At 35.4% G+C, this 72,089-nt stretch overlaps 1 protein-coding gene across 2 annotated transcripts; it reads left to right on the forward strand.

Annotated features, from left to right (window-relative positions):
• Positions 1–14,909: 14,909 nt before the first annotated feature.
• Orc3 (origin recognition complex subunit 3) lies at positions 14,910–57,744 on the forward strand. 2 transcript variants are annotated; one of them, XM_069832823.1, is made up of 13 exons: positions 14,910–15,071; positions 15,755–15,883; positions 18,704–18,827; positions 29,117–29,292; positions 32,829–33,067; positions 35,002–35,161; positions 37,907–38,020; positions 38,407–38,604; positions 40,523–40,639; positions 44,577–44,888; positions 47,709–47,945; positions 51,230–51,417; positions 53,127–57,744. In XM_069832823.1, exons 1-13 carry the CDS (start codon positions 15,045–15,047, stop codon positions 53,230–53,232), a joined length of 2,127 nt encoding a protein of 708 aa, XP_069688924.1. In that variant the 5' UTR covers positions 14,910–15,044; the 3' UTR covers positions 53,233–57,744. The 2 variants fall into 2 exon arrangements, with proteins under 2 accessions (XP_069688924.1, XP_069688925.1); XM_069832824.1 differs by lacking the exons at positions 14,910–15,071; positions 18,704–18,827 and adding an exon at positions 15,162–15,182.
• Positions 57,745–72,089: the final 14,345 nt, after the last annotated feature.

Consider the following 72,089-nt stretch of genomic DNA (forward strand, 5'->3'; position numbering starts at 1 on the left):
ATTTGTACCCAAGAAACTTTTATTGTAAATGATTTCATGTTTTCTTATTTATCTTAATGACTTTTGTTTCAAATTGTCACAATTGTTTTTAATCATTGTTCTTTCTGAATTGATTAGTAGGCCGATCTATCGAACCCTTATTTAGGGCGGCTTTTGTTAATACATATATAGGGACATCATTTTATTTTTACTTCAATTTTTATTGTACCTGAGTTTTTGAATGTACTTCACTTCCATCCCTTCTACTAATGAAGTTCAACCGTCCTCCACACAGATCCAAGACCGCATATACAGTCATAGTAGCCTTACGGTCATAGTAAACAGTACGTTCCAAAAATATGTTCGCGTTTTCCAGTGACGAAAGGGCTTTCAATATTGAATCATCTTCCATTTGCCTACGTCGCATCCCGGTTTCGTCCACCTGCTTCTATTCGCCTCTCTGTAAATACTAGTGGCTGGGCTGTCTTAGCTCTTTTCTGAAAACATTAATTTGTTAGGAATTGGACGTCTACGTAATATTATACCCATACAATTGTTTAAAATACAGTAACTTAAATAAAAGGGCCTCGTTAAGTAATTAAATGTCACGTGATTTCCTCCCTTTCTATGACGCTGCGACGTAACCACTTGGACGGACAGTAGATAGCATGTCTGAGTAATTTTATATTTTCGGATCGGGCAGAAGTGAAGATTGAGTTTACAGTGCATAAGGTCTCTTTTATAGAGTAGGTACAGAATTATTTCAACATGAGTTACTGATATGAAGTACGAACCTGGTAATTGGGATTAGGTACAATAGTCTATAGTGCGATAATATGCACAAAAGAACTGAAGCCTGTATCGAAATGAACGACCACCATTTTAAAAAATGTTTAAATATCCATATTATGATTATTTTTCAATTTAACTTCATTCTCTTTATTGTATGCTAATGTGCTGTAGACAGTATAATATACACTGCATAATGAATACGTCCACATGGACAGCTCAGTTCGTGAGTAAAAACACTCGTTAATACTGTACTATATTTTGATTAAACAAAAACCCAATGAAAATTATTAAACTTAAAATCGCGATATTTCCCAGTTTACGTAAATGGATGAACTTATTTCTTCCCTCCTACACCTAGTAAAGTGATTTGTTTTTATATTACGCCAGTATCGTCGAACTCCAGTCGTGGAAAGGGGTAGGAAACAGTGTTTCCGGTTCTCTAAAGGTATAGCCAGGTTAATATTCTGATTCAGTTTAAAGATAAACTTATTATACTTGTTGATGGATCAAATACTGAAAATAAATTACTTATCATTTTCAATTTATAATTTTTATATTATTTTTTTTCTGTTAATGATTTTCCTGTGTGTGTGTATATATATATATATATATATATATATATATATATATATATATATATATATATATACATACATACATACATACATACATACATACATACATACATACATACATACATACATACATACATACATACATACATACATACCAGAGGTCTGAATACGAATTTGAATTTGTTTCAGGTTGGAGCCCTCCCCCTCCAGGATGGCCTCTACAAACAGTGAGTTACCGCCAAGTGCAGCGTCTCGAGTAGTGTTTGAGGGTTTTACCACGGCGCCGTATCGGGGTATGCACGCCATTGCTAGGTTTACAAGTGTGAGCATCGTATCCGGCCCTAGATACGATGAGCGATTACTGTGGCCGCAGGTAGCACGACGTCGATGCGGGCGCCGGTTGATTATCAGGGCCTAGGGCTAAGAGTCACGGCGGAACCCTGTGATGGTTATTTTTTTTGGTACTTCATAAGTCTTTTAGTTTCTAAGGTCCTCCGCTTCCTCCACGTTAGGCACACTCAACGTTGTCTTGTAATTGGTGATTCTACGTCGTATGATTGATGGGGTTTAGCTTTGCATCCATTAGCCCTCTGCTGGCAGAATATGGATTGTCCTTAGCCTTCTGCTGGCACAATATGGACGTTCAATTAGGAGTGTTTAGTCTGTAAGATGCTTTTTTTTCATCACAGGGGGAAACCGTGGCAATCGGACGTTTGCACGCCTAGTAACTTTTTTTTTCGTTAGTCTGGTTAGGCGACAGCCCTCACACTACACAATTATATTTCGGCGGGTTGCCGTAGGACTCCAGTGATGGCGTAGGACGAGCCCTGCCACTCAGGGTTCTAGGGACGGGGGGTACCAGCGTAAAAAAAAATATAGCTAGCAGATAGAATGAGAATCAATACTTAGAAATTCTGTTAAAACATTGGATTGTTTTGAAACACTGACACACACACTATATAGAGAGAACTTTTTATTAAGGTTTCAGGAACATAGAGATCTTGTTTCATTATAACGTTGCGGAAGCAAATTGCTTCGATTTCATCGATTTGATACTCGTGAAATGCAAAAGACGCATTTGAAGAACATATTCAACTTGGTTTCCTCATATACCTTACCCAGTAAAGACAAATGTAATGAAGTAAATAATTACAAATATACATAATGTAAATGTAACGAAGAAAATGATTGCAAACTGAATATACATATTGCAAATAAAGTAATGGCAAAGTAATTGATAACTTAAACTGAATATCTATTTGAAAGTAGAGTAATATTTTTCATAATGCAGAGTAATTGAGCCCTTAGTATACAATAAATATGTAACGTCTATGAGGAAACTCGTCGATTTCATCGATCTCACCGATTTGATGCAGATCAAGAGGACGAATTTGAAGGAGATTTTCTATTGGTTTCCTCATATACCTTACCGAGTAAATATAAATGTAGTTAATTAAATAATTATAAACTGAATATCCATGTATTTAAACATGGTATGTATGACTGTTGCAAATCAAGTACTACCAGAAGTAACTGAGAATTGAAACTGAATATTTGAAAGGGCAGTAATAGTTTTCAATAATGCATAAAGTAATTGAGCCCTTATTAGACAATACATGTAACGTCTGTGAGGAAACATTCATCGATTTTCATCGATTTCATCGATTTCGCCGATTTGATACACAAGATCAAGAGGACGAATTTGAATAATATTTTTAAATGTAATTCCTCATATACCTTACTCAGTAAATGTAAATGTAACGAAGTAATTAAACTGAATATGCATGTGTATAAACATGGCATATGTGACTTGTAAATGGAGTAACAGAAGTAACTAACAATTAAAACTGAATATTTGAAAGGGCAGTAATATTTACTCATACACAAAGTAATTGAGCCCATAGTAGACAAGACATGTAACGTCTATGAGGAAACATTTTTCATAGATTTCATCGATTTCGCCGATTTAATACGAGATCGAGGACGAATTTGAAAATTAATTTTGAATTTAATTCCTCATATACCTTACTTAGTAAATATAAATGTAACGAAGTAATTAAAAACTGAATATGCGTGTACTTGAACATGGCATATGTGAAAATTGTAAATGGAAGTAATGACAGAAGTAACCGATTATTCAAACTGAATATTTATTTAAAAGGGCAGTAATATTTTTCATGATGAACAAAGTAATAGTCCTTCGTGGACAATAAATGTAACGTCTATGAGGAAAGATTTTTCAATCGATTTCGCCGATTTCTGAAAGTTCAAGAGGACGATGGATTAGAAGAATATTTTCAACTTGGTAAGTGTTCACTTCTGAATGTGCATGTATTTAAACATGGCATTGTAAATGAAGTACCGGTAATGACAGGACATAACTGATCATTTTAAAGTTGAATATTTCAAAAGGCAGTAAGTTCTGAAGTAAATTTGGCACTTGCTAGAAAATATACGTAACGTCTGTAACGAAATATTTTTCAGATTCATTAACTCAAACTTTCGAAATTTTGTAAAGCTGGATTTGATGCTTTTTTTTTTTTTACTTTTTAGGACTTAGTCTCGTTATTATTTTAAACTTTTACAGAGTACAATAATTTAAAGTTTAATATCAATGTACTTACTCATAGCATATGCCAAGTTCTAATATATTTATTAGACTATAATTAACTTCTAAATCGAAGTGGCAAATTAACTCATAATTGCTTGCTTTAAGCTTCCATTGAACAAATTGTCTTGAGCAAATGCTACGTAATACATACTAGCAAATGTAACTTTGATACTGTTTTTGGTCTGTTGTTGAGATTGTAATACTGTTTCAAAATTTTTTTTAGTGTAGTGGAAGCTCTTGAGAGTCTGAAAATGACGCTAGATTTTCTTTCGGTATATTAGGAACTATATCATGTATTTCATAAATTTTAATACTTGTTGCTGACTTGTTTTTCTTTCTTTCTCTTTCAGGTCCCGCCCATTGTCCCGTGCCTCATCGTGGCGGGCGGGTGTAACGAGGAAGGATGCAAAGCTTTTGTCCTGTCCTAACGGAATTGAAAATGATAGCAGTTGCATCCTTCCTCGGCTAAACGGGACAACTTATTTCAGTGATTCTTATAGTTTATAACTAATATTCCCTAGAACTGTAGCGAACAGGGGCGGCTTTCGAAGAGGGGCTGCGTAGCTGCAGCACCCCAAGACATTTGTGGCTCTTGTCTCGTTTTATGTTGTGAAATATATTTATTACCAGGGAAAGGATTTATATGTAAATACATATTTACTTATAAAGCTAATATAATTTATATTTTGCATTATCTTTATGTTTCACAATGTGTAGGGTTGAAAAATCCTACTTTTATTTTCCATATTTTTCCATATTTTAGAGTTTAGTACATATTTTCGTTAATTTCCATATATTTTCCATATTTCATATAAAACAGTCCATATTATATTAGGTTTAACAATAAAACAAAACAAAATTCCATTAACTTTTAAAAATACATTTCAACAATAGAGATTTAAACACATGTTCAGTAATCCCTTTAACATCAGAGTTATTTGAAAATTAGCAGTCCTATCAACAATGGGAAAGTAAGTTACAAAACTGTATTAATTTAATTTAAAATTTTTAACAGACTTCAGTTGTGCAGCTCAACAGTTAAATGCCAGTCAGAGTACACATAGGTTCAGTTTTGTAAATCATACTATAAAGACGGTAAATATGCCAAAAGTACGTCATTCAGTCAATTTAAAATCAAAACTAACAAGTTACATTTCAGAATTTAAAGAAGATGGTTTATCAACTGACAATAAAATATTATTTTGTAATCTGTGTCAGTGTGCAGTATCATCTACACAAAAGTTCCTGGTGCAACAACACATTACAACTAGTAAACATCAGGCCAACAAACAACTAAATTCCAAGCAGAGACAATTGTTTTTAACACAACCAACAACATCGAATGTAAGATCTGAGTTTAACATCGACCTGTGCCGTTCTCTCATCTCTGCTGATATTCCTCTCTACAAACTAAAGAATAAGGTCTTCAGGGAATTCCTTGAAAAATATACTCAACATACAATCCCGGATGAGTCAACACTTAGGAAGACGTATGCTCCATCCATCTACGATGAGACAATACAGAAGATAAGAGATGAAATTAAAGATAGTTCAATTTGGGTTTCCATTGATGAGACTCCCGGCAAAGAAGGTAGACTTGTTGGTAATGTAGTTATCGGTTTGTTAAGTGAACAATATTCTGAACGAATTCTTTTACATTGTGATGTTCTAGAAAAGTGCAATAACAAAACTATAGTTAAACTGTTCAACGAAGCTATGGGTATCCTGTGGCCAAAGGGTATTATGTACGATAATGTGTTATTCTTTATTAGCGATGCTGCCCCTTATATGGTCAAAGCTGGACAAGCATTATCTGTTGTATATCCTAAATTGACTCATTTTACTTGTGTGGCGCATGCATTTCATCGTGTGGCAGAAGTGGTCAGAGACAATTTCCCTAAAGTAGATTTGTTGATTTCATCAGTGAAAAAAGTATTTCTCAAAGCTCCCAGTAGAGTTAACGTGTTGAAAGAAATGTACCCTGAAATTCCATTGCCACCAAAGCCAATTTTAACTAGATGGGGTACATGGCTAGAAGCAGTTGAATATTATGCCGAACATATAGACTCTATTAACAATGTTCTCCTTGCATTGGACTCTGAAGATGCAGTCTCAATTGATACTGCGAAAACAGTTACCTGTGACATAAGTGTGAAGAATGACTTAGCTCACATTCAGCATACATTTTCATGCATCATAAAAACGCTCAAAAGTCTCCAAAATAGGCACCTTTCACTATCTGAAAGTTTTGAAATTATAAATAGTACTGTGGAACAACTGAATCGTGGTAGAGGTAAAGTTGCAGATGCAGTAAGAGCTAAGGTGGACACTGTACTTTCAAAAAACCCTGGATATGAAGAACTACAAAAGGTTGTTGCTGTGATGAGTGGTGAATCAACAGTGAAGATTAACTTGGACTTATCCCCAGCAGACATTGTGAAATTGAATTATGTACCAGTTACTTCTTGTGACGTCGAACGCTCTTTTAGTCAGTATAAATCTATCCTCAGAGACAATAGAAGAAGATTCACTTTTCAGCACTTGAAAGAAATGTTTGTAACCTATTGTTATGGTAACAGACAATAAAAATTGTGTTTTGTTGAAACTACATTGGAAGATAAGGTACGTCCATTATATTTTTTGTTTAGTTTGATTAAAATGTACCAATATTTAACGTACATAGTCATTTTTTTATAATTTTAAGTCCATATTTAATTCCATATTTTGGTAAAAATCCATATTTAATTCCATATTTTGGTAAAAATAACTACATATATATTTACATATTTCATATATTTTTAGTCCATATAAATCCGTTCCCTGTTTATTACAGTCTCTATTTAGCGGCTCGAATTTGTTTAAAAATTTCGCTCTCAATGACATGCACGCAATCGTTAGTGAAGTCACTTCCTCCCCTGGTGCTGCCAGAGCGAAACCAGAGAAAAGGACTAAAGAGTGAAGCCACTTCCTCTCCTGGAGCTGCCAGTCTCGTCTCGGATGCTTTGCGCGTTAGTTTTACCCCTCCTCCATGCTACCCCCTTGCCGTGAATCCAGAGTTTCCAGGCGCTGCAAAATTTGCAGCAGTTTGTCAGTAGCGCGCAGTTTTAAATACATTTTCTTTAATGTTGTGAGTATAACAAGTGCAACAATGTTTAATTCTGTACAATATTTAGTCTATTCAGTTCAGTACCTTAACAATTCAGGAGAAATGTGAAAGTAAGTGCCCATCAGTTGAATCTCATAATGGAAAGAGCCGCTAAACAAAATACAAAGGCTCGCATATTTTTTGATAATTTATCCAGTATCCCTGCTTTCTTCTCTCGATCTCCTCACAGTCTGTATTAGATTAATGTGTTTCAAAGACAATTCCATCAGCTGGGGCAACAAGATGGATTTAAAATAAGAACGGTAAATGTTGTTCATGAGAAGGAGCCATTGCTAGAATGTTCTGAAACTATAATGGAATCTGAAACATCTAACAACATCACAATAAATGAGGCAAGCGCCCTGGTGCGTACTCTTGAAGATCCTGAATTCAATTTCTGGCTCAATTTTTTTTTTTTTCATTTATTGATGTATCATGTAGATATATTATACAACCAACTACAACATCGCCAGTTAGATATTTCTAAGGTTCAAATCTGCATATAAAAAATTAAATTATGGTTTATTTAACGATACTCGCAACTGCAGGGGTTATATCAGCTTCGCCGGTGTGCCGGAATTTTGTCCTCAGGATTTTTTAAAATGCCAGTAAATCTACTGATATGAGCCTGTCTCATTTAAACACAACTTAAAAGATATGGCGCATGGAACTAATCTTCAAATAAAGTAAGTTGCTTGGTTTATTTTTGTATGCAGCCCCCTTAATTCAATGCCCACAAGCCGCCACTGGTAGCGAAACCAATACAATGTTGCAAATGCCATGTTTCATTGGAAAACGGTACGAAATGAAATAAGATGGTGAAATTAAGAGCAACTCGTAAGTTGAAATTAAATAATTTTTTTTGTTTCTTTTTTTTTTTCAGATTTTCGGGACACCGACGTAGCTCATGCGGTAGCGTGTTTGCCTGCTGATCCGGATCTGCGCTTGGGCCTGGGTTCGATTCCCGCTTGGGTTGATTACCTGATTGGGATTTTTCAGTTTTCTCCAAACATAACCGAATGTCAGGTAATCTATGGCGAATCCTCGGCCTCGTTTCGCCAAAAATCATCACAAATTCCATCGATGCTAAATAACAAAGTAGTAGATACAGCATCTTTAAAGTGAAAATATCCATAAAATTTTCCTCATTAAATTCTAAACTCTTTATACAGTGTTAAAAATTTTATTCAATATTATGAGAGGTAGTAATATCCAACAGAACGAGAAAAATGTCTAATAAACATGAGTCCTACAGTTGTCTATGTTGAAGTAATCATTGTCTCTGAGATTAATTTTAGAACTGCTGTATATGGATTATATTACGTTCAGATATTTTAAAATGTACCTGGTTGCGTTTAAATGAAAGCGTGCCAAGGATCTTGAAATGTCACGCCAGGTTGAAGCTCTTGTTTCTCAAAACTAAATTTCTTGTTTCTTTGATGTACATTTATCTTAAACAGTCACTTTACTGGTTAATTTTTCGCATATTTTTGTTCCAGTTTTCCCCGGTCGTTGCAGTACACATCAAGCCTTCTCACGGGACATGCTAGTACGCATACCACCAGATGCAGCTTCTTCCACCGGTACAAGAGTCTGAATTACTAATACTATTGTTACTTTGTTTCACATTGTTCTAAAGACCTAAGCAAATGGAGGTCCTGTTGATTGAAGAGTGATCCCAAAACGCGTGAAGTCCATTTTTATGAATGAACTGTAATAGTTTTTTTATCCATCGGTGTATCGACTAAGAGTTCTCGAGTGACATGCGTAATGAACTTTTAGACCAGGCCTGCACAAGGTTTGCGCTCTCCGAGCCGGCTCACAGCTCATGAGCGGAAAGCAGATATTAACTGCGCTCTGTATAAGGGTGGACTGGAAGAAGGGATGGATCTCGTACAAAATGTACACAAAAGAAAGTACCATTACGAGTGCTTATGAAATGAATTCCCGTTCAGTGTTTGCAGAACTGTCTTGTACTATTATTAAGAAATATTTATTTTACAGAAGTAATAGAAATTCTATAGCTACTTAAATGTACAATATCATTTTGTTATATTTTTATTTATCAGTACATCAAAACGAGGTTTTATGCTGTTGGCAGCTGAAAGGAACAGTAGCCTACTGATCATAATGAAACATCAGTTACAGATGTTCGATGTCTGCCTTTATTAAAGTTGATTATAGAAAACAGTTGCTCACAAATATAAATGTTGAGCCAAACATAGCAATCATTTTCACAGCCAGCCTGTGTAGTGGTGGATATTATTGCTAATGTTTAGTCTTGTAAAACTCAACCAAGCTAGTATTATTCAAACGATCTTTAGCCCTTAGGTAACATTGAAGATCAATAAGTTCGAGCTGTAAATCGTTAAATGTTAAATGTTATGTTCCGTCTTTTAGATTCCTCCATACTGTACTGTAGCAGTAGGTAAGCAACGTGAGTTACTGAGAATAGGCCTACACACTGCACTCCAGTAGACAACTGAGTGGTCGTTTCCCTCTCCTCTACCTATAGCAAGTCTGTGTCATTCTGACATATCTTCCTCTCCGTCTCGGCGAGCGGTAAACACTGCTCTCCCGCTCCGAATGAGCGCGCGCGCTCGTTGAGCACTGTTTGTGCAGGCCTGTTTTAGACGAAGATTGGGGTTGTTTTGGAAGAAAAAGAGCTTAAAATATGATAGAGATCTCAAACATGATCATATAATCTATAAAACATAAAAATGGCAAAATGGACTGAGTTTTGGGTTCTCTTCAATTACCTGTTCATTAATAGTACATTATGCAACGAGCCTATGATAGTAATTAAGAAGCGAGTATGGATGTTTATGAAACGAGCGCAAGCGAGTTTCATAATTTTCATACGAACTTCTTAATTACCATTATAGTCGAGTTTCATACGACTATTTATGCTCGACCATATTTCTAACTTGAAATTAATCAGATGTATACATTTTATTTGTATCTGACAAGATAGGAAGTGACCTTGTTCTAGGTCGTGAATTGTGAGAAGTGCGCAGACGCGAAAGTATTCATTTCTTTCCGAGGAACAATGTCATTGACCTTGATGTAATCCCGTTAAACTTGGTATAACCTTGATTATTGAATTCGACATTGAAAAACGAGATGACAAATTGAATTTATTTGAATATTATTTACAAATAACGCTAATTATTATAGTAACAGAACATAACCTTCTGCGACAGTATTGGATTTCCAGCCTCCGTGACTTTTCGCTAATTCTCTTTCGATTGCATATCCGAGAATAATCTATACTTGCGGTTTTATAACGGTACAAAGCTGACTTGTCATTGGCTGAACACCTGTAAGCTAAGTTATCATTGGCTGAAAACACCTGTACTTTAATGAGTAGGTGTACTTTAATGACGTGCATTAAAGGACTGCTACCAGGTGTATAATTACTACATTTCGGCATGGTCGAGCATAAAATCTGTATTCGAATTTCATAACTGAGTTACTTCTCTTAATTAAAATTCACTGAAAGTATTCACTGGAAATTTCAAGATTAGTGCCTGTATGATTAATATTGTGTTAATGTTCTTGTATGTTACATCGAATAGTTAAATTGAATTAATATTCACTCGCTTATTAGTTTAATCACAACTATAACCCAGATTTTATGTAATTACATTTCATTTCCATACAGAGTGGAAGTTAAATAACCTTGCAGATTGAAAGGGACTTAAATTAATAGAAAACCTATTTTACGTTTTGTGTTGAATGCAACGTTAATTACAAAATTGTTTGAAGTCTCGGTAGCCCAGTAACATCGTTGCTAACACACTACTAGTGATACAGATGTAAGAGGTCAAGGAATTCGGGGTGTCTCGGCAGGTGAACTGCTCTCTGCCAAGACTTTACTACTTGCATCGTGCAATGGCTATAAGTTGGATTTAAAAATTAAATTTAATCGAAAATGATCCACGCTATTGAAATACGCTAGAGGGATGATTTATCCTGCATTAGTTGTATTTTCGATGTGGACAAAAATCATGATCCTACTTGCAATAGTTACCGAATAAGAGATTGTTAAACACTTGGGGGAGGGGGTGACTATGTACTTTACACCACTATGATATAGGTCTAGTTTCGTTACAACATGAACTATTCGCTCTGGAAATCTGCAAGGTTGTTTCACTTCAACTCTGTATATTGTCGGTGATTTTCTGAAACTTCCTATGTGACGGTAAAAAATTTCTTCTGCACGATTTTTTTTTCTAGCTTTGCTAGTTTCCTAGATTTCGTAAAAAGCACTTCCTAACATTATACCGTAATATACTATTTCAGGAGGAAGAAAAAATTAATTCAATATCAATAGGCCTACAGTGATCCTTGAGGTCATTTATATTCTTCATACTCACAAATGTTTTCTAACAAATTTCATATTCTTCTCCATCCTGAAAAATTGTGTATTGTTACATTGGATGTTTCATAAAATCGACAATGTGTAGCTAAGAGAAAAAATAATGTAGGCGAATTACACAAAGTTCCTATTCCAAAGTTTTAAGTTAAATATTTTAATGTATTATAAATTGGATATTTCGATGTATACAGGGTGGAAGTAATATAACTGTACATAATAAATAGTAAATGTAATACATTAAAATACAAAATGTATATAGTCTGCATTTTGTAATCACATGCATAGTCAATTGCAAAATGAGCTGAAACTTGGCAACAACGCATCGCTGGTTCACCTACAAATACACTAACTCGGTGTCTGAACAGCAGCATTCTGTTCCTTGGACATTCCAGCAGGGTTGTCAGACTTAATAATGGCAGGAAACAACGATAAGTGATGATCTTTTATTTGTGTGCAATTTCAGGAAAATCTTTATATTTCAAAATTACAAAGAGATAAATCATTCGTGATAAGTTCATAGAGTAAAACATGTTAACATTTGTCTGAGAAGTACTCATTTTGGACCAATTGATATTAGAATTTTTTTTGTACTCTATCCAAGAAATCTGTTAAAATCTGCAGTTATATTAGGGCCTACTTCCACCCTGTACATGAAATATTTTCAGTATTTTGAGGGAGGGGGGGGGGGGAGATATTAACATCGAAGTCCTTAACTAATGTGTGTCAAAAGGAAGAGAAAGTTACTGCATAAGTTGTCGAAAGATTATTCAGAATTATTGTTCATATTTAGACTACAGTTAAAAGTGCCTCTTTTGAATAAAAATATATTTGTTCAAAATATGAGATTAAATTATTTAAATTGTTTTCTGAGGATATATGCCTATTTTCTGTATTTGAACGTGGAGGCTATTGAAATGAAATATCAAATGCTCCGCACAACAGGATGTGTGTACCTAAAAATATTGCTTTAAGGAAGTGTTAATATGCATACCACACTGATGTATAATCTCTGTACTATTGTAGCCAGTTGAAATTGATCCATACTTGTCAACGCCTACAAATCTTGAAGGTAAAATGTTTGTAGTGGAGAAACACAAATTTGAGAACTGTTAAAATGTTGGTAACATATAATTACTTTTACTATATCCTTGCAGCTGCATTGATAGATCACAAAAATAAATAATTCAGGTTTTTGTAATTTCGTTGATTTTAACAAAGTTCAGGCAATAAAATATTGAACATTTGAGATTTTCTGTTCCAATCAATCATGGGTTTTCTGACAAAGTGCAGGTCCCTCACAGCAAACAGCATTATTATCCAATGTTCCCTCTTTCTCTGCCTTTCTCTTCATGTCATGAGATCCACATATTCTTTATAATCTGGTTTCCATCTAAATTAATTTAACTAATTTGCTGTTAAATTTGCTTTAAAAAGTAGTTCATAATATTGAACATAGTGATGAAATAGCAATGAATTACATTCAGCACTTATTAAACATTGAACATGCTTAGATATGCTGGGAAGTCAATGTTCTGCCAAAGGCCAGGTCTTCCACTGCAAACTGTTTCCTATTTTCTGCCTTCCTCTCATGATCCATATATCTTAATGTCCTATATTATCTGCTGTCTCCTGCCCCGAACTCTTCTCCTGTTCATTCCTTCCAGTGCATCCTTCAGTAGGCAGTTTCTTCTTAGCCATTGACCAAGCGATTTTTTTTTTTTTTTTTTTTCTCAGCATCATTTTCTTCACCCACGTTTTCCAACACAGCTTCATTTTAATCACGCGTTTCATTCTTCTCCATATCCACATTCCAAATGCTTCTAATAGTTTCTCTTCACTTCGTCGTAGTGTCAATGTTTCTGCTCCATGCAATGTTACACTCCATACAAAGCACTTCAGTACTCTCTTCCTTAGTTCTTTTTCCAGAGGTCCGCTTTTTCTACTAAAAGCTTCCTTGGATATTGCTGTCCTTTTGACTTCCTGGCTGCAGCTCGTGTTTGTAGTACAATCGAAGTATTTGAAGCTGTTCACTTGCTCTGATATACGCCATAATTTGAATCATATTAATATGCGGTAGAAACATTTTATTGAAAAGGCTTTGAGAACCGAACAGGAGACAAAATCAGAAGAAAACTCGAGATCCTAGATTTTTGGGACTGGTAAGGTGTGTGATATGTGCTGGTAATACTGGTAAGTTAGTAACAAAGTGGTTATTTCGGGACAGATTAAGATAATTGAATATTGACCAGTCCTAAGAAACTGGCATTCAGACTTGGCCAGTAGCCTATAGGGTTAATCTCTTCCAGAGGCAATAATTATAATACGCACAGAATCAGGTATTTAAACTAGATTTCAACGGGCCAGTTCAAAAGGGAAATAACTCAACATTTAAAGTTTTGAGAAACCTGCCTTTTGAAGCGTCATACTGCTGTGAAAATTCCTATCAACTTCATTCTAATTTGACCTTATAGTAGCCTATGTTATAGAACATTAACAGAGTTGGGAGTATTTTCAATGCTCTTTGGATTTTTCTCAGCAACACGAGACTTTAACTTCAGGTTTGTGAAAACTCTAAATTTTAAGTTTCCCCTCTTGAACTGGTCCGTCGATTTGTTCGTTGGAATTATTTTTTTTTTGTTTCAATTTACAAATGGAGACTATGGGTCTATGGCGTTCGCCTCCTTGAGTAGCGTGCTGGACTCCTGATCAAAGTGGCCCGGGTTCAATTCCCGGTCGTGAAATCGGGGATTTAATTCGGACCTCTTCAAGGGGACTGGTTGTCCATTGTCCCAGTGTGTATGGTGTCTCGCAGTGGCCCCCGGGTACCCTGACCCAGTAAACGGGGGGGGGGGGTCCATTAGAGTTGTGGGTCTAGGCACAATAAGCCTTAGGCTGCAGTGCCGAAATTAGTAAAAGAAGGGGGGGGTCTATGGCAAGTAATTAATGGACACACAATATATTCTTTACATGTACGAAGTGACATTCCGACACTAGTCCCAGCTCTGGTCCTCTTCTATGGTTCACCCTAGCCAGAGATCGAACCGATGTCAGACTATTGCTTTGAACTGCCGGAGGTATAAAAATATTTCCAAGAAATGCACTATAATAAAACTAATGCAACTAAAATAATAAACACCTGCAAATCAGTGATCTCATGTAAATAAACATATGTTACTAACAGAATGACCAACTTTCATATACAAAATTGCCACTACTTTTAAAAATATATCCTTACAAATTTCAAAGTGAGTATGGATGCAATGCGTAACGTAATGTATTAGCTTTATTATGTTCAAATTACTGAAACAATTAAACTTCACCACTTTGTGAAGAGAGAAAGGAAAATTGTATAAATATAATAAAATTGTTCTTCAAACAAATAACGTTGGCTCACGTGTAAACAAGTGAAGTACGTGTGCGCATTCCCGCCCTTGTTGATTCGTTCTGATAGCAGATGTGTTTGTAGTTAAGCCAAAATTAAATCATAATTAAAACTAAAACATTGTGAAAAATTCAGTTTATTTGTTATAATCACGTGTTTTCAGTTTAAAAAGAGAAGAAATGGACCAAAAAGTATCCGTTTCAAAGGTAAAGTAGCCTACTGGAATAGGTTATTGCAAAAAAAAAAATCTGTAAACATTGTGCATGTTTGTAGGACATTAATCATGACAAATCTATGTAAACAAAGTACTGTTCATTGTAAGTAAATGTTTATATTTTGTCTTCTTAAATATATTAAGTGAGGAATAACGGTTTATATAGCCCTGTCTCGAAATTAAATTAGTTTTTATGTACTTGTGCCAATTTGATAGATTGTTTATATTTAATGTAGCCTATTTGAGGTTAGTTTCTGAATGTAATCTGGAGTACAAAAACGTTAGTACCCATACTGAAATATGTTGAAGGTCTATGAACATATGTAAGTTCTTCATTGACGATGTAGGTTTGGATTTAAAAAGAATTCTCTTATAATTATTTTGCAAACGATGTAGCAACTGTGTTGAATTTTGGATTGAGGAAATACAATGCGTTGTTGCTAGTGTACATTCTGTATGGCTGTGTTAGCTACTATAAACATACAAGAGCTTGTTTGGCCAGCATTTTAAGTGTAAGAATGGATGTATACAAAATAATAATATAATCGAACGTCATAACTGTTACGTTCAGTTGGTCCAGCAGCTAACAGAATTTAGTCAAAGTCTGAAATTTAGTTGTATGTTGACGCAGAACTTAATTCTAAAGTGTATTTACATACTTCCCTGTTTTTTCAGGGCTGCTTTGTCCATAAACCTCACAGTCGTAGTAGCAAGAAGCTAAAGAAACAGCAGCCATTTGCAAACAATCAGCCATGGCATGAAGCATACAAAAATTTGTGGTCAACGGTTGAAGAAAACTTGGAGGTATAAAAGTTGCAATTATCTGCCATTTACATATTCCGATATCCTAAATCCATGAGATATTGCTGTCAGTGAAAACTCGTTATGTTTCTTGATTTTACCAACAAATTTATGATAGCTGTTGAGTGCATGAACAGTGTGTTGTTTATTGGGAGTCATGGTTTCGAGTAAATTATTTACAAATGAGAGTTTACATGAAATTAGTTCCGTAATATTATTGTAGTAATAATTTTTAAAGAATAAATTTATATATAGACAATTTAATTATGATTGAAATAATTTCTACAAAAGGTTTCATTGATTGAATTTAAGAAATAAACATTGCTCTTGCCTCTTTATAATTAATTATTTTATAATTTTATTTCATTTTGCTTTACTCGTATATAATAGGGCCTATATACATTCACATTGAAGATTTTAGATAAACTGATACAATTATTGGGTGAAACTAGCGTACAATTCTGATGATTTGCAGCATGCTATTTCAGAATTAGTAACTTAAGAGTACAGAAAATTCAAGTGAAAAACCTTATTACAGACTAGTACTGACAACGTCACAAAACAAAAAATCACCAGCCTTTGCCCAGCATTTTACCAAAAAGCGTGCACAGATTTGTATATGGAAGATATAACAAAAGCCTAAACTAACCCAATCCATATGCAAGGCATAACGTAAGTGTACACTAGCATGAAACTTTCATAATGTCACCGAAGTTATGTTGGTATTACTGAGGAGAGAGCTCTAAACACTTGAAGGTGTATAAGCGGAGTACGAGGAACTATTTCTGCATTAGTTTAGTCAATTATTGGCGATATTGCTTTGTGTTTTTCTTCAACTTCCATGACGATTATATGTGAAACTGTAGGTCACTGATGGCATGATCTGTTTTCTGTTTAGATCCACATGCCCCATGTTCAGTTTTGAATGTGAGCAACTGGCACTTATTTTTATGTTCACTATGGTTTGTTTGCTGAGCCTAACCAAAGACACATGATTTTACTGATTTGATCATTTGTGGTACTTTCGAATTTTGTGGAGAAATCATTGCAATAAGTGAAAGTCTCAGGAATCTTCTATGCCACATCAGTAAATTTAAGAATGCAGTTAGGCTATATTGTCAGACTCCAAAGCAGCTATTCTATCAATAGTCTCTAAATACACACCTTCATCTCAAACAGCAGAAATAACTAAAATGCTCTCTCAATTAATATCATTCAATAAAAGAATTGTATTCCAATGGATACCATCCCATTGTGGAATCCTGGGAAACGAGAATGCGGATGCTTTAGCAAAGAAGGGCAGCACTGCTACTTACAGACCTGTTACTAAATCTACGTATTACTCTGTGAAGAGATTTATTAAATCTACATACTTAGACTTCAACAAACAAAATTTGATAACACAATCCCAAGGGAAAAAATGGAACTCTCTGCATCAAAATCCACAGTTAATTCCCGGTTTACCACGAAAATCGTCTGTAGCTGCATTTAGATTGGCAACAGGCCATGATTGTTTGACCGAACACCTGCATAGAATTGGAATATATCAGTCCCCTAACTGTCCATTGTGCAAGTCAAACCAAGAAATGGATTCGGAACACCTCAAAATCTGTGCTTCAGTGGCTGGTCATGATAATATCTTTGAAAAATATTGGAGTGCAAGAGGTCAAATGACTTTATTGTCAAACGCCTGGCATTAGAAAGCAACAATTTTCGAATGTTTCAGTTTCGCACTTGGTGTTTTAGTGTTTTTTTTATTTTATATTTTTAATTATGTACGTTTTTAAAAACATGTATTATTTTGTCACGTGAATAAGAAAATATTGAGTTTACCTGTTAATCCTGAGAAGGTATCGTTGAGGAAGTTCCTGGGATTGTGACCAATTGGCCAGACATTTATTCATGCAGTAATGAACAACATAACAATACTGTTGTCCAACTAAATTCTGTACGAAAATGAGTTTCATGAACAAATTTGTAATGCTCTGTTGTAACATTCATTTCGCCCTTAAATATAAAAAAATTAAATTGTGTTTGGTTGTAATAAAAACATGGATAATATTTATTTCTTGTTTTTAATACATAGCTGCATTCATTTGTTGACAAAACAAAAGAACATTACCCAGTGTCAACAACAATCATGGCCAACATCGTTTATCCACAGTCCAGTATATACAGTCACGAAGCTCAATATGTAGGGAATATGCATCCATAGATAGTTGCTAACCACTAGAATCGCTACTATCGCCTCATCGCACACAATGTGAAACAGTACTGTCACAGTCAATTATTCCTAATACTCTCATCAACTCAAGCTTCGTGACTGTATACTAGACTGTGGTTTATCTATGCTGTGAGGATTAAGCTCGTTCCATGCTGATGACCTCGTGGATATATAGAAACAAGTACCGGAAGCTCCCGTTCAAAATTGATCATATTGTAGCATGTATAAAGGTAGGCGCTCACTTACCAGAACAGATTCGTTTGGCACATTCGGATTTTTATTCTTCACATTATTTTAAATGAATCGTCCATCACCCACTTGGCCGCTAATATACCGAACCTACTCTATGAATTGCCATCCTGTGCACGTGTTTTCTAAGGGTACAGTGCCTCTCCAGTAAACCTATATCATTCTTGAAGCTAGTCAGTTCAGAGCCAGAATCTAATTTGATATGCTAGTAAAGGATCGTTCAGCCATTTTCTTATTTTTTGTTAGTTTTTAATATTTTCTTTGTAAGTCTTTTAAGAAGGATAGAACGTGAATTATCATAAATGTTGAACTCACATTTAATTGGTGTTATGACTTGTTTAACTTTGCAGGAACTACGAGAAGATTTATTTTCAAAGATCTTGAAAAACTTGATACTTTATATTCAGAAATGTCACACGAATAGAATATCTAGCAACAGTGCAAATGAAATTCCATCAGCAACATTACTCACAGGTAGTCATTTTGATTTTTTTTCATATCTTTCTTTCTCTGTTTTCTTTGTTCTTTCTTTCTTACTTTCTTTGTTCTTTTCACTGCTGTGGAGTAACGGTTAGTGTGTGAAATCCTGGTTGGGACAAGTTACCTCTTCGGTTTTTTCCTGAGATTTTCCTTGAAGCGCTTGAAGCAGAATTGCTGCATGACTTTCGGTGTTGGACCTTGCCTCATTTCGCATAATTAATTTTAACGTCATTTATCATATTTCTGTAGTTTCAGGAGATGCAGAAGATGTAGTACTGTGGTTTGCACGGAGATCACATCTCTGTATGCATCCCAGGGAATGGAGGGGTATTCTAAATGGACTCTTGTTGGACTCTTGTTGGACCTGGTGATGTATAGCTGAATCACGATACCAATAGGAACGCGATCTTCAGGTCAATATATGAGAGTCATTTCATAAATAATGTACAGGTTGGCAGAACTGTGAAATGGATGACACAACACCAATGAAAATTACGTCAGTTGCAGTTGAAGGATTGAGGAAGAAGCACGTGTGTTCGTTTCGTCCATAGCATACTTTGTGTTTAGGTGTACCGTTTATATTTTGGCACATCTTTCTTTTCCTTTCTATTTCTTTTACATTTTTCTATCTTTATAGTTTTCTCTGTTAATTTTAATTATTCTAACTCTTCATAGATGGCTTGTAGTTTTTTCTTTCTGATCTAGTTCTTCTTACTTCTCGTAGATGGCTTTCCTCTCATCTTTCTGTTTTTTTTTTTGTATGGCTCTGGTTCTGTTCCTATAATGAGTTGATACCGAGGGAGCAGTTATTATTTTATCGAGGGAGCAGTCATTAGTTTATAATAGCGCTTGCTGATTGGTTAAGACGGTGGCGTGAGTTAAATTTGGTCTGTGAAGCAAGTTTCATTTCGATAGTAGCGTCAGTCTAGTGGATGGACTCGTGGAGGTCGGATGTGTGAAGGGCCGGAGCTTCTATGTGGGCCGGGGATCGAACTGGGTTCGATAAGTCCACTAAAAGCTGCATAGTCCACGGTGTTGCGGGAACCTGCGAGTGAATAGCAGAAGATATTAGTTTGGTTTATGGACTCATGGAGGTCGGATATGTGCCGGCAAGTGAGGGTGTTGTGAAGGGTACGAGCTGCTACGTAGGCTGGGGATCGAACCGGGTTCGATAAGTCTACCAGAAGCTGTATAGTACACGGTGTGCGGGAACCTGCGAGTGAATTGCAGAAGATATTCGGGTGGAATTTAGCTGCGAGTTTTGGGATGTACTTATTAGCTTGAGCTGCTTTCATTTTCCTGACTGACTTGCTTTCAGTCAACTCTGGTAAAATACTGGTCGGTATTTTTATTTCAGTGGATCGTTTTTCTAGCTGTGATATAACTAAAAGCCTACCTCAATATACAATCAGTTCAGTGAGTTAGTTTTGGCTTATGTTTAATCTAGTTATTGCAGTAGAACGAATTTAAAAGGTATGGAATTCACGACGAAGGCACCCATTGTTGTGTGACTTTTGAGGGGTGACCAATTTGTATGTAATGGCTATGTCTGTGCTGAGTGATGGTTATGTCAAGGTTGTATGGCAAGATGGATGCCAGCGTGGGGAAGTACCTACCTATGTAAGGTAATTAGCTGGATTTGGTCTACGCTACACTGTTAGCAAGATATTTTCTGTGCTACGAATTTATTTGCTTGTTCTAATAAATAGTTGTGTTTTATATGGTGAGTGTGTGTTATCACTTGACTACCTCGACACTCTGATTACCTTCCTGATCATAACGATTCATGGCAGGGTTAGTTTATTATTTAATTGTCTTGTTTTCCAACTAACAAGTTTAGACAATTATAAAAAAGGAAGGCCGAGAGCGCCTCAGTGGTAGCAGATTTGCGTGGTTATGATCAGCATTTGGAATCTCAAAGCCGAGGTATTTGGGTTTGTGTTGTTTGGTTGCTTTTTATGTTTGAAGATGGATGCTGGAATGGTGGACTGGCGCGCCTTCCGTAAAGATGAGTTGCTATATGAATAATCGGTCGCGTTTGGCAGTTCCTTTCAGGGTTGGAGATGAGGTGTTTTTGCTTGACCATCCTATTAGTAGCCGGGAAAAAGGGTTTTCCAGCAAATTGGCATACAGATATAAAGGACCTTTCCGTGTTTTGTCTTTCGACTCACCGGTCACTGTGAAATTAAGTGGGCCTAAGGGGGACCTTCTCCGCGCCCACGTTTCGCAGCTGAAGAAAGCGGTGGCGGGGGAGCGCCACCAGCCAAGTGGTTAGGGGTTTTTCCCCGTGTGTTATACCCGTGTTGTCGCCAGGTTAAGAATAGCTCCACTGCAGCCCATGCATGAAGTAGAAGTCTTCTCAAATGGGCACCTTTTCTCCCTAAGGGAACCATAAAAGGGGGAAAAGGTAAGGTTAGGTTAGGTTCGGTTAGGCTGTTTGAGTCTGGTCTGCTTAGTTTGGTCGTCCCGGGGTCTTTATTGTGAAGGACAGCCAAACGACACGGCAGACAGTATTTGGTGATCAGATCAGAACTAGCTTGGGTTCTGATAACTCTGTTATTACAGAGCTGTATGCCTAAATGTCTCATTTGAGCATTTAGTGAGCTAAATGTTGTTTTCATAGTAAGGTACAGTTACCCTTAAAAAGAATGAGACGATTCTTGGTTGTCGGAAGTTAAAGTTCTACAGCGCGGTTCACTCGATATCGACGTATAACGATAAGTACCATGAGAAATAGAACAAGAATTGTTACAAGGACCACAACAAGGACAAGGATCAGAATAAGGATCACGAAGAAGACAGCCATTTAAGGCCATGACTTCACAACATAGCTCGGGTAATAAAATATCATTGCTTCTCTGTACCGAATGGCAAATGCCTGCTATCGGATCTACATTCTGGACTGCTGCTGTCACTGTCTTGTCTCGGTAGCTCATATAGTAGCGTGTCGGTTCCACCATATAACCGGAACGTTTCATGTTCGATCCCAGGTAAAACTTTTTTTTTTATTCTTCAGAGTTCCTCGACTGTATAATTTGTCGAAAAATATGGAATAATTTATGCCAAATTTTTGGGTCTACAAGTGGGCTGAACCTCGTCAAAAAATAAATAAATCTTACTTGGAAGTTAAAAGTATTCTTCCTGAAACAAAATTCATAAAAAAACAAAAAGAGACCTGTTAATTTAAAATCTTGTCCACATACCATCATACATTTCTCCAATCGAAATCCACTCGATTGGTAGCGAAGGCAAGACGGTTGACAGCTTGTGCTTCCCCCAATATTTCCATTTGCGCAGCCCTCCGGCTCCTAATACCGCGGTTCCTCAACCTGCTGATCACAGTCTGTGAAGAACCGGGAAAGTTAGATGCTGCTCTTATTTCGTTAGCAAACCGAAAGGGGTCCAGTCGAACTGTCTCGAATAAGAGAGCATCCTCTTCCAATGAAGAAATCCGCGGACGCCCAGGAATAGGGCGATTTTCGACCTCCCCTGAATCTTGGTAACGATGAACACACCTCGCGGCTGTACTTCCAGGAACACCGACCAAACGGCCAGCAGATCTAGCCACATATCCAGCTTCAACTAGAGCTATAACTCGCTGTCTCATGTCACGTCGGTTCGCCATTACGATGAGAAATGAGGGATAATGATAATACTTTAGTGTAGACAATGACTATTTTACGTGATATAGAATTATTGAAATAAGGGCATCTTGCACAGTAAGAGTTAATAAATCAACCCTAAATTAAATATTTAAATAACAGGATATAACAGAAGTCCAATTATTGTTGCGAAACTAATCAAATTAAATCTAATTACATTAAGTAAACAAATCCCAAGCTATGACACCACATTGCTACAGCTAAATTCTAGGTTATTAACATAAGCCTTAAATAGGTCCGTGCTTATGCGTTGGACGACAAAACCAAACATCGAAAGTTCGAATCTTGCCGAGGAATGTAACTTCTTACTTTTTATAACGTAAATCAGACTTCTAACTACAATCATTCATATTTCTTACATTATTTATTAATATTTATAGCCAACATTGAATTTGTAAAGAAAAGACTTTAGAAATCTCATATGGAATTTGTGATCTGTAGTGACGGAACTTTTCCGTAAAAGTAAATTAAATTCACTCCTTGAAACTGGAAACCTTAGTCGTAGAGTCGTTTTCACACCAGCATACAAGATGAAGTAGCACAGCCATTGATAAAAGTTTTGTACACAGAATTAGACTGAATTCCTATTCGACAGAACCTATAATCAATGGCTTGTCTGAACATGATAAACAAATCCTAAGTGTTTCCAATGTCACTGAACAATTTCAAAATATTAATTTAAAAACTAAAAAAGGGTCGTAAATGCTGTATCTAGTGACTACTTACATTTATGTCTACAAAATGAATCTTGGAAAAACGTATATGATACTGATACTACTGATATTAAGAGTAAATGTATTGTATTTTTCACTTAATTTCAGAATCACTTCAGTGGATGTTCTCCACTCAATGTGAAAAAATTCAAAAGTAAAAACATGTAGATAACGCAGGGACTTCAAAATCTCATGTACTAAAAAGAAGAATCTCTATGTAATGAGTTGCAATGTAATGATCCTCATGTTCTTAAATACTACAAGAAGTACAGTGTAATTTATCAAAAATTATGAAAGAGGGAAATAGAATACATTTGGATAGAAAAGTACAAAATTCAGATAATGCAATTAAAGCTATTCGGAATATAATTAAAGTTAAACTTGTAGATATCCTAAGAAAGAAAATATTTTTTCATTAAAACCAGTGATTATAAAGTAGAGGATCCCAAATCTATTGCAAATTCTTTTAACGTCTTATAGTATATAGTACAGAAATATTATTGACAAATTAAACATTCAAGGTTTTGCAAAAGATACTGCAATTTGTTACTTAACACATGCATTTAATAATTAATCTGAGGACTTTGTAAAACTCTATTTCAACATTATTTAGCAATTTCAAAGTTATTTAGACAAAAAAAATCGTTGTGTAGACTAGGAATCGAACTCGCACTCTTCTACACGACACGCAGAAGTCTTAGCGTCCGAGCTATTGAAACTACACGAAAGCGTTCCTTTCTTTGCGGATGTCAATCTAGTCATGAAGGTCCATTGTCGCTTTAACTACAAGATTTATGTATATATTTACCTTTTATTTACGTAATACTATCATATTTTTTGCAGTTTTTGAAGTGAATTTCGGAACGATGCTAGTAACAAACCAAATAGCCTGAATTTAAGTAACTCAATATTCGTTATCTTGTGTATCAGTGCTCTGGTCTCTGATCATGCGCAGTGTCTTGCATCTGAGACTTAGGAATACTCAATCGTCTCATCCTTTTCTAGGGAAACTGTACATTGCACCAAACGGTGGTACTTACTAAAACTGCCCAGTGAAAGTTTGCATAAGAATGTATTATGAGTGGACGGTGCGATGAGTACTGTGTGCTAAACTGTTGTATCACGAAGGAGTGTGCTAATTTTCATTTTCATGAATGGACATTGAAAGCAGATGTAGTTGTGCGTATCATCAAGAGGAAGTGATAAAATGGCTGAAAAGACTATTATACCAGAAATGGTCATATGTGAAGCAAGTAACAGACATTATCTAAAAGTTTGTATTTTTCAAGTGATTTCTTTTTTTTCAAGTTTATCTTATTCACTTTAACATTGTTGTATTATTACGCATTTCTACGTTTTTGGGTTATGTATTATCATGTGTGTTTTTAGTTCTAGGTTGGCTTTTATGTATCATCACAGCTCGCACTAATTATTTTGGGGTCGTTTATTCGCGAAATTTATCTTTTCCGTTTCCTCTTCTCACTTCATTTGTCTTATCTTCTTCTTTATCATGTCCCTTTCTCTTCTGTAGCTTACTTTCTTTCTAATTTCCTTTCTCTACTTGGAGTTTCTCTTCTTTTTTTCTGTTGCTTTAAGATGTTGCTGTTTAGTTTTGGCACAGATGCATCGATTACGTTTGTAGTGGATTATTCCACTGAGTGTGCCAAGGGTGGAAGCTCGCTGTGACTATTACCCAGAGGTCTGTGGATCGAAGAAATTGGTTGATTGGGGTGACTGCGACGGACTGCGGTCATTCTAAAGGGCTAAGTGGGTCGCGGGGGAGTACGGTGAGGATACTGCCTCTACCCGTGGACACTTGGTGCCTAAACGATTTATGCTCGACCGTCTGGATGGTTTCAGCAGTGGCGTCAATGCTGGTTGTGCACTTGGAACATACTGTACCTAGTGGCTTGTTATGGGACATAGCTGGGGATGAGTTCCCTTTTTGGTAGCCACCTACTCCTCGCAGCGACTTCAGACCTAGTGTTGGCGCTGTTCAGGAACTGCGCCAATTTTGGGGGGGGAGTCTGTGCCGTTTATATTTCGGCACATCTTTCTTTTCCTTTCTATTTCTTTTACATTTTTCTGTCTTTATATTTTTCTCTGTTAGTTTTAATTATTCTGACTCTTCATAGATGGCTTGTAGTTTTTTCTTTCCGATCTAGTTCTTCTTACTTCTCGTAGATGGCTTTCCTCTCATCTTTCTGTTTTTTTTTTTTTTTTTTTTTTTGTATGGCTCTGGTTCTGTTCCTATAACCTGTAATGAGTTGATACAGAGGGAGCAGTTATTATTTTATCGAGGGAGCGGTCAATAGTTTATAATAGTGCTTGCTGATTGGTTAAGACGGTGGCGTGAGTTAAATTTGGTCTGTGAAGCAAGTTTCATTTCGATAGTAGCGTCAGTCTAGTGGATGGACTCGTGGAGGTCGGATGTGTGAAGGGCCGGAGCTTCTATGTGGGCCGGGGATCGAACTGGGTTCGATAAGTCCACTAGAAGCTGCATAGTCCACGGTGTTGCGGGAACCTGCGAGTGAATAGCAGAAGATATTAGTCTGGTTTATGGACTCATGTAGGTCGGATGTGTGCCGGCAAGTGAGGGTGTTGTGAAGGGTACGAGCTGCTACGTAGGCCGGGGATCGAACCGGGTTCGATAAGTCTACCAGAAACTTTATAATACACGGTGTGCGGGAACCTGCGAGTGAATTGCAGAAGATATTCGGGTGGAATTTAGCGGCGAGTTTTGGGATGTACTTATTAGCTTGAGCTGCTTTCATTTTCCTGACTGACTTGCTTTCAGTCAACTCTGGTAAAATACTGGTCGGTATTTTTATTTCAGTGGATCGTTTTTCTAGCTGTGATATAACTAAAAGCCTACCTCAATATACAATCAGTTCAGTGAGTTAGTTTTGGCTTATGTTTAATCTAGTTATTGCAGTAGAACGAATTTAAAAGGTATGGAATTCACGACGAAGGCACCCATTGTTGTGTGACTTTTGAGGGGTGACCAATTTGTATGTAATGGCTATGTCTGTGCTGAGTGATGGTTATGTCAAGGTTGTATGGCAAGATGGATGCCAGCGTGGGGAAGTACCTACCTATGTAAGGTAATTAGCTGGATTTGGTCTACGCTACACTGTTAGCAAGATATTTTCTGTGCTACTAATTTATTTGCTTGTTCTAATAAATAGTTGTGTTTTATATGGTGAGTGTGTGTTATCACTTGACTACCTCGACACGCTGATTACCTTCCTGATCATAACGATTCATGGCAGGGTTAGTTTATTATTTAATTGTCTTGTTTTCCAACTAACAAGTTTAGACGATTAGATAAAAAGAAAGGCCGAGGGCGCCTCATAGGTAAATCAGTCAATCAATCAATCAATCTTTTTAATGTATCCAGCTGTTTGCTGACAACATATAGTCCACTGTAGTCTATTCACTTGTTGTTTTGCATGAGAAATGAGGGGTATTTTAATCAGTGTTCATTATAGATGCCTGTTGCTAGTAGCCAGAGTTGGGGTGTAGTCAATATATACTGCAGGGCTGTGTCTTCTGCAACTGGTACTGATGATTTTAATGTACTTCTTCTGTGGTTTATGGATGGACAGTATAGAAGAATGTGTTCCAGATCTTCATCATGATTATTACACCACAGACAAGTAGGATTATCAGAAATGTGAAATCGGTGTAGGTACAATTGTGTGACAATGTGACCTGTTCTGGCTCTTGTTAAAAATGTTTGAACATGTCTGGGCAAGTTTTTGTACATTTCCAGGTCATTTGGTTTCTTTTGTACAGACTGTAAAATTTTTCCTTTGTCAGAAGAGAGCCAATTGTTGATCCATAGGTTTGTAAAATGAGACTTAGAGAGATAGAAATGGAGCCTACATGTGTCTCTGGTACTATGATAATTGAAGATCAAAGATCGAATCTTTATGTGGCAAAATCTCACAGAAATCCCCAGCAGAGCTGAGTTTGTGATGAGCTTACAGTGGACCGTAGTACAGTTTCTCGTTGGACTACTTGTTTTCATGTCAGCTTAGACGATGGTGCAGGACCAGGAAGGCCAAAGACATCAACACATGAACAAAGTGTAAAACTTGTGGCTGATGTTATTAAAGAAAGTCATCGAGTGACACGTGAGAAATTTTCAGTATCTACGGGGATTTCACCAAATTCAGTATTCTGTATTTTGAGAAGAATTTGAAGAAGAGAAAAATTTCTGCGCGATGGATCCCTCACTGCTAGACTGCTGAACTGAAGCAGAAACACCTGCACATTGCAAACGTGCTGACAGGACCATCACGAAAACGAGTAGCCCAATGAGAAACTGTATTACGGTCCACTGTAAGTCCACCACAAACTCCACACAAAGCACTATGGAAATGTGCATTTCTGTGGAGGAAATTTTGCCATGTAAAGATTCGAGCTTTGATCTTCAATCGTCACAACAGCTGAGACACGTGTAGACTCCATTTCTAGCTCTCATTGCCTAAACAAAGAGTATGCTATGGACGAAACGAACACACGTGCTTCTTCCTCAATCCTTCAACTGCAACTGACGTAATTTTCATTGGTGTTGCGTCATCCACTTTACAGTTCTGCCAGCCTGTGCATCATTTATGAAATGACCCTCTTAGGATGTAACAGGACATAGTACCGTGACTTGCATACAGTTGGCATTGATCTGAGGAAGCTACTGAAATCCCAGCCACCAGGGTAGGATAGCTGAATTGTTCAATGGCACCAAACAATGAATCACAATACTTAAAGGAATATGGTCCTAAGGATTTCAACAATCATCCTGCAGTAAGGAGGTCGACACAATACACCTCAAGCTGCAGTGCAAGTCTTCGGGCCTTCAGAAAGAGAAGAAAATAGTCTTTCTTTCTGCTTGAAAGAAATATTTGCCTACATGCATTTTTATTTATTGATTCCAGGAAAGCATATCTTCAAATAAATAGATCAGTTGTATGGGATATATTAAAATTTTATTTATTACTCATTGCACGAATAATTACCGATTTCGAGAGAAGCTTTGGCGCTGCGTTATACGATATGCTTTAGTTAACGTACTGGTCGCCGGAATTCATTCGTGCAACAAATAATATTTATTTGTTTCTTTCTTTCTTTTTTGTTTGTTTGTTTGTTTATTTATTTACTTATTTATTTCTTTATTTGTGTATTTGTTTATTTATATATTTATTTACTTACCTACGTACTTAATTACTTACCTGCATAATTATTTACTTAAGTGCTTATTTATTTATATATATATTTATTTATTTATTTACTTACCTACTTACTTACCTTCTTACCTACATAATTACTTATTTATTTATTTATTTATTTATTTACTTATTTGTTACTTACCTACCTACCTATTTATTTATTTGTTTGTTTATTTATTTATTCTGGAGGAGTTAAGGCCTCTCTTCCACACCACCAGAAATGTAACTACAACTACAAGGAAAAATATGCATAATTATCGTACAAATTAATCTATTCTTAATCTAATAAATTGTGACAAAATGAAAATAAAAAAAAAACAGTTGCACATACAAGTAGAAAATAATAGAAATTAGTCTGTCATATTAAGAAATGATACAAAAAAACATAAAACAGAGACATAGATGGGAGGATAATATTAAAATGGATTTGAGGGAGATGGAATATGATGGTAGAGAATGAATTAATCTTGCTCAGGATAAGGACTGATGGCGGGCTTATGTGAGGGCGGCAATGAACCTGCGGGTTCCTTAAAAGCCATAAATAAGATTTGTTTTTCTTATCTTATTGTGGTAAATGTTTTAATCTGAGTGCCATTTACTTGTCCTGTTCCGTGCAAAACTTCGTCTTCTTGAGTATATGACAGCTACAGTCACAGAAAATTACTTTGTGTTTGCAGGTGTTAACATTCCGGATCACGATGCGCTCTTTGCAACACTCTCTAGTCAGTTGCGTCAGAAGGTGACGCCACATGTGGCAACACTGCAGCTGCGAAACTGTGCTACAATCCGGTCCACAGTTGAGCACTTGGTTCTCCAGTTCATGTCCCGTAAAGATGGCAACATGAGTTTAGAGGTAATGATCAACTTGTATGCTGGTTTGAAAGAGAACTGTGTTTTTATGTCCTGTGACATAAAATCTTAATATGGCAGGTGAAGACAACCACTGAAACAGATTTCGAATGTCCTTTAGCACTTTAAGCAATCTCACTTCATATTAGACCTCTGCAATCTCTTGAAAATGGCTGACATAGCTCACCGATCAGTCCTTGGTTGTGAAGAAGGCAGCCAGGAAATGATACACTCGAATGCATGCAGTCGAGAATTTATAACCGGTCGGTTGAAACATTTCCTCAGTCGGCTGTGAGCGCTTGAGGTCTTTGCATTATAGTTACATCATCTTTTATTTATTTATTTATTCATTCTGGTGTAGTTAAGGCCATCAGGCCTTCTCTTCCACAACACCAGGAATACAAATACAATAATAGAAATAAACAGAAAAAAATACACTATATACAAAGTAAAGCTACACAAGAAATAAAGAGAGAGAGAAAAAAAACACTATAAACAAAGTAAAAGCCACACAAAAATATACACAGGTTGCAGTCACACAAACTTTAAATGAGTGATTAAGTATCATAATTAATTGTGTCCTAACTAATTAACTAACATAAACAAGAAACTTGCAATTTTAATCTAGAGTAAAAAGGTACAAGAAAATAAAAACACAAATCAATACTTCTAGCAATACCTAAAAACATTACCTAAGACAAAATTTTCCAATTTAATTTTGAATTGTGATAAAGCCTGGCAGTCCCTGACGTCATTAGGTAATGAATTCCAGAGGCGAGGTATTTCTACAGTATAGGAAGATGAGTATAAAGACGTTCTATGATGAGGGATAGAAAGAAGTGCTTGATGTCGGTTTCGAAGAGTTGTAAGAAATTGAAAGCGCGATAACAGATAATTTGGAGTAGAAGTATGCATGATTCTAAACAGAAGAGACAGTAAATGTATTGTTCTTCGTTCCTTCAGACGCACCCATGAAAGTAACTGGAGGGAAAGTGTTATATGGTCAAATTTACGAGTATTGCAGATGAATCGTATGCACACATTATGAACATGTTGTAGTCTCTCAGCTCTCTTTTAATGCCTGATACCCAAAACAGTCTACCTGAGAAGGTTACCATTTTGTTTTTATTTCAGATAGCACGAAAATTAGGAAGTATTTGAACATTTAAACAAGGACACATAATTTTTAAATAACACAATTCTTTAAATGAAATAATCTTTTTTATTATCAGTAATGTTATTCAGCATCCATCTTGTCGAACTCATTATATTGGTAACGAAAATGTTTAATGTAGCTTATTAAATATGTGATGGCATAAAAAGAATAGAGATTTTGTGATGCGTGTCAAATTTCTTCAAAAGCAGACATAATCTATTTCAGTCACAGTATTTAATAAAAATAAACCAAATCTACGTGTTCACTTTGCTTAACATTTTTACAATAGAGTATATGAATGCTGGGTTGCAAGAAAACTGATCTATGAATAATGTATTCCTCCATTAGTTAGTGGACCTTTAAAGTTAGTGAATTGTCGGGTTGCAGAACAGGAAGTTAACTGGCCCCTAGTTATTGGATAGTTAACCAAACATCTTTGGATTTCACTGCTAGACTGGTTAGAGGCATTGCTTTTATTGTTGTCAAAATTTGCAATAAATATACACTAATACCAACCAGAAAGAAATCGGAGACAGAAGTTTTAGTGAGAAAGATAAATATTCCTATTTGTTATAAGAATAGTGCACGAGTGATTGATTTTATAGAAAATAAAAAGACAAACTGCAGGACACATAACCTCATCGTCAGACGATGAATTAGAGTCTGTAACAAAGAAATAAATAATAACTTCACTATTCGAAGAATTAATGAATAAATAATGAATGAGTAATCAAATTACTGTATATCGATGGCTAAGAAGAGATACCTCTATCTACAAAAATGGTAATTTAGTTTAACTACATTATTACTATTTATATTAACTACATTATTTTTGTGTTCACAAAATTGGACAGTGTATTAATATTTTGTTGTCAAATAGAAGATCTTGTAAAATAGAAACATAGGTACAGTATAAGAAGTTGGTCTGTTTTGAGAAAATAATTTCGAAAAGTTTTTTATTATTTACCTGCAGTCCACACCGTGGAGTAACAGTCAGCGTGTCTGGCTGCAAAACCAGGTGGTCCGGGTTCGAATCCCAGTCGGGGCAAGTTACTGGTTGAGGTTTTTTTCCGGGGTTTTCCCCTCAACCCAATACGAGCAAATGCTTGGTAACTTTCGGTGCTGGACCCCGGACTCATTTCATTTCATTCAGATGCTAAATAACCTAGATGTTGATACAGCATCGTAAAATGACCCAATAAAAAAAAAATTTACCTGCAAATGTACAGATACGAGGTATCACTTCTTAGCTGTTGATAAGCAATACTACAGTGAAACTTGTGTAATTCGAATCTGAAGGGCATAAGAAAAAATTCGAATTATGGAAAAATTCGAATTAAAAAAATGGTACTGCAGAAGGCAAACTACTGGTGTACTGTATGTACTATGTATTACTATAACATTTCAAGACAACAGGGTATTATAATACAAGAATTAAAAAAATGGTACTGCAGAAGGCAAACTACAGGTGTACTGTATGTACTATGTATTACTATAACATTTCAAGACAACAGGGTATTATAATACAAGAAAATATAGTGCTGTATAATGATAGGCCTATTACATAGATACAGTACGGTACAGTAATTAGTAAACATTTATGCACAACACATACAGTAGTTAAAAAACATACCTTACTAGGCCTTTGTTAAGTAGGATGTGATTTTAGTCTGCTTCTTTTTATTGATTTGCTGGGTTACTGTAAAGTCCTCCAGTTTATTTAATGCATCAAACAGAGAACCATGCACATTTTGGTGTCCCTGAATGAATCTTCTTAGCTCTCGGAAGTGAAAGATCGGGGTTTCAGAGTTTGTGAAAAGCAATGCACAGTGACTGTTTTATCTGAGTACGGTAACTGTACTTTCGAGGTGAATGACACTCCAAGGGTTGTCAACCCGCACTGGGACCACTTTCTCCGAAAAGGAGATACAATGCATTCCCGGTTCCAGTCTCCAACCCCTATGGTCAGGTCAATTTGTTACAGTACTGGCTCGTTCCGCCTTTGCCACATTTCACTGTAAAACTCATGTCCATTCTGGATTTTTTTTTTCGAATTAAACAAAATTATGTTCGAACAAAAGACGATATTTATGCACTGTTTCCATAGGAAATTCAAGGGGACAAAGGAAAATTTCGAAATAAAGAATAATTCGAATTAAAAACGTTCGAATTACACAAGTTTCACTGTATTATAATATCATGTATATAGGTCTATTATACAAAATATCGCATGCCTGAATCTCACACAGGTAACATTCATGACTCTCAGTCAGTCATTCTTAATGAAATGCAGAGCTCTATTGCATATGGCAGTCCTTACAATTGTTTAGCTTTATTTCCATTTTCTGAATGTTTTGATTTAACATTTTACTTGTTGTTTCCAGGATGAAGATCTGCTGGATAGACCGAAGAACCACATAAAGAAGAGTGATTGTAATTTCCCTACTTTATCAGCGTGGTACAATGAACAAGTTAGATTAAAAAGTCCAAGTAGAAGTCCACGAAAAAAGTTGAAAAACAGCCAGAGTGTAGAAGGAAACAAGAACCCTCTGCTGGTTGTCGTGATTCCCAATGTGGAAGGGTTCTCTTCACAAGTTCTTCAAAACTTGATTTTAATAGCAAGGTTAGTATCCTGGGAGGTTCAGGGAGTGCGTTCTGATCGCTTTATCATGCCTTTACTAAATCAACACTAAAATTGTATAGTGTGAACAAAAGTTACTTTTTGAAAGTCATTTTTCTATTCATTGTTATGTGAAGATAATTTCTCTAAGTAATAATCGAAAAAAAAAAAAATTTCAAAATGGTGTTTTATAAAATGCGGTGATAAATTTAACGACAATGGCAGAAAATATGGTAATATCACATGAATGCAATCTTTCTCAGTTACAGAATTAAGTAAAAACACTTTCAATCCATTACACATAATATATACTTCACAGTAACCTCATTCTCAGAGATTCTGTATAAAATGTGTATAAAGGATGAACCGTAAGTAATGTTGTTTCCTAATGCCAGGCGTTTGACAATAAAGTCATTTGACCTCTTGCACTCCAATATTTTTCAAAGATATTGTCATGGTCAGCCACTGAAGCACAGATTTGGAGGTGTTCCGAATCCATTTCTTGGTTTGAGTTGCACAATGGGCAGTTAGGGGACTGATATATTCCAACTCTATGCAGGTGTTTGGCCAAACAATCATGGCCTGTTGCCAATCTAAACGCAGCTACAGACGATTTTCGTGGTAAATCGGGAATTAACTGTGGATTTTGATGCAGAGAGTTCCATTTTTTCCCCTTGAGATTGTGTTATCAAATTTTGTTTGTTGAAGTCTAAGTATGTAGATTTAATAAATCTTTTCACAGAGTAATATGTAGATTTAGTAACAGGTCTGTAAGTAGCAGTGCTGCCTTTCTTTGCTAAAGCATCCACATTCTCGTTTCCCAGGATTCCACAATGGGATAGTATCCATTGGAATACAATTCTTTTATTGAGTGTTATTAATTGAGAGAGCATTTTAGTTATTTCTGCTGTTTGAGATGAAGGTGTGTGTCTAAAGACTATTGATAGAAATCTGACATTATAACTGCATTCTTAAATTTATGGCTGTGGCATAGAAGATTCCTGAGACTTTCACTTATTGCAATGATTTCTGCATCAAAACTTGTTGTTCCATATCCAAGAGATCTATAAACTGAGAAGAGACAGCACGTAACACCTGCACCAGACCTTGTTCCCTGGAAATCAAAGATCCATCGGTGTATAAATGAAGCCAGTTTTGAGGAGGGTACCTAATATTAATTGTCTCTAAAGACAATTGTTTCAGTATTTCAGTGTCAGTAATGTTAGCTGGTTATTCTTTGAGATATTTCAAATAAAAAAATCTAATACAATTTTGCTCCTTTTCGAGATAAAAATTGTTCTATATGAAACATTTCATAGCGTGTTTTGGGAGAGTCATTGATTTAATTCCCAATATGCTCAGTCAGTTTAAGAGAGCAGTGTATTATGATAATAAATGATTGAAAGAATTTTAGTTTTGTCCTTTAAATACGCAGCAATTTAATCCAAACAAATGTAACTTTTGATTCTGAAATGGAATTTTAAAATGTTGCATTTGTTTCGATCAAATTTTTGCATTTTTAAAGGACAAAACTAAAATTCTTTCAGTCATTTATTATCATAATGTAGTGCTCTGTTAAAATGACTGAGATATTGGGAATTAAATCAATGGCTTTCCCAAAACATGCTATTTAATGTTTCATATAAAGTAATTTTTATTTTGAAAATGAAGCAGAAACGAGCAAAATTGTATTTAGCTTTTTGTTTCAAATATCTCAAAGAATACTTTTAGTTGCATTTTAGATTTTGATATTCAGTTTTCCTACATTATTCTACAATGGCCTTCATTTCATTAAAATAATCTGATAACACTATTTTTGTGTCTGTAACTGCTTACAATTGCATCGCAAGTGCAAACCATTTGCTGGCCACACATACTCCAGTAATTGTAGAACAATACAGACACAAGTGCTCATTTGTTGATATTCGTGTTTGCAGTGGATATGTTAAGTCTCTTCCATTGGTGTTTGTGTTTGGAGTGGCGACAGCTGTCTGCGCCCTTCACCGCAGCCTACCTTATCACGTGTCATCGAAACTCTGCAATGAAGTGTTTCATTCCGAACCTTCCATTACATACCTGAACCAAGTTATAGACAAGGTAAGTCAGATGCAATTATCCACTTATATAGTTTACACCAACTTCATTAGCTTTTTGTCCCATCTGTATGTACAGATTGGAGCGAGTCCGAGATTGGAAGAACAGTAAGATGCTGGGTAACTTTCGGTGTTGGACCCCGGACTCATTTCACCAGCATTATCACCTTCATCTCATTCAGACGCTAAATAACCTAGATGTTGATAAAGCGTCGTGAAATAACCTACTTAAAAAAAAAAAGAACAGTAAGATGATTCTATCCTCACAGATTTCACTGAACAGACAGTATGCATTGCAAGGCTTTTTGAACTGAAACTGAAATTCTCAAACACATGCTTCTAGAATGATTAATTAAATCTGTTCAGAAACAAATTCAGGGACATACGCAAGAGGGAGGGGTTTACTGGGTTTGAAACCCCCTGTCGTGAACTTTAAAAAAATTACATATATTTCAATATATTTTATTGTTTCTATGGATTTTCCTGTTATTTAAAGTAAAGTGTCTTACCTATGACAAACTGTACAAATAACTGTTGACTATATATAGCCTATATTTGTATATATATATATACTGGGGCGGCCGGGTAGCTCAGTTGGTAGAGCAGCTGGCTACGGACTGGAAGGTCCGGGGTTCGATCCCAGGTGGTGACAGGATTTTTTCTCGTTGCCAAACTTTCAGAACGGCCCCGAGGTTCACTCAGCCTCCTATAAAATTGAGTACCGGGTCTTTCCCGGGGGTAAAAGGCGGTCAGAGCGTGGTGCCAACCACACCACCTCATTCTAGTGCCGAGGTCATGGAAAGCATGGGGCTCTACCTCCATGCCCCCCAAGTGCCTTCATGGCATATTACGGGGATACCTTTACCTTTTATATATATATATATATACTGTATATATATCAACTCCAATGAAGAAACCATATATTAACGATTCCAAAATTTTTAACAATGCTAACAGAAATACCGATATGCAGGGGATGTTGTGAAATCATTTTCATGCTTGAGAATTGAAGCAGAAGCTGTATCATGGTCTATGGTTATACATTAAAATAACTGTTTCACTGTCATTGTTTGATTTGCTCATTCCTTTTGTGTGAAGAGTTGTATTTTGGCAACATTTTTAAGCTGATTTTTTTTCTTAATAAAATATTTTTTGGATATATTTGTAACGACATGAGAATTCTAAGCTGTGTGGACACTACATCTTTTATTTCTTTGTTTAACATAATATCAGTGTACTGTACTTGATAATGTCGGTTCCGGACAATTGGCCACAGAAAAGTGGTAACTGGGACAATTGGCCACAGAAAATTGGTAATAGGGACAATTCGCCACATATAGACAATTTGCCACAATTGAGTGGAACTGTGCCTCAATTCTGAATTTTCTTCAACATTATATTGGCTGCACCAATCCTTCGGTCTGAAGCCGTCTCTAGAAAAACTGGGCTAAGTGAAAAAGACAACCTGCTAACTTAATTCCGTCAAATTCACTTTTGATTACATTTATAACAGTTACTTCGTAATCAATAGATATGAATCTTGGGTTTAATTGATTTTCAAAATGTCGCCCGACTTCTCGTTTCAATACTCGAAAGAGTGTGTCATACGCCTCCCTAGTTTTCCGTTCCATCAGCGTCATTACTACAGGCATCCATTCCCCTTGTACATTGGCATGTATAGTGTAAAGTTGCAGCATGACTGAAGGAGCGGACATAAAGATCCTGTCCATTATCCAAAAATGGGACTGTAACAATTTATTTAAATGTGAATTAGTGGCAAATATGATAACTTTCACGTTGTCCTCCAGTTCAAAATACAACCACCACCTTTCTCCTTTTACGGTCTTAGTATATCTGTCTGCTATAACGTTCAGTTAGTCAATATTCCTTGGTTCAGGTGGTAGGTGCACTTCCTGGCACGGCGCACAGTTCTTTTAATAGATGGTTTCTTCGGTAGATTCACATTGGCTTCGCTTGTAATACGCTGTAACTCATTTTGAATAAAGACAGATGTTGGATCTCGGGAAGTCTCCGCCCTTGCCTTCATGTTCTCTACACATTCCTTTGCCTTAATCCTTCCCCAGTCTGCAGAATGATTCTTGTGTTCAGACGGTTCTTTGACGACTCTGCTTCCACCTTCTGATAACGTGGCTGTTGCATTACACCCGCCACGCATGTCACAGCGCCAAACTACTCCATTCTTATTTTCTCTAAGTCTCGTGTACATGTAGCCAAGATATATTAATTTGTCAGAGCCTCTTTCTGATTTTATGAAGCGAATTTCTTTCGCCATAATTTTGAATTAGTTTACAGCTTCTGGGTTTGTCTTGTATTACCACAGAAATATATTATAAATTGTTGCGAATTTGAGTATTGCCTTCATATATTACAAGTTGTAGCGAATTTTAGTATATGGCCAATTGCCTTTAATACGAATTTTAATGTGTGGCTAATTGTCTTTGATACGAATTTCAATTATGTGTCGAATTGTCTTTGATACGAATTTGAATTATGTGTCGAATTTGATACGAATTTGAATTATGTGTCGAATTGTCTTTGATACGAATTTCAATTATGTGTCGAATTGTCTTTGATACGAATTTCAATTATGTGTCGAATTGTATTTGATACGAATTTGAATTATGTGGCTAGTTGCCTCTGTGACCAATTTTCTGTGGCGAGTTGTCCCCAGCCCGATAATGTAGCTTTGTTTAATTGATATTAACTTTTTTTTCTTCTGTATTTTCAGGTTCTTCTTACTAGTAAATGTCCATTTCACCTGGACGACAGGACCTTCAAGTTGCTTACTGATATTTTCTTGTTTTACGATTTCTCTGTGCATGGATTCATACAGCACTTCAAGGTAATATATCGATTGTTGAACATATAACAATAATATTTTATTTACTCATTATGCAGGACTAGTTTCTCATAAATGAAATTCAAATTACAGTCTTTTTTTTTTCTCTCTCCTAAAATTAGGATGCACGGAATATTCACGTGTATACAGTAATTCCTTTGAACCCATTAAGAAAATAAAATAGTTATTAGTGTATTTCGATGTATTATTAGTCCTTTAATATTTTTCGTTATAAAATTCTCCTGTGAAACCTAAAGAGAAGATAGTGTTTACAAATAATTGATGTCTCATGTTAAATTCCTGTGTACAGTAAGCTGTGTATAAGAATCTTCACTGTAATATTTTAACTTGACATTACATTGTTAATAATCATGCATTTGTTGTCGCAGTACTGCATGATAGAACACTTCTTCAACTCCAACAGCAAAGTTCTGTGCTGCCCCATTGCCGATATGCCACAGAGTATAAAATCTTTAAGTGAAGAACAGCTGGAAGAGTTGCGTCAGCTGTCGTCATTCCGTCAGTATGTGGACACATTGCCGAAAAAGGAGAAGGCTCCACTCCTTCTCGACAACAGTCATTTCAAGGTTGGTACAGTCTGATTTTGTACAAACAGAAAGTTTCTACCAATGATTTTAAAGCCCCCATGTAGTCAAGCTTTTTCAGTCTTTCAAATAACTATTTCAGAAGCAATGTATTAGCCACCGGCGTGGTTCAGTCGGTTAAGACGCTTGCCTGCCAGTCTGAAGTTGCACTCGGACGCGGGTTCGATCCCCACATGGGCTGTTTACCTAGTTGGGTTTTTTCCGAAGTTTTCCCCAACAGTAAAGTGAATGCCAGGTACTCTATGGCTAGTCCTCGGCCTCATCTCGCCAAATACCATATCACTGTCACCAGTCTCATCGATGCTGAATACAGACATGGACAAATTATTAGCAAAATTGACGATTTTTATGGTACACTTTTACAAAATTTGATTTTTCAATTAAGACTACAGTTGACATTTTTACATATTTCTGAGTACTATAATCATAAAAATGTCAACAGTAGTCTAAATTGAAAAGTGAAATTTTGTAAAAATGTCACAAAAATCGTAAATTTTGCTAATAATTTGTCCACGTCTGTAACCTAGTAGTTGATACAGCGTCGTTAAATAACCAACTAAAAAAAAGCAATGAATTGTGATCAGTTGATCCTCTGTTGCCAAATATTCTAGGCTGTTTTCAGACACTTCAAAAAGATTGCCCACTGAGTTTGGGTCATGTGGGGAGTTGGACCATCTTGGTGAAAATATGCGTAGTGTTCTTTTTCTTCAGTAAGGATGCCAAAAGCTGCTGTTTTCATCAATTTTATTTTCAGTTTGTCAGCCATTTTCCTGAAAAATATGGTATTTTAGTTTTTGGTTGTTGGTTTTGCATCCTATTTTCACTGATGTGTTTATATCATCGTTTCCATACAGCCATTGATACCATTTCAAAACATTGAAACTATTTCTTTTTAATCATGATACATATTTTATTTATTTATTTATTTATTTATTTATTTATTTATTTATTTATTTATTTTTATTTTTTTATTTTTCATTTTTTTATTTTTTTTATTTTTTTATTTATTTATTTAGTTATTTATTTATTTATTTGCTCACTCACTCACTCACTCACTTATTTATTTATTTATTTACTCACTCACTCATTGATTTATTTATTTATTTAGTTATTTAGTTAGTTATTTATTTATTTATTTATTTAGTTATTTATTTATTTAGTTATTTATTTATTTATTTACTTATTTACTTATTTATTTACTTACTTATTTACTTATTTATTTATTTACTTATTTATTTATTTACTTATTTATTTAGTTATTTATTTAGTTATTTATTTATTTATTTATTTACTCACTTATTTATTTATTTATTTATTCATTTATTTATTTAGTTATTTATTTATTTAGTTATTTATTTATTTAGTTATTTATTTATTTAGTTATTTATTTAATTAATTAATTTATTTATTTATTCATTCATTCACTTATTTACTTATTTACTTATTTATTTATTCTTGTGTAGTTAAGGCCATGAGGCCTTCTCTTCCACAACACTGGAGGGAAGGTGTTATATGGTCAAATTTACGAGTATTGCAGATGAATCGTATGCACACATTATGAACACGTTGTAGTCTCTCAGCTAAGAGTGAACTTACATTAGTTAGCAAGGAATCGCAATAATCAAAATGGGGCATTACAAGCGTCTGAATAAGATTCTTTTTTAGACTAAGTGGTAGAAATTCTTTCATATGGAACAAGGAGTGAAGTTGAGAAAATATTTTTTTGCAAATGTGTGTTACTTGAGTGTTTCAATTTAGATCGCTATCCATAAAAATGCCAAGATTTTTAACTGTTTCACTGTTCATATATGTTCTTGTAGTCTGCATGGAACCATTGTTAATACCAGCCGTGTCAAAGTTTATGTTTGAACAAGCAGAATGATTTACAAATTCATTGCAGGTGGTACTTCAGAAACTGATGGTGGAATTGCACGAATATGTTGAGAATTTCCACACTTTCCTAAGATGTCTTCACGTGTTGACGTCATCTCTTCCGAAAGCACCCTTAGGGAAACATGTATGTATGCAATTGTCTTGGTTCATTCATAGATTTGGTATTTTTCCTTTTTTAGTTTCTTGTTTCTGCTGAAAACAATTATGACAGTTACAGATGGATACTCAATCCGTTTTTAGACAGTTGCATTCAACCGGTTGAAATTGTAGAAAAAAATAGGCCTATTGAAGAAAGGCTCTCTGAAATATGTACCTGCATATGGAATGTTGAAACTATAAGAATGCAAGAATACCTCGAGCTTGAAAACTGAAGTTATTAAATTTTTTTTACAGCATTTACAAACTGTATTTATGGAAAATAAGTTTCTAGTCTGTGATTTCCATCAAAACAAAAACGAGGAATTTCTGGAAATTGGAAATGATATCAGTGTGCATATATTGAATATAAAATTCAGATATCAGATCCTACTTCCTGAAAAACAGACACATTTTCGCATTAATTATTTCTTGTTTTAAGCTACTGAAACGTTTTCTTATTTTTGTGTTCAACCTTTTTTATTTTAATCTAAAAGAGCCTAAGGGTCGAATTCATAGTCGTTACTTATAAAATGAGGAATCACTTAAGTAATGAGCATTTCCTTAGCACTTATTTCAGATCGTATTGCAGAGACGCTACTCTTTCATATGCACTGAGCATTCCCTTGACATCGAAAGAAATATGGCAACATGGGTAGACATGAGCATTTTAGTACATTCAGTTGTTTTCCAGCTCCTTCAAATTGTTAAATCAACATTATTATCTTACACAAATACAGAAGTAAATATAATAGAGCTAAGAATTATTAAAAAATGTCGAGAAAGCATTTTACAGAAGAAGAAAAAAGTGAGCTAAGAGAACTAGTTATGAAATACAGAGATATCGTCGAAAGTAAAAAATATGATAATTGTTCCCTCCAAAACAAGAAATTGACATGGGACAAAATTGCAGTTGAGTTTAAAGCAAATTCCAGAAATATTCCTGTAAGTAAATCATTCTAATTTATTTTTCAGTTATTTTTATGGTAAACAAAGTGGAAGTGGTATAATTACGCAAATTTTAACAGCTTATTCCTTGGGTAGAACACAATCGAAAACGCAAATAACACTTTGTTGGGACGTGAATAATTTTCGAACAAATACCACTTAAACCTACCTGAAATGATGCTGTAGCATAAAACCTCAAAGCAACCAGTATTTTCAGCAGTGGTTGTATTGTGAATTTTAGTGAGAGACGCCAGAATATCCACAACAGTGTTCTTGTTGAAATGATATCTCCTTTTAAATTGTTGGTCATTGTACTTCTCTAAAGGATTTTTCTATATCTCTGATATATCTTTTGTTTTGCCGAACACATTTTAATTTTTATTATCAACTGATTACAATGCATATGATGAAACACTTGGGTAAGCTGACAAGCTACCTTATTTGAATAAGTGTTCACTTCAGTGGGATTTATGAATTGGAAATGATTATGAGCAACTGCTTAAGGGTTTCCTTACAATAAGTGTTGACTATGAATTCGGCCCTTAATGTACATTAATATACTAGTTTCTTGTTTTATTTTGTAAATCATCTGCAACCCTCTGAGCTCTGACCCACACTTTGGGAACAGTTGTGTTATAATGTTGAAAACTTCAACTATGAAAATTCCCCGACATTTTGGGACTTGCCTTATGCTATGGCCACATTGCACAATCACCCCACCACTGCTAAAAATACTTACCACTCATAAAATGCCACCAATCTCGTTTAAATTTGAATCTAGGTGTAAAGGCAGGCAGGATAGTCATGTGGCCATTGTTAATAGTTTATGCTCTTGCAACAGTCAGTCAATATACAGCTCTTCTCATTGTCGTAAAAATGTTTCTGAAGCGTGTTGTAGTCCGGGTCAGCTTACTTAATACCTAAGGGTGAAACCTAACCATTTTTCCTCATTACTACATAAGCTAGTGGATTATGGTGATTTTCTAGTTTGCAGGTTGAATTTTCTTTTGCCAACTTCGTTTCGAATTTCGGTACTGAGAAATACTACAACTGGTAGTGATTTTATAACTTATGTTGGCAGCAGTGACACAAGTTGTCGATAGTTTAAATTTTGCAAGTTCAAATTGTTCTAGATTTCTGAGCCATTACTGGAAGCTAGTGAAATTTGAACATACTAATAATTAATTAATATCAGTATTAATATTAATACATAATAGTTATTGTATGTGTTGCTTTATGTTGTGGTGACAATTTCAAGATTAGAGTCAGGTAGGCTAAGTGTAAATAAGTATAACATATTTCGTGTGATACATGCACTTCAGTAATAGATAGAAATATCATTTCACATTTTAATTAATTTCTTTCGTGTTTAGACTTTTATTACAATAATGAAGTAAATATTCTAAGGGCCGAATTCATAGTCAACACTTATCGTAAGGAAACACTTAATTTCCAATTCATAAATCCAACTGAAGTGAACACTTATTCAAATAAGGTAGTTTGTCAGCTTACCCAAGTGTTTCCTCATATGCATTGTAATCAGCTGATTCGGTATACAATAGATGATGATTACGATGTAATTTAATTTATTGAGTTCTGTAATTAAAATGAAAATGAGTTTCGGCAAGCAAAAGATATATCAGAGATATGGAAAACCCTTTAGAGATGTATAACGATCAACAATTTAAGAGGAGATACCATTTCGACAAGAACACTGTTGTGAATATTCTGGTGTCTCTCATTTAAATTCACAATACAACCAATGAGGCTTACCGATTTCGCCACTGCTGAAAGTACTGGTTGCTTTGAGATTTTATGATACAGCAGCATTTCAGGTAGATTTAAGTGGCATTTTTTTTTTTTTGGAAAAGTATTCACCTCCCAACAAAGTGTTATTTGCAATTTTGTTTGTATTCTACCCAAAGAATAAGCTGTTAAAATTTGCGTAATTATATCATTTCCACTTTGTTTAGCATAAAAATAACTGAAAAATAAATGAAAATGATTTACTTACAGGAATATTTCCGGAGTTTGCATTACACTCAACTGCAATTTTGCTCCATGTCAGTTTCTTCTTTTGGAAAGAACAATTATCAATTTTTTTTTACTTTCGTCCATATCTCTATATTTCATAACTAGTTATCTTAGCTCACTTCTTTCTTTTCTGTAAAATGCTTTCTGGACATCTGGTATAATTTTTAGCTCTATAATATTTACTTCTGTATTTGTGTATGACAATAATGCTGATTTAACAATTTGAAGGCACTGGAAAACAATTGAATGTAGGAAAGCGCTCACGTCTAGCCATGTTGCCATATTTCTTTCGATGTCAAGGGAATGCTCAGGGCATATGAAAGAGTAGCGTCTCTGCAATACGATCTGAAATAAGTGCTAAGGAAATGCTCATTACTTAAGTGTTTCCTCATTTTATAAGTGACGACTATGAATTCGACCCTAAAGCATGCATTTCAAAGTGGCATTCGTTTTCGGAATTCAAACTAATCATTTCACGTGATCAAACAAAATACATTTTTAGGTTAGATCTCGTGATTCATAAAAATGTTTAGTCAAAGCAATGAATTTCATGTTATCAGACAAAATACATTTTAATATTAGATCATATACTAATCTACTAACTACTAACATAATGTGCGAGAGGTCCAGAAGAAAAATTTACTCTTTCACAAATTATTTAACCTTTTAGAAAACACCACCCCAACATAAAGATGAGATGTGATAAATAAGTAAGACATCGTTATTGTTAATAATAATAATAATAATAATAATTATTATTATTATTATTATTATTATTATTATTATTATTATTATTATTATAGTACATAATTTTATCCTCTTTTGGTGATATCTAGTATTAGTTGGCAACACTGAAGAGAAGGTCAAATTAGTCTTCTAGGAATTACTGTTACGTGATCCTCACTATAGACATTGTTTTGTTAATAGCTTGCATATGCTTTCAGCTAAGGGAAGTCTACAGTATGGCTGTAGCAAGCAACGTTTCAGAAGCATCGCAGTTCAAAGAGTGCTTCCAGCTCCTTGGATTTCAGTCACGTGAAGAATTGCTGGACAAAATCGAGAAAGTCCTGAGCATCCTTCAGAGTGCAATGAAAGAAAAGTCGGGGAAGTGTCCATCATTGAAGGAGGTTGAGCAGAAGCTGTCTGAGTATCACACCAAGATTGCTGAGCTGGGGATGAAGACTGCTGAGCATGCACTGAAGAGTCCGACTAAAATAGATATTGGAGAAAATATCAACAGGCACCAACTGAAAGAGGTAATGTTACATGGGGCTGTGCAGCTTAAAATCTGTAAAATTAATGAAAGCATTATGACTGAAAAATAATATCTAACAAGACGAAAACATTAAAGAATATTAATCATTAATAAGCTTTATCCTTAACTGGTATCTAAACTGGTCTTTATTTCACCGTCCTTAGCAACCAAAGCAATGACTTATACACAACAGTGAATTAAAGTTTTTTTTTTTCTACTCCCACTGCTTAAGTATGCTGTTATTAGCTTGTTTTTAGGGAATTTTACCATGATAATGTTGGTTGCCATTGATGTAAGTCACATTGCTTCCCTTCAATTAGCACTGGTCAGCTTGATGAGTTAATGACCGAATTTGGTATAATTTTCCTCTATCCAATACCTAATTCCCTCTTTACCCTTTGCTATCCAGTCCTCTGACTGAACTCTTACTTTCTTCGACCCCGACGGCATTAGAGCATTCGAGGCCTAGGGGTTCATTTCACTTTCTTTCCTACCCTTCCTACTTTTCTGTTCCTAGTGCTGACCTGTTATGGCACTAAAATCGTCCTCCAGTGGCTTAAGGAGGGAAAGCTGGTGATCAACAAGATCTCCTAGCTAGGTCCAATGGACCTGTCGACCAACAGCAGGTGTGGTCCTCCAGACATTCTGGGGGTTGTGTGTGAATGAAGTAGCCACCAAAACGTTAAAATATGGTGTTCACTTAAATCGGCTACAACTTGCCATTTTCAAGAAATGGATTCGGAACATCTCAAAATCTGTGCTTCAGTGGCTGACCATGATAATATCTTTGAAAAATATTGGAGTGCAAGAGGTCAAATGACTTTATTGTCAAACGCCTGGCATTAGAAAACAACAACAGCAACATTGCTTCCCTAGGAAAACAAGTGAGAATATGTTCTGTTCAACAGTTGCATAGCAACAAACAAAATAATACTCAAAAGTCAACAATCCTCTTAACGTATCTGACGATAAATAATGTAAAATGAAGAAATAAACCAGCTATAATGGCAGGGGGATCATTGTCCTAAACGCACGATATCTCTATTCTGGTTGGATGATCATTCACCTCTGCTTTGGCTTTAGTCAACTATTTTTAATTAACAGTAATTCATTCATGAAAGTTTGGGATAAATATTGTGCAGTCATTATTCATTTCCTTTATGATTTTAAATTATTCATACTTTAAAATATTTCTAATAACTGCATGAACAACATAAACTAAAATTCTTTTATTTTTTCTTCAATTTTTGTGGAATGTATTATTACATTAACATTTCCGTGGTCCATACAACTTTTTTAAAAATAAATAAATCGTGGCTGAAAAGTGATACACTCCTCCTTCAATTTAGTAGAATGCGTTTGAGTCTAAAGAAATCAGAAAACAGCACAACTTTGTCTGTTGTGACGAGAATCCAAGTGCCCACATACTGATAAGGCATCATGTCACAAACACATTCACGTCTGAGTATTGCTGACAAAGTAAATATTATTCAGCACCTTGAAAATAGCGCAAATATTAAAGATATTGCTGGAGAGTTTAAGGTAATATTTATTTATCTATTTATTTACTTGCGTATATATTTTTATTTGTTTATTTATTTATCTACTTACCCACCCACACATCTGTTTATTTACAATATGATATGTCATCTATATTAACGTTATATCAGATTCACTTTTTATAATGAATTAACAACTCTTAAATATCCATTCCCGTATGATCGATTTTTTACTGTACATAATATTCATCTCCTCTGAGGTTCTAGCTGATATGTATATCAGGCAGTAATCTCACTTGACGATATGTGTCAGAGGAAGAACAATTGTTTGTATAAATTTGAAGTCTGATTAGTGTAATATGTAACTAGTCAGCAGTGTGTGCAATGGAGGGGGAAAGAAACTAGCCATCCTACCCCATTATCTCCTGGCCTAGTTGCCTCATAAGTGGTGCCTTATTGGTATCACTTGTGAGGTTCAGACCTGTCTTTGGACAGTTGATTAAACAACATAATATTCCTTGATTTTCATGCTTTACATAAACACGATGCTTGCTGATTGCAGGGGACTTGCTGTGCGTGTTATGTCTAAATAGGTGAACATTGGCTTGCTATATCGATGGAGCAGTGTATCTCGTATCTGTAAATTTGCAGGTGACTCAAGAAGTTATTTTAAAAATTAATTTTTTTTAAAATAGACAAACTTTTTGTATAATTTACTGTTTTGCAAGTTTTTCTACTCAAGGACAAAATATTAGTAACTGTCCTATTTTGTAAATATAATAATAATAATAATAATAATAATAATAATAATAATGTAGTTAAACTAAATGAGCATTTCTGCAGATATGAGGTATCATTTCTGAGCCATCGAAATACTAGAGCTACAATTATAGGTTTTGTTGTTACGATATGAAAAAAGGTACAAGCATGCAGTTTTATTAAAATATCTGAAAAAAAAAAAAAAAGTGTTCAGTTATGTGGAAAAACAAATGGAAGATTTAAAGTTTCAGAAAAAAATGGGAAATAGCAAATTTAAAGGGGCATGTGTAATGACATGCTGGCATGTTGAATGGCATTTCTTGGACACTATTGAAGATAACTAAGAAACTTTTCATCACAAGAAAGTGAAAATTAATGTATAAAGAAAATTAATAACTTGACTTTTTTTTTTTTTTTTTTTTTTTTCCCCCACTCATAACTGTGAACCCCCCTCTTAAATGTGGCAAGATCTGTTTACATAATTTGGATTGACGTGCAGTATGTATTCATCATCTAAGATCATCTGAGCATTGGTTTGATTGGTTTGTCTTTGCTTCTTGCAGAAGTTACTGGAGCTGTCACGCAAGCAGAGACCTCTGTCTGCCTATGAGGAAACGAGAAAGAGTCTGCTGGATTACTTGGCAGGCTCAGTTTTTCCGCAGTTCCTCGTTCCGCCAGTGACAGTGCCGTTTCACGAAGTGTTGTTCTTCAGCAACATGGCCAGGGTGAAACGACACATTGTGGGCACTCCTCGAGCAGTAGTGCACATGGCTCTCAACAACCCATGCTACTATCTGCAGGTACGATACACCTCTGTTTGGCTTATGATGATGCCTGTTGTAGCTATTATTATTATTATTATTATTATTATTATTATTATTATTATTATTATTATTGTTATTCTTATTATTATTATTATTATTATTATTATTATTATTATTATTATTATTATTATTAATGTGATCATCATCATATGGTCGTGAACTTATTCTTTCTCTATGCCTGATTCACTTTTAATTAATTTTAGTTTACATTAATTAGATCAAAACTCTAGTATGCATTTCTAGTATGAAATTTTGTTACAACTAACTCAGCTGAATTAGAAAGCAATCAATGAAAATTCTCGGCTGAATTAGAAAGCACCCAGTGAATATTCATATTGTTATGTTCGTATAGATTTTTGTCCAGTGACTCCAAGAAGGGTTATGAGAAGACTGGTGACTTTTCAAGTGTCAAATTATATTGCAGGCACCAAGAGTTTGATTCTGTATTTCTGTTCAAGATCCTTAAATATGCTATTGTAATCTGTGATTCTGTTGTGTACATCAATTTTCGATGCCCGTGCGTCCTACTTTAAATGGTTCAAACCTACCCGCACGAACGACAGTCCCTGTTTTCTCTCTCTCAGAAAGCAGGTTGGTTCGCTTTTCCCTCTTGTGAGGGAGAAAGAAAGGATCGCACGGCGACGAGTCACATTGGCAGTAGAAGTGCCCCCAGGCATTGTGACATCAACCCACGCTAACACCCGAAACAAAGAAGGGCTTAGTGACGTCAGCTCTGAGAGGGGTATAGAAGAAGGCCCAGCAACCCATAGCGTCAGATTGGTCAGACGGGGGTTAGCTAGCAGCTGCCCTCGTCCAGTGCTAACTCTTCTCGCTTAGGCGCAGAGACTTGCTTTTTGTTTGGACGTGTCTACACACGGCCACCACCCCAGGAACAGGGAGCCAGCCGCTCCCCTGTCTCCTGTATCCTTTCCTACACCAGCTGAATCTTCATCACTTCTTACGTACTTATTTTATTCTCTTCTTGTCACAAGCCTTATCACCACCTACCCGCCCACTTCTCTTCCCTGATCGGCCTTCTCTCACACCTTCCTGACTTCGACTCCCGCACTTTTCCCGGCTTGTTCGATAAAACACAACCCTCTCCTTAATCCCCCTCTAGAGTCAGTAAGTCGCGAGTTCGCTCTGTTGATCCGTCGATAATAGAGGTCACCATCTTCCCTGCTCCTGAAGTCGGTAAGTCGCATAGTATGCTGTGTTGATTCTCCGATGCCAGGAGCTTGTTCTCGAAGTCGGTAAGTCGCACAGTACACTGTGTTGATCCTTCGAACTAGAGAACTGTCTACCCGATTCCCTCTCTCTCGTTATCCTGCCCCCACCATAACACACATGAGAGCAAGTCGATTTTCCCGTTACCCCTACCTCCCTCTCACTCAAGTCGTACTTTACTATCACCCATCATAACTCTCGAAGCCTCAGGACGAATTTCTAAATTATCCATTTTTACCATTATCCCTCCCACAGAACTAGGAGGGAACCACAGTTACACTTTCACTGTTATTTCTGTAATAAACCATGTTACTTTAAAAACAGTCTTTCCTTTAAACTTCATCACAGTTTCGTATCATCACCCCACCCACAAACTACAGCCATCTTGTCATGTCACTCCCGTTTCCCCTCCCCACCTCGACAACACGTCGGAGAGAAACGACAAGGAGACTGGCGTTTGACAATTCTTTTATAAACATTGCTAGTTTTCAGTTTGATTCTGTATTTTTATTCAAGAACCTTAAATATGCTATTATAATCTGTAATTCTTTTATAAACATTGGTAGTTTTGAGTTTGATTCTAAATTTCTATTCAGGATCCTTAAATATGCTATTATAATTTGTGATTCTTTTATAAACATTGGTAGTTTTGAGTTTCTGTATTTTTATTCAAGATCCTTAAATGGGCTATTATAATCCATGATTCTTTTATAAACATTGCTAGTTTTCAGTTTAATTCTGTATTTTTATTCAGGATTCTTAAATACGCTATTATAATCTGTGATTCTGTATTTCTATTCAAGATCCTTAAATATGCCTTTATAATCTGTGATTCTTTTATAAACATTGCTATTTTTGAGTGTGATTCTGTTTTTTTATTCAAGATCCTTAAATATGCTATTATAATATGAGATTCTTTTATAAACATTGCTACTTTTGAGTTTGATTCTGTATTTCAATTAAGATCCTTAAATATGCTATTATAATCTGTGACTCTCTTATAAACATTGCTAGTTTTGAGTTTGATTCTGTATTTCTATTCGAGATCCTTAAATATGCTGTTATAACCTCTGATTATTTTATAAATATTGCTAGTTTTGAGTTTGATTCTGTATTTCTATTCAAGATCCTTAAATATGCTCTTATAACCTCTGACTATTTTATAAACATTGCTAGTTTTGAGTTTGATTCTGTATTTCTATTCGAGATTCTTAAATATGCTCTTATAACCTGTGACTATTTTATAAACATTGCTAGTTTTGAGTTTGATTCTGTATTTCTATTCGAGATTCTTAAATATGCTCTTATAACCTCTGACTATTTTATAAACATTGCTAGTTTTGAGTTTGATTCTGTATTTCTATTCGAGATCCTTAAATATGCTCTTATAACCTCTGACTATTTTATAAACATTGCTAGTTTTGAGTTTGATTCTGTATTTCTATTCGAGATTCTTAAATATGCTATTACAATCTGTGATTCTTTTATAAACATTGCTAGTTTTCGAGTTTCAGCGACAAGTATGAGAACTTCCAAACAGAATTTCTACATTTCTTCCACTGCTTGTACAGCAATAAATTTTATACATTTAATTTATAAACTTAGATCTTGCATAATTGTAAAATATTTACCATATTAATTAGTCTTATTTTTTACAATAATCGTCATTAATATTGTGTTATTATTGCAACTGTCTTCACCGTCTCTTCTCATTAACCTTCATATTTTTTCTCTTTGTTCTTCTGAACAGATATCCATTCTTGCCTCCTCTGTCTTTTTCTCCTGTTTTTTTTTTTAGCCCGTCCCATTCACTCTGCTGTTTTTCTCTACCTTTCTCTCCTTTTGCCTCCCTACTCTTTCTTTTGTTTTTGTTATTTTTTTATGTCCGTCTTATTTTTAACCTCTTTCTATTTCCCTACTTTTCTTTCCTCCTAATCCTCAGTGTCCTGCATGTTATTTCCATTCCTATTCTTCTGATATTGCTACCCTAATCTCTCCACTTCTCACTTTTTTCACGTTTGTTTGTTGTGCAGTGTGACTGCTGCAGGATGGACAAGTCGTCTTCAGTCTCGTCCACGCTGCCCGACATCTGCATCGTGTACAAGCTGCACCTAGAGTGCGGCCGGCTCATCAACATGTACGATTGGCTGCAAGCCTTCCTGGCCATCGTGAGCCCCAGCGAATCAGGAGAGGAGCAGAGAGAAGTCCCCCCGCAGATGCAGTATCCTTTAATTCAACCATGTTACTTCACTGCAACCAGTGTTTAAGCTAGAAAATAAATAATTATCGCCAAAAAATACAGATGAAAAAATTATAAATTTGCAAATTGCAAAAAGATTGTGGAACATGCTAAATAATTGTACAGAAAGATCAAATTAATAAGCTTTACAGAAACAAGAATTATGTAAATTTGCCTTTTGGAGTTTTATCAACAGTAATCTCACTAGAGTTTCTGATTTATCTATAGAAAATCAAAACTCAAGTGGGATTTAATTGACTATTACACGATTAGAAGAAAGTTTATAATGTAATGCAATAAAATATTAATTGACTTATTAAAATTCTATTTCACCTGTAATTAATCATGTAAAACATTGTCAGAACAACTGGATAAATCATCTGCAGCGCATGCATAGAGATAGAATCCCAAAAGTCATGCTCCACTATCATCCAAACGGGAAGAGATCTCTCGGTCGTCCAAAGAAGCTCTGGATTGAAAATTCAACTGTGAGATCGTAACAGGCATTTGGCCTAATACTTGGAGGAGGGGGAGGGGGAGGGGGAGGAGGAGGAGTAGTTCTATTTACTAATGTTAACTTCACCAAAACGTTTGAACGGAGCCATTGTCAGTTGACTATCTATGTGATAAACAAATGGAGATCGCAAAGCTTGTTTTACAGTACCATAAAGAATTTGCAGTTTGAAATGTTGGCAAACAAAGATACAAATGCTAGGGAGTTGATGATAAAAACTGTAGGGATAAGCAACCATGATTGGTTGAAACATGTTGTTCTGTACCGTTTTATTGGTCAAATGCTTCACTAAAATGTTTGAATGGAGCCACCATTTTCAGTTTACTATCTATGCGAGAAACAAATTACAATCACAAAGCATGTTTTCTAGTACCGTGAAGAATTTTAAATCTTGGCAAACAAAGAAACAAATGCTAAGGAGGTAATAAAAATTAGCAGCCATGATTGGTTGAAACACATCATTCCATACTATTTTATTGGTCAAAAGTAGTATGATGTAGTAAAAGTTTAATAGCCACGTTCAAATCAATCTTACCATACTCTTAGGTGTATGTAAGTGAATCATTATATTGGATCTGTTATTTGCAACAAGCTGTTATATCCAGTGATTCTAAAGCAGCTGTTACTTCTATAATAATCATTGTTAGAAAATTATACAATCATCCCTGTGTTGTAGAAATCAGCCGCCTGGGATTGGAACCAGTGTGTAACAGCCTTCTGCACCTCTCCGTTGATCCACTGTATGACAAATGTGTCAATTCCGGTGGGGAATATGTTGAAAAATAGTGCAACAATTGCTTTATTTCTTCCAATAAATCTTTCCATGAAATTGTGTTTTTTTTTACGGCCCTAAAGGCCCCATTGTCCCAAAATTTGTGGAAACATGTTTTTCTCTGTTAAAATCTTCCGCATATCTAACCAGCTAAAAAAGGTGTTTTGTCTAACTTCTGAGCTGTACTGATGATGTGATCACAAAGATAGAGTTGTTTATTGTAAGCAAGGGCTTTTGAAAGATGACGCATACTGTACTTACAGCACGTGACTTCTAGCTCACCCCGTACCATAACTGCTATTGCTGCCACTTGGGTTTCAAACCTGAATTTCCAGTGAAAGTGAACTCTACTTCAGCGCTTATTACACCCAAGTAAGATAGTGTTGTTCCTTAACTGCAGTACAGAGCTCGGTTCACGCAGGCTGTGGCAGAGCTGCAATTTCTTGGCTTCATTAAAACATCGAGAAAGAAGACGGACCATGTTACCAGACTGACGTGGGGAGCTTCGTGAAATATTCGTCTGTGTTCAGACTTCACTGTGATATGATTGTTCCTTTAATGTATATTTGCATGATTGCGTACCAGATGGGTACAGAAAGAAGTTTCCATGAATTCATTTTGATTGTACAAACGAAAAGTCTTAAAACATTTTTGTTTTTAATTATATCTGTTGTATACAGGGTGGAAGTGAAATAACTCTGCAGATTTTCAGACCAAGTAGCTGATGTTGTATGTAACTAAAAAGTGTACAGTGAAACCTCTCATTTACAGACATCGAAGGGATGTAACAATGTGTCCGCATCTGGGAGGTGTCCGTTATTGGGAGGGAGGCTCCCCAATCTAACAGTAAATTTATAATATGCACTAGCCGTACCCATGCGCTCCGCTGCACCCATTAGAAATAAATATAAAGTAATTACATAATTAAAATAGGACATCTGATCCAGGGAACATTCGTGTTTGATAGAAGGATAAATCTTTTATTATGTTACTTAATTTAAATTGTATTTGCATAATTAAAATGCGATCATTTTGATCCAGAGACCACTCATTTGGTCATAAAAATTATTTTAGGAAATACAGGAAACGAATGTACAGAATAGCCTATCAAGTTTTCTGTGCATAAGAAGCTATTTTAATCTTACCTGTCCTCGATTCCCTCAGAAGATACTGTAATAACATTATAGCATTATGTCCATCTAGAGAAACTACACTTTCCAATGGTGAATTAATAATTAATTATACAAATTGGTTAATTTAGCTTCTGATATTACTTCATACAAATACAGAAACATTATCTGTAGGCTATCTTTCATAGCTTTCGATTGTTGCTGTCCAAGGCCCCTTATAGACGAAGTCATTTGTTTTTTAATTCATTACACGGCCTTAGATGGCAGTTATTTTAATTTTAAAACTCATTTATCTCATTAAATATCAGTCCTATCAAAAGTTTTCAAAGAATAAAACTGATCGGAAATTATTTTTAAAAAAACTTTTGTTATGTAACATTTTTCACAAAAATCATTAATAAGCGAGATATTTCGATTTAGTTAATTCAGGCCCCCTTATAACCCCCCTTTTAAATAATGTATTTTGAATGTGATATAGCCTAAAATCTAAGTTACATCGAACTTAATTTATATTCCAATTTTCATCGAAATCCATTCAGCCATTATCGCGTGAAAAGGTAACAAACATACAGACAGACAGACATACAAACAAAAATTTCAAAAAAGCGATTTTCGGTTTCAGGGTGATTAATTATATATGTTAGGACCAATTATTTTTGGAAAATCGAAAATTACCAGAAAAATTTCGGCTACAGATTTATTATTAGTATAGATTATGTACCCCTTCACGCTTTAAATGAAATGTATTACTGTAGTTTAATTCTAAATACAGTATACTACAGTAAATTCGTTGCAAGTTTGAACTACAGTAGATAAGATCGAAAAAGGGAAAAAAAACAGTACTGTGCCATGCAATTTTATTCTAGGTTTACTTACAGTCATGCAGTACTGTAATTTACAGTTTTCAACTTAACCTTTACGTTCAGGTGCCATGTCTCTCGAAACAGAATAATTGATTGAAGTGAAGAGAATAATCCTACTAACCCTATCATGTGTGGAATACAATTTCACGATCGTGGAAACCTTGCACCCATCAGACAGGTTAAATTTCATGACTTTATTTATCCATCCGCTTCCAGCTAACAAGGGGTAGGGCTGGGCTAGTGGTAGCCTACGAGACCCTTACTGTCTTCTTTCATGTTAAGGAATTTCTGTACAGTTCTCAAAACTAAATTTTCCATTTTTGTAACACATTATGTCTTGAAGTCCAAGTTCTGTCCGCAGTCAGGAGGTAAAGCAAGCTGACTGTGAAACAGCTGTCCATGTCCGTGTCTGAGAGTGTCCGTAAACGAGAGTTGAATTTATCATTATTTCTATATTATTTCAGTTGGGACATAAAAATCTGTCGTATATGAGGAGTGTCCGTAAGGAGAGGTTTCACTGTAATACCATATTGGTGGAAAGTCCATAATTTTTCCAGAAAAAAATTGCTTTTTCCCAAATGTTTAACAGCCTCTTATTCGGTAACTATTGCGAGTAGGATCATGACTTTTGGTCATATCGATAGAAAATATAATAAAGAATCATTTATCCCTCTGGCATGTTTCAATATTGTGGACAGTTTCTGTGTAAATTTAATTTACAAACACTAATTTGAAGCCACTGAATGATGCACCTAGATTGCAATGTTGCAGCCAGAGATGGAGGTGGGAGGTAGTTCATCGTTAACGTAGGTAGTCGGACCTGGCTTTGTTGACTTCTTACATCTGTATTATGAGAAGAATGAGAGCTGTGTTAGCGGTGAGGTTACCAGACTGATGAAACTTCCAACTTAATTTTCTAATTAACCGTACATTTAATTACAAAATGTATTACAGTAAAACCCCGATAAGATGCTGTTCAAGGGACTGGGAGTAAACCGGGACTGTGTATTAGGCGGATATACTAATTTTGACTTATATCCAGTATCTATTAGCATTTTTCTTTATTGAAATAAATGATTCATGAAAGGTAATACAGTATTACTCCATTATGTAATTACTATATTGTATGTCAAAGACATTTACAACATCTACTGTACTTAATTCTTTCGAAAAAAAAAAACAGTAATTTATAGTTGTTTGCTGTGTGCATGCACTCCAAGTCCTCATGTTTACCACACTTCAGTTTCCTGCGATTACATCCTCATGACGTCACAGCTGTAGTGATTGAGTCGCGATTTTTTATTATCGTTCTTAATGTCGATGATAGGATTCCTAATGAATCAGAGAGTTGTTTCTGAGTAAGAGTACTGTTCTCATCGTACTTTCGTAAGATTTCCAATTTTTCCGACACAGAAAGCGCTTTTCATTTTAACACTCATTGTAATCACACTCACAGACACTTCAATACACTAAGGGACAACAAACTGTGCAGCAAAAATTTCCAGAATTTTATTAGGGCCGAGTGAGGAATACTGTTTGAGAGAGACGGTTAGCAAGAGGGTGGGACATTGTAACTGCATGTAAGCTTTAACCACGCAGGTAAGGAGTCGAATAAGAGAGCATAACAAGAGGGTGGGGTATACTAAGTTATGAAGTATGAAGGTTTAAATGCGCAGGTAAAGGGTCGAATACCAATACTTTTCAGGTTAATGGCACCAGTGAGTTCAATGACCAAGATGTTTCATTGCTTTTACAGTACATTGCTGAAAATTACATCGAAAATATTCCACAAAATCAGCGTATTATGCAGGACTAGAGTGCAACAAGCGGGGTATTTTATAAAGGCATTATATATGAAATGTGCAGCGACTGGACAAAAAAAAGTGTATTACAAGGGATAGCGTAATAAGCGGGCTATCAAGGTTTTACTGTATATGTGTTTTGTATTCATTTAAGCATACCCTATCGTCCCTTTCAATCTGCAGGATTATTTCACTTCCACCCTGTATATCGTGCAATGGGCATCAAATGGTGATAGAAACAACAGTCCATGAAATTATTTTGGATGGTTTGAATGTCAAATGTGTATTTTGTAAATGCATCCATTTTTGTCACTTTAAGTTGAGTCACGTTGTTGACACAGGGTAAGAAAGTGATATACAGAGTGTCCACAAATTATCTTCAACTCTAGATAACAAAATAATGGAGTATCACAGTTCTGTTTTTTTTTTTTTTTACGTTAAATTTCAGTTGTGCTAAGTAAGTGCTGAAGAGGTAACGACCATTTCCACAAATTGACTACTCCATAAGAGAAGACGCATTATGTTTCCTGGCTCATAGAGACAAGACCATATACACAGGTCCAACGAAATTTCAGGACTAAGTATGGAAGAGAACAACCATCAAAGGCAATAATTCGTGAATGTGCATCAATTACCTCCATTATTTTGCTGTAATGTTCTGCATAATAATTAACAGCATCCAACCACGTTCCCCAACGGGTCAAGACTGGCTGCGGGGGTAAGGGTATTCCAGGGGCAATTATTTGGAACAGCAACGCTCTCATTGTAGCATGTTTGATTCAATTCTTGTCTGCACTGAACAAATGTTAAGCTTTGACTATTCCAACCACAGTAATGCAAAAACAAGTGCTTACATAGGTACACATTAGCTGTAGCTGCTCCATCTATTTGGACCGGTCACATCTCTTAACATGAACTGCTTATACTATGCGAACGGGCGGTCGCTCACCTCCTCTATACTACCGTACATCGGCAACCTGATTGCATGCTGCGTGTGGCAATTCAACGAAGTCTAGTCATAACATTCACAAGAGAGACTCAGAATTCTGTTGTGGAATATCTTGTAAACATCACAAAAGTTGCTTAATTGGTGATGGAGTAATGTTCTGTTCTTTCCTAGAGTTCAGTTTTTTATTGACCTTTAATTTTTAATGTTTTTATTGATGTTGCTATGCATTATTTGTAATGTCTTCAACATGAATAAAACATCTGTCTATATATAAAAATATGGAAGACTACTGCAGTTACGTCATCTTCATTTTTTATTATGGCACCATGAAAAAATCGGCAATGCACAAGGATCATTATTGATAATTATTGACACTGAAAATCCAGGCATACCGGGTACAGATTATTAAATCTGGGGACAAGAAGCAAAATTCGGGGACTGTCCCCGGGAAACGAGGATGTGTGGTAACCTTAAAAACATGAGCGGTGTCTGTAGTAGTAGTAGGAAGTGAAATATGTCTAACCCTTCTTTTGCGTCAGTTACCATTTTAATAAAAAAGTTTATTTTACAAGCAATTGAGCAGTCATATGATCCAAAACAGGCAATTATAACACAAATTGATGAAAAAATGGTAACTTTTGATAAGTTAGTTTGGTAGTAATTATGGTAGAACTGAAAAAACAGAGAAAACAATGCAAGGACTTCAGTTTCTCACGTTCTGTTAAAGTATAATGAAACATGGCACCTAAAACATCAGCAGGAAAAATTAAAGATTACAGAAAAAGATTGAAAAACTTCATTTGCTAGGAGAAAGGTAGAGAGGGAGGAAGGCAGTAAGAAAAGGATTAGGAAAACTCGGGAACGTAGAAAAACTGACAATTCATCAACATCAGCTTCACCATCAAAAGTATATTAGTTCCTTTGCACCCAATGTTGAAGTCAACTTCACAGAAACTGAACTATTTGCTAGCACAGTTCCGTTGAAAATCAATTCTAAAGTTTCAGTTCAAGAAACTGTTGGATTCAACATGAAGATTGCTGGCAAAGAACTTCAGGTCAGCAGTTTTGTAATTTTACAGGATGAAGATGAAAAATATGCAGGTATCAACAATGATATTCATCCAGAAACAAGAGATGTCCATGTGAGTGTCCTGTCCAAGTGCCCTGTTTGTTGGCATTGGCCTGTTCCTGAAGATAAGTCTTGGTATTCTAAAAAAAAATGTACTTTCTTCTATTGCTACACCAGAACATGTTTGTAAAAGAGGTGCAGTGCAAATTTCATTTGACATCTAACGCATTTGTACAAAATCAACTGCAGAAGTCAATAACCATGTTTTTCTAAAGAAAGAAAAAGAAATCTTACTTTTATCTGAGGAAGTTAATGTTAATGAAAGTTATGTATCTCACAGATATTTTGATTTTAAATTTAATATTGAGAATGTCTTTTTCATGTTGCATCAGTTACCATACATACATGGGCAGGTCTTTCACTACAAATCCAGTGTTATCTTATCTTTCCTGTTTTCTGCCTTCCTCTTCCGCATACAATCCACATATCTTAATGTCTGTTGTCTGATATCTTCTGCTCCGAACTCTTCTCCCGTTCACCATTCCTTCCAGTGCATCCTTCAGTAGGCAGTTTCTTCTCAGACAGTGACCCAACCAATTCTTTTTTCTCTTCCTAATCAGTTTCAGCATCATTCTTTCTTCACCCACACTTTCCAACACAGCTTTATTTCTTATTCTGTCTGTCCACTTCACACGTTTCATTCTTCTCCATATCCACATTTCAAATGCTTCTATTCGTTTCTCTTCATTTCGTCGTAATGGCCATATTTCTGCCCCATACAATGCCACACTCCATACAAAGCACTTCACTAGTCTTTTTCCACAGATCCACAGAAGATGCTCCTTTTTCTATTAAAAGCTTCGATAAACGATGGATAACGTGATAGGTATGTTAGGTTTTGTATTGAAAGAACCTTACCTTGGCATTAAAATTAAACATTACTATATGTACATTATTTATTTACAGCACCCAAAGTATTTAGCCCATGTTAAATTCACGTACGCATTCCGCATTAGTTTTTATTCGTTTGGGTACATTATTACTAGATTGGAAATTATCTTTCTGTTCGCGTTTCCTTCTCCTATAAAGTCTCATATATTCTGCGCGTCTGCTTTCTGTAGACATGTTTATCTGTGCTTGACGTCACATGCTTCGAGTTGTTAAGGTTATTGCGTCATGCTCTCAGCATAGCAGTTTCTAAAGCCAAACATAACTGGCTCTAACTCCTAAACCGTAAGAGATGGACCAAAGGGATTGCATTTTTGAAAAGGACGCATATATTTATGTATTTCACTGGCAATAAATCCCGATCCATCTTTATGTTATTTTTTAAATAAAATAAACATAATTTTTGTATAGATCAGTCTTTATTCTGTCATTTGCATATAACATGTTCCTATAAATCCGTCGTTGGTATTCAATTATTACTTAGCAACCAAGGACCGACTTCCATCAGTGCTCCCCCCCATCCTCTTGTACTGAAGAGAGTCTTATCACTCCTATTCTGTGAATGATTGCGTAGCCGAACGGCTGTGCTCTCGTGCAAGTACAGCACAACGCACCGTGAACTTAACCCGGGCTATGATATGAATGATGATATATGAATTAATGATGGCGAAATGAATCCGAGGTCCAGCGCCGAAAGTTACCCAGCAATTCTGCTTCAATTGGTAGAGGGAAAACCCCGGAAAAAAACTCAATCAGGATTTGAATCAGGGCCCTCTCGTTTCACTGATTGTTACTCCACAGCGGTGGACTCTCATCAGTGTTACTCGAAAATCTGTCCGTTTCATCTCCATGACCCTCGAAAATTAATATTAGTAAACGTTAAAAAAAACGCGACATGTCTTACTTTCCCTGACAATGGGAGGTTAAAGAGAATTAAAATATTTTTCCTGGGATTGGGTTGTATTCAAAGATAAGAGCTCGCACTAAGTTATTAGGAAAATTGATTCAAATTTATTCACTTAAATCAGACTAAAAGCCTGTTCGACAATATAAACACAGAAACATTCCCTGTACGCTATCTTTCATAGCTTTCGATTGTTACTGTCCAAGGCCCCTTTTAGACGAAGTCATTTGTTTTTTAATTCATTACACGGCCTTAGATGACAGTTATTTTAATTTTAAAACTCATTTATCTCATTAAATATCAGTCCTATCAAAATTTTTCAAGGAATAAAACTTATCGCAAATTATTTTTAAAGAAACTTTTGTTATGTAACATTTTTCACAAAAATCAATAATAAGCGCGATATTTCGATTTATTTAATTCAGGCCCCCTTATAACCCCCCTTTAAATAATGTATTTTGAATGCCATATAGCCTAAAATCTAAGTTACAACGAACTTAATTTATATTCCAATTTTCATCTAAATCCGTTCATCCATTGTCGCGTGAAAAGGTAACAAACATACAGACAGACAGACATACAAGCAGAAATTTCAAAAAAGCGATTTTCGGTTTCAGAGTGGTTAATTATATATGTTAGGACCAATTATTTTTGGAAAATCGAAAATTACCAGAAAGATTTCGGCTACAGATTTATTATTAGTATAGATTAAAACAACGAAAATGCATGTAAATCTTGTGACGTCATGGAGGAAACGAGTATAATTTCAGGATTTTGCTTGAATTGATTCTGTTTATGATCATCGGCATCTCTATCTCCTTATCTCTGACAGTTCAATATGGAGTATTCATGAAACATTTCGATTATGCAAGTACTCGGTGTTATAGATAGAAAGTGTGCTTAAGTGTCCTTTAAATCATTTCTATTATTCTTAAAACTCTGGCTTTAAAAGCGACAATTTGCTAAATTCTCAAAATTCTGACATTCCTATTCCCTATAATATCTTTATTTTTTATCTCTATGGTATTAATCGATATTGTTCAATATCTTCCTTGATCGAAGGCTTAGGTATCGGGTAGTGCCGGCATCATCAACGCCGTGCTAGTTTTGCTGTGTTTTAACCTCAACGGCGAATTTCTGTAGTCTACTCGTGCAGCCATAAAATGGAAAAGGTAGGCTTTTATCGAATCTTCATATTAATTCTGTTAGTTTCATGTTTAATAAGAGTATTTTTTATGCGATTGAGGATTGGTGTAAACGTATGCTCCAACCTAAAAAAATAGGGGTAGATAACGTGTATGAATTATAATCTTCTATAAAGAAATAACGAATGCTTTTTTTTTTATCTGTAATTGTTCGATAAGCATTAAATTCTATAGGCCTATTGTTATACAAGTACGTAATATTAATTTATTTAAACAGATTACTGCGAATTTCTAATATTTAACAGTAATGCCAACACTGACATATATATTATAATCAATTCCACTTAAATAGGCTGTAAACATTGTTAAGTAATACCACAGTCTACTATATACTGTCGCGAAGCTTGAGGTGATTTTTTGCAAATCTCGCGATAAAGCGCTCCAAGCGGTTAGCAACTAGAAACAATAGACTGTCCACGGTCGACTTTGGATTTAGGGTGGACTGAGTCGTATTTCCATCGAGTGCTAGGTCGTTGCGTATTTCGCATTGATGCTCGTGAAGAAAAATCCTAACATCTATTTCTTATTTTACTTCTAGATGCAAAAAGTGGTTAATAAACAGCAGGAGGGAAGATCTAATGACAAAGAATGAAGCATATCTTTATAATAATATAAAGTTTTGCTCTCTTCATTTCGAAAACACACAATTTATGAATGAAAACAAAAATAAATTAATTTGGAATGCCGTTCCAACTTTATTTGATGTTTCAAATAAATCTGTTCTGTTATTACCTGCAGCTGAGAAACAAAAGCTTTGCACTAATTCTACGTCTGTATCAGCTGATTCCTTGAATAATTGTACATTTTCAGACAACTTAGGCCTACTTTTTTTTTCAAAGGATATGTTTTTAATTATAGCTGTTAATTTTGTTGTTATTTTTATTTTTTACTTTACTAGAGACGTAGAAAAAGTAAGTCTGTTACAATAAAATTTATTGATCACGTTTTATTTCCAATTCTGGTGTGATTATTATTGCTTAACCTCATCCCACTTTGTTAACTACGTAAGCCTACACTACAAGTACCGATACATGTAAGTTACTCCCATTAATTCATATTTCCATTATTATTGTTATTATATTATTGTTGTAAAGGGAAATGCAAATTAATATTTATTGGTTTCATAGTTAATTATCGCTATAATCTTGAATGAGTGAAGCGATTATAGTAAATTTCAGTTCGTTTTGCACAAACAAAAATAATATTAACCTATTTCTTGCAGGTATCTTCGAGTTTATGGTGGAATTTAATATACTTCATTAAAATAATAAATGAACTTTATCCATTTATTATTTCAGTAATGGAAGGAAGGTGTTAATCTTTCCAAAAGAACACGACAACGAAAGTGTAACATATTTTGTCATCTGCTAGGAGAGATCTGTGATGATGAGGCGATAGTAGCGATCCTAGTGGTGGGCAACTACCCATGTTTGCATTTTTACTACATATTGAGCTTCGCGACTGTATATAGTAGACTGTGGTAATACTGTGTTAGCTGTGCTGTGTTTAAGTGCGTTGCTGTGGAATGGTTTTATTATTTATTGAACTCTACGTAAAGTCGACAAAATACTTATTTCATATAATCATGCCCCACGCTGTTCGCTAAACAAATGGCTCATACTGGAAATATTTCTGGCGTCATTTGATTGAGATTTTTGAAGTAACAAGACTAATTTTATCTCTGTGAATATTACATTTTCTTTATAGAGAAAGAACGCATACGAATTACCCAAAGGCCAATGACTCTTCGGTCCCTAAAGTATGTTTAGTCAACAGTCTTGAGACTGATTGGAAAATTAACAATATTAGAATCGGTAGGTGATCAAAGATGTAAACAATCGTAAATGGTTGCATGCTTTTGTTAAAAATTTTAAAATACTGAGATGGGCAAAATTAGGTACATAGTTGTTAAAATGTACCTCTTTCATGATGTTATGTTACGATAAATCCAATCGACCTGGTTGGCGAGTTGGTATAGCGCTGGCCTTCTAGGCCCAAGGTTGTGGGTTCGATCCCGGGCATTTAAGTGTGCTTAAATGCGACAGGCCCATGCATGTAAAAGAACTCCTGCGGGACAAAATTCCGGCACATCCGGCGACGCTGATATAACCTCTGCAGTTGCGAGCGTCGTTAAATAAAACATAACATAACGATAAATCCATTATCAGTCATTACATAATAATAACATAGTCTAGTATATACAGTCACGAAGCTCAATGCGTAGGGAATATGCTTCCATAGATAGTTGCTAACCACTAGGATCGCTACTATCGCCTCATCACAGACAATGCGAAATAGTACCGGCACAGTCTACTGTTCCTAGCACCCTCAACAACTCAAGCTTCGTATCTGTATATACTCGACTGTGATAATAACACAAGCTATGAAAAAGATATTGTAGATCTTGATGTTGCCATGGTGATGCCTGTAAACATTACAAAGTTCAAGGGCAGGTCTTTCACCGCAAACCCAGCAGTATCCAATCCTCCCTCATTTCTGCCTTCCTCGTAACTATCAGCATATTATGATCCGTATATCTTAATGTCGTCTATCCGAAATCTTCTCCCGTTCACCAATCCTTCCAGTGCATCCTTCAAGCAGTTTCTTCTCAGCCAGTGACCCAGCCATTTCCTTTTTCTCTTCCCAATCAGTTTCAGCATCATTCTTTCTTCAATGTTATAGCGCTGGCCTTCTATGCCCAAGGTTGCGGGTTCGATCCCGGGCCAGGTCGATGGCATTTAAGTGTGCTTAAATGCGACAGGCTCATGTCAGTAGATTTACTGGCATGTAAAAGAACTCCTGCGGGACAAAATTCCGGCACATCCGGCGACGCTGATATAACATCTGCAGTTGCGAGCGTCGTTAAATAAAACATAACATTAAACATTCTTTCTTCAACCATTCTTTTCAACATAGCTTCGTTTCTTATCTGTTTATCCATTTCACACGCTCCATTCTTCTCCATATCCACATTTCAAATGCTTGTATTCGCTTCTCATCACTTCGTCGTAATGTCCATGTTTCTACACCATACAGAGCCACACTCCGCACAAAGCAGTTCACTAGTCTCTTCTTTATTCTTTTTCATAACTCCATAATAATAGGTTTGTTTCTGCATCAATGTCCAACGGTTTGCAGCCGTCGTGAGCATGCGAACATCGACTTTACGAACAGAAAAGTTGATTTGCTCATGCTCATGACGATTGCAAACTGTTGGAAACTGCAGCAGAAACATAATAATAATAATAATAATAATAATAATAATAATAATAATAATAATAATAATAATAATAATAATAATAATACATTACTTACTTTTGCCCATCCCAGTATCTAAAATAAGCTATTAGATTAAAACAAATTACATATAATTTCAGTTCTTTATTTACTCTTTCATTTACGTACATGATTTATTGTGCTTATTTTCATGGTTCCGGAGTTATCGCGTATTGATATACTCAAGCTTTTGCGTTATTCTGCTAGCATTTAATTTTCATCCACTTGGAGATTTGCAAGATAGACGTCACAGTCCTTCTCCCACTGGAAAGTGGGAATGGTAAAAATTAGTTGGTCATATCCACGATAACCGACTCCCAGCTTTATTTCCCTCACACAGGAAGCCATTTCCATGATTTTAGCGCCCTCGGCCAGGTTTGAATCTATGGATCTCGGATCCAGTGGCTAACATTTAATCGCTATAGCCTACGGCTTTTTCAAGAAATATAAGACGTGATAGATTACATTAGACTGGAATCCGTTGTTTAACGTTTACGTATGAAATACTAGTTTATCTAGCGTCCGTGCAATCTGAGATAGCAAGATAGTATTTGGTGAGATGAGACAAATGAACTATTCTCCATAGATTACTTGACGCTCGCCTTGTGGAAAACCTCAGGGAATAGACCAAGATATTCAGCCTAAGCAGGAACTTGTGCCTGAGCTGCGCCGATGGACAAGAGCTGTAAGACCAGTACCGGTACCTAACTACCTACCTACCAAACCGTCAAATGGGGCACACTGTTTGTATGTCTGCAAGTTAACTAAACTTAATCGCTGCTTCAAGTAGGCATATCACTAAATATCCTGATCGAAGTCCTCTGCGCTTTCTGAAATCGCTGCCATGATGGTAGGCCTACAGTTGATCGAAAATAAGAATCGTCCTTGATGTAAAGACTGACCGAAGTTCTCAGAAGGGAAGAGAATTAAGACATGTTTACTTTTCTCGTTTTGTGGGAGGGATATACGAATTGCTATTTCACAATTGAGGCATTCTTCGGAACAAGAACTACTGCAAAATCTTGAATTTGAGATACAAAAGGTCAAGAAGCATTTTAGATCTCTTTTATTACAGCATTGCACAGAACGTCATTCATAAGCAGGGAAAGGGATTTGGAGTATTATAAAGAATGGTGAAACGTAGTATAGATATTCGTAACTCAGTGACTGTCAAGCGAGCTGCGTCACAGAGCATGGACGAGTACAGTCCACTTCATACAAACTTACACGCAACGTGCTGTAAACGTATTGCAGAATAAACAAATGTTATAGTTTAATGATATATAGTGGCCTACATAATGTACATAATCTGCATTTCATTTTGAACTACATGTGTTTTTCTTGGCAACGCATAAGACACCAATAAACAATATTACAAATATACATAATTAAATACCAATCTCTGCGTCCTCGCGTGTCAGTGGAAACATTGATGGCTGATAGACAGTTGTCTTCTGTATGGAACTCGCCTCTGAATATGTATGTTTTTTTTTCTGTCAGGAGCGTGTTAAATTAAAACTTTTTTTACAATATTATGAAATATAATAATAGGTATGTATACAACGTATACTACAGAATTTACAATATATGCAATATACTACAATGTTTACAACATAGCCTAATGTAGTATCATTAAAAGTTGAACAAAATATAGAACCAAACGAAATGGCATTTTCAATTAATGCTATGTTTTGTTGATGAAACAATTATTCCTACTGTGCCTTGTTGTAATCAATTGTAAATATAATGTTGAATGACGTCATTGGGACGTCTTTGTTAGTACATCTGAAATCCGACTAAGAATATCGTATCCATCATTTTTAATCAAACCCTGTTCATTTTTTCACCAACACGGTTTCCTACTTCACCTTCTACTGCACTCAGTTTATTTACAATAGTCCTCATAATATTTATTTGCTCAACTAGTTCTACTCCTGACTTTTCTAATCGAATAATGGCATCCGGTAAATATATAAAAAACATTACTTAATATCCACGACTTCTTTCTCGATTGTTCTATCCTTTAGCAGTTCCTGGCGTATTTGAATCGCAGCCGCGTCATAGGGATTGAAAGACTGGACCACTTTCTTCACAGATTGGAGGTGATGTGCGTAATAATTGCAAGCTTCTAACCATGACCCCCAGCTCTTAAGCACTGGAAATGGGGGGAGCGACAATTTTGGGAATTGTTTCCTGAATTTTGATACTCGATCTGAAGCTTTTACAAATATAGACTAGTCTTTCAATGTTGTATTTTTAGTTGGTTTCACTTTCGGCATTGTACCTGCACTTCACTACTCTGAACTGCAAACCTGCATGTTGAAGTTCTTATGCGACAACTGTCCCGTTCACCTGCTGTTGACGTGCAGAGATCTGCGAGTATGTCATGGAGGGGAGGACTTGGTATAAAGGGTTGTAAACAAATGACTGTGTAGATGCCAATACTAGCTTTTACTGCTCCAAATTCCGTTCCCTATTCATAAGTTTCTAGAGGGAGTAGTATTTGTTGGAGGGAAATATTATTTTGTCAGAAGGGAGGATTCAATATTAATTATCGCCGCAACCGAATAGAGTTCCAAACGTCCGAATTGATACCCAGTTATCGAAGTTATCCCGTATGGGTGATGTCCGAGTTGATTCCCAGTTCTTTAATGGAGCCGGCATTGATTCCCACGTTTTCCTTCCCATTTAATACAGACTTAGGACTGTCTGTTTATAAGGAATCAACTACTACACGCAGTTTCCTTGTAAATAGGTATGGTTAAAAATGTCACATCATTTCTCCGTTGTGTCAGATTTGTGAATAAAATTAACTAAACGACTAAAAATAATTACATAATGTTGGGGAGGAACTTCCAACACACAAGCTTTAAATAATCAAAACGGCTAATTGCTTTTTCTCTTGTTTCTTTTTTTTTTCTCTGCTGGGTGTTCTCATCACTTCGAAGCTTCACGTGTTACATTGAATTTCTTTTAGAACCTCAATGACGTGAAAAATGTTCGGATGAGGTGAATAGAATTCTGCATTCAACTTACTGTGAAACACTTAACAATTGAAGGATTCAGAACCATAGTGGGCCAAGCGCCATTTACTAAAACCGTAGAAAACAAGAGTTAAAATGAAATTATCAACAGTAATCTCACTAGACGTTTTGATTTATCTAGAGAAAATCAAAACTCGAGTGGGATTTAATTGACTATTACATGATTAGAAGAAAGTATATAAAGATTAGAAGTAACGAAGTACTCCAATACAATAAAATATTGACTTACGAAAATACAACTATCTTCAAATGTATTATTGTACCATCTCAACATTACAAATATTACGCTAGATGCATGCTAGATGGCAGTAGTGAGCAATGCCTTCTCGTCGAGAAGTTCTCGATCTATTATACACGATGGCAATGTTACTATAGTCAAGAAGGCTTTGTTGATTCAGTTTCATTTTTATTAAAATGCAACATTCCACTTCAATTATCCGAATCCCAGTAATCAACGTCACTTGACAGATGATTTTCAATAAATCTTAATATTAAACAATCTCTGATACGTGACTATCCATAATATCATATAGCAGAAGCTATAACATAACCTAACTAATATACATAAGTGTCAGAAAAGTTTTAATTAACGACGATGGCATAAAAAAATAAACATTAATAATTTTAAAAGGAATAATTATTGAATGTACAATTTTCAAATTTGAATGTGGTTGGTGGTTCAATTGATGTTATATTGGACGTGTGCGTAATAGAAGTGGAACTCGTTGATGTAGGCCTACATGGTGTATTCAACTTATTCAGAATTTCCGAATGAATAATTTTAAAAGGAATAATTATTGAATGTACAATTTTCAAATTTGAATGTGGTTGATGGTTCAATTGATGTTATATTTGACGTGTGCATAATAGAAGTGGAACTCGTTGATTTAGGCCTACATGGTGTATTCAACTTATTCAGGATTTCCGAATTGTGCTCTTCATTTATTTGTAAATCGGATTTCAGAAGATGCGTAGGTATGATCAGTGATTTTTATTAATTCTTGTTCTTGAATGCCAATGCCAGTCATATTTGAAACTGCTGTGCAGCGACTGGAGTGGTTTGTAATTTTATATATATATAATTTTTTTTTTTGACGTCCAGACCAGCGCAGTTTCAAATGTTGGCAAACAAAGAAACAAATGCTAGGGACGTAATAAATTAAAAAAATGCTAGGGACGCGATAAAATTGTAGATAAGCAGCCATGATTGGTTGAAATACGTCCTTTTGTACCGTTTTATTCGTCAAAAGTAGTATGACGTAGTAAGAGTGTAATAGTCACTATAATTCAATGGAAACATATAGCAAGTAATATAAAGTATACACATTCGAACTAAAGTATATGTCAATCTTCATTAAACTATGGTATTCACTTTAACCCTTGCTTTCTCCGTTTTTAATAAACGGCGCTTGGCCCACTATGGCTCTGAATCCTTCAATTGAACTAAATGCTGCCCACATTACAGGTGGAAATTCGCAATTTTCTTCGATGAAGGTATCCAGTAAGTAATTTAAAAATGCATGCAGCTTTTCATTCACGGGTTTACGAGCCATAAGATCAAAAGTGAAACAGTCTGCTACTTTTTCAACCGGTGGAAGTACGGGTAAACCAAATTTATATTTTAAAAGTCTTTCTATCTCAGATTTCTTATTTTTAAACTCATTAGTCAAGCCCACAGCATTTATTTTCCTTCACCAACATTGCGCCAAATGGAACCTGCAGCCTTTTAATATAGTTTCTGGCCAAACTGATAGAACTGCTGAGTGAATGCTTTTTTTTTTAAATCAACTAAAACATCAGAATTTGTATGATTTTTTAGTACTTGAAGAGCCATTTTGTATATTTTGACAATTTTACCTGTCAGCAGTGGTGTAGGGTCAATGTAAGCTAAAAAGCTTAGCTTCCCCAGTTAATAATAATTTCATAATAAACCTGCAGTTTATGGAGAAAATTATTTATTAATTTTAATAGAATTTATATTTACGCGTTAAATATTGTGATGCGGCAGCTCAGGATTATTTGTGATGCAGCAGTAAACAAGAAGCCTGCACACACCAGCTTCCAAGCAGACCGGTTTCTTCTGTGTAATCCACCCCGCAGATTTTCCATCCCTTTTAAACTACCCTAGTCGCAAGGCTCGAAAAGAAGCTAGCTTTAACATTTAAAATAAGTAGTTTCCGAGTTATCCCTATTCGTCAGTTGTGTTCAGTTGAAGTGTTAGTGTGTATTGTGGCTGATATAATAAATAATGACCGAAATAATAGTTCCTGACACTAATTTACTTGAATTTTTTAGGACAATTGTATTATCAAGACTGACTTACGAACAAAAGTGTGATTTAAAAAACAAATGCTGTCAATGAAGGACACAACAACCAAAAGACAGACGCATACTTACGTAATGATACTAATATTGTGATTTCTCTAAGTATGACAGGGAGTGAGCTAATGTTATACCTATACGTATCTATTTGTTAGAGATATGTGTAAACCGTGAAATCATATTTTATTACGTCTCATTTGAGGTCATGCCTTATTGGTGTTACTTACGATGTTCCAACCAATCTTCGACTGCTGACTTGAAATTGACTACTATTTATTTTAAGACTGTATTTTTGTAATACATTTTCTCATATTGCATGAAAGACAACTTGAGTTAGCTTCCCCTGCTCAAAATTTCATGCTACGCCACTGCCTGTCAGGAAGAAAAAAACCAGGGAACGTAATGATTATTCTTTGATCCATTCACTATGAAAATCTGATAAAAAAACAGCGACGGGCAGGATTTGAACATCCCATCTAAAAATAGAGTTTTCTTTTTTGAGAGAACATCCATATTGCTCACATATGTTAATGCGACAATGTTTTTTTTTTTTTTTTTTTTTTTCTGGATCATTCATCCAAAGGGAATAAACTCGGATGTCATTCATGAGAATTTGAGAATCAATCCGGACGCAGCTCAATATATTATGCTGGAAACGGAAAAAACGACTTACCTAACGTACGAGTATGTATCAGGAAACGTCTCAATTTATAGCATAGACGTGGCGTACCCTTTAAATACTACAAGATAATGGCTAATATAATGTGGAGTTGTCCATAAAAATGGTCTATGTTATTTATTAACAAATGAATGTTTGCTATGGCAACGCATAACAAATATGCTGGCGAATAATATTGTTTGTCGAATAAACTGATAATTTATAAAACTGTATATAAATAGCTGAGATATTAATGTTAAATACGTGTCGTCAATTTGTTTATTTGAATGTGGTATTCAGTATTAAGAACAGAGGGCGTATAATTGCGAAAAATAAATTTGAAATCAATAAACTGCAACATAACAAAATGCTGGGAGTAGGGCTACTCGAAACGTACGCGTTTGTGTTCAGAGCTTGTCTTACGTTGGATGGAATATACAGACTGTTAAAAAATATTCAATATTTTGGGAGATGGTAGTATCCATCAAAACAAAAAGTGTAATGAACATGGGTCTAAAAATATCTTCCTAAATATGAGTCCTTCCTTGTTCGCTAACATCATAGAAGATGCTGAATGTAATTTCCATTCATTGCAACTCATCCTTCTGTTCTACGTCTTAGAGACACCTTGTTACCATTTTGTTTACTGCATTTCCGATATGATACTGTATACCCAATAAGAAACAAGCAAAGAGCTTACATTAGAAGATATGCTGTTCTTGTAGTATCAATTTCAAAGCCCTTGTTTCGTAAACATTTCGGGTGCTATTCATAGACATTTCGCTAGCCCGCGCTACGAGCGTGCTAAACAGGATTCATATCATATCATATCATATCATATCGCTAACACTGGTTTATGAATACGAAAAAGTTAGTTCGCTGATCATCCACCGAAAGCCCGCGCTAAGAATGTCTATGAATACGGCCCTTCAATTTTAGTAGCCGTGTTTATTATGCTTTTTCTTTTTTATTATTATTATTAATGCTGCCATCTCTCAAAATATTGAATGCATTTTTTAACATGCTGTGTAAGTTTTTATTTAGAAACAGAGAGGGCATTTGGTGGCTCGCGAACTATGTTGTAGAAACCAGCACAGTAGAAGAAACATTACGAGTTTTACAGTACAGATCCAGAAACAAAATTTGGGCCTTCTGAATTTTTAAAATTCCAGTTACAAAATACTGCGCATGCTCAGTG

Source organism: Periplaneta americana, chromosome 8 (genome assembly GCF_040183065.1).
Source record: "Periplaneta americana isolate PAMFEO1 chromosome 8, P.americana_PAMFEO1_priV1, whole genome shotgun sequence".
Lineage (NCBI taxonomy): Eukaryota > Metazoa > Arthropoda > Insecta > Blattodea > Blattidae > Periplaneta > Periplaneta americana.

Coding starts and splice junctions, on each gene's coding strand:
- Orc3 (XM_069832823.1), top strand. CDS start 15,045: ATGGACCAAAAAGTATCCGTTTCAAAG. Junction 18,828..29,116: donor ATCAGCAACATTACTCACAG/GTAGTCATTTTG, acceptor TTGTGTTTGCAG/GTGTTAACATTCCGGATCAC. Junction 29,293..32,828: donor ATGGCAACATGAGTTTAGAG/GTAATGATCAAC, acceptor TGTTGTTTCCAG/GATGAAGATCTGCTGGATAG.